At 36.8% G+C, this 72,089-nt stretch overlaps 3 protein-coding genes across 5 annotated transcripts in view; 2 read left to right on the forward strand and 1 right to left on the reverse strand.

Moving 5' to 3' along the window:
• The first annotated feature begins 5,638 nt into the window (after positions 1 to 5,638).
• On the forward strand, positions 5,639 to 52,902 carry pde5ab (phosphodiesterase 5A, cGMP-specific, b). Of its 3 annotated transcripts, none has more exons than XM_053492580.1 (21): positions 5,639 to 5,830; positions 24,105 to 24,723; positions 28,804 to 28,893; positions 28,975 to 29,046; positions 29,187 to 29,276; positions 29,390 to 29,524; positions 32,939 to 33,006; positions 36,156 to 36,273; positions 36,476 to 36,560; positions 39,387 to 39,562; positions 40,317 to 40,376; positions 41,910 to 42,056; positions 44,350 to 44,475; positions 45,019 to 45,113; positions 45,295 to 45,382; positions 47,083 to 47,183; positions 47,563 to 47,640; positions 47,742 to 47,805; positions 50,379 to 50,453; positions 50,560 to 50,643; positions 50,755 to 52,902. In XM_053492580.1, exons 1-21 carry the CDS (start codon positions 5,826 to 5,828, stop codon positions 50,875 to 50,877), a joined length of 2,499 nt encoding a protein of 832 aa, XP_053348555.1. In that variant the 5' UTR covers positions 5,639 to 5,825; the 3' UTR covers positions 50,878 to 52,902. The 3 variants fall into 3 exon arrangements, with proteins under 3 accessions (XP_053348555.1, XP_053348544.1, XP_053348533.1); XM_053492569.1 differs by lacking the exon at positions 5,639 to 5,830 and adding an exon at positions 21,669 to 21,918 and having other exon boundaries at positions 40,317 to 40,367; XM_053492558.1 differs by lacking the exon at positions 5,639 to 5,830 and adding an exon at positions 21,670 to 21,918.
• Positions 52,903 to 54,834: 1,932 nt separating this feature from the next.
• On the reverse strand, positions 54,835 to 58,413 carry mad2l1 (MAD2 mitotic arrest deficient-like 1 (yeast)). The gene is made up of 5 exons (XM_053492593.1): positions 58,270 to 58,413; positions 57,558 to 57,704; positions 57,221 to 57,341; positions 56,208 to 56,311; positions 54,835 to 55,143 (listed from the first exon to the last, which is right to left on the reverse strand). Exons 1-5 carry the CDS (start codon positions 58,331 to 58,333, stop codon positions 54,971 to 54,973), a joined length of 609 nt encoding a protein of 202 aa, XP_053348568.1. The 5' UTR covers positions 58,334 to 58,413; the 3' UTR covers positions 54,835 to 54,970.
• Positions 58,414 to 71,405: 12,992 nt separating this feature from the next.
• The window catches only part of arsj (arylsulfatase family, member J), a 15,889-nt gene continuing 15,205 nt past the window's right edge, over positions 71,406 to 72,089 (forward strand). Inside the window, 2 exon segments of the mRNA XM_053506578.1 lie at positions 71,406 to 71,456; positions 71,459 to 71,766. Of these exon segments, the coding sequence (XP_053362553.1) occupies positions 71,406 to 71,456; positions 71,459 to 71,766 (359 nt within the window).

A 72,089-nucleotide genomic window follows, 5' to 3' on the forward strand; every position in this document is an offset into this window, starting at 1 on the left:
GGTTGCATCAAAAAAATGAAAAAAGGAAAGAAAAACCCTGTTCTTAAAACCTTGTCTAAATCAAACGTGCAAATTGCTCGGTTGGGTTCTGGGAAATTTGGAGGCTGGGTTGACGAACTTGGGCTGGAAGGATGACGTACCAACATCGGCATTTTAAAAAAGGTCAATGCTCTAATACTGAACTGAACATTTTACTGTATATATTGATATTAAGTGTTATTTACAAAAATAAAGTAGTTTTTTTGTACCAAATTGTAATTGCCTAGTTTAGCCTGAACATAAGAAATACCATTTTTGTTCAATTTACATATTATACTTAGAATAAAAATTCTACCCTTACTTTAAAGGGTAGTGTGTGATACTGTACTTCTCTCTATGTGTCTATGTGTGTGTGTGTGTGTGTGTGTTAAACATCTTTTTATTGGGTTACAGATATGGAATTAAAAAGCAATTGCCATCTACATTCCTCACCAAAAAAAAAGTTTATTCAGGTGCACTAATAGTATCTTACTTTTAAAATAAAATAAAATAAATCAGTATGCTTTCTGTTTACATTTTATGTACATTTTAACAAAAATATCCAAATAATCTGATATGACAAGAGGCGCTCCACATGTAGTAATATATTTAGCACTGGGACGTTTAATTATAAATATCACTCCATGTCACAGGTCACGGTTGGGTTCTGGGGAATTTTGATGCTGGGTTTGACGACCTTGGGCTGTTTGCCTGCCTGGCCGTGTGTTCTGCGGGCTGTGGTGCAATTTGTATTTTGGTGCCTTTCTTTCATGGGCAACATGATTTTTTCATTAATTTGTGCTGCATTGGCTTTTCCTTTGGATTGGACTCGACAGGCTATCCCTCGGTCCCCACAGGCATAAGTGAGTCTTGTGTACCCATGCTTCTGGAACGGTACATACATTGCAGTGCAATATACAGGCTCCCAGGATATATTCCAGATATTTTATTATAGTATAGGAATAGTTTTCCTTGTCTCTTTGTAAAATCAAACATATTAAGATTGATTTCTATGTATACACCAAGTATTGTTCAGAAATATTGTTCAGTGCAATAATGAAAAGGTACAGAAAGTTCTACTGTGTGAGTTTAAGCTGCTTTATTAGCGCACCACCAGTAGGAGGTGTATATAACTAAAAAATGGACTTAGATTTGAATTTGCTATATGCTTTACCGCACAATGTTTCTCTATTATACCAATAGTAAAGCAAAACCACACAGACCCAATTCTCATACTATAATTACATGAAATAACATTCTTGTATAATATTATTTTTGACTATTAGAAGTACAATAGAGACCTAAATATTTAAGTAAGCCACTAAGTGTAATCCAAGTTTGTGTTTCCAAGTTCTAGGACATTCTATTAATTTTACACTTGCGTTAGTGCTATAATGTTCACTCTGCCAGGGTTTGAAAAGTGTTTTACATCAAGTTAGGAAAAGTTCTCACAATGTTGCTACAACATTTCCAGTTGTATCATTAACGATAACATTTTGACCATCTTTACATATATTTATATATTTCACACATTCTGTTTATTCTTAGGCATTTCTGTAAAAGCATGGGTCACATGAGTACTTTTTTCTTTTTTTCTTTCTTTTGATTGTAAGCACTACACAATTCGACATTTTGCTGTTACAACTACATGTCTATGGTGTTACTATCCTGGCTTCTCTCTAAAGGAACGATATTTGTATAACGTTACTTTACTGGCTGAAAGACTGAATTTGATGGAGCACTGAAAACTTTAATTTAACAGTGAACAGACATTCAATAAATTCTGCCCTCACTTTTATAAGTATTTTTTTACAGCTAGCATGAATCATCTGTAGATTAAACTATCATTTTTATTTCTGTTTTTTCATTCTGTAATCATTTTTATGTTTATTTTTTGTGGGTTCATTTATTTACAGTATTTATTTATTTAAATAGTTATGGTATTTATTTACTTGTGTATTTATTTAATTCATACACCAACATTAATTTCTTACTCATACTATGAGAGCTCCAATGTATTTTCTTGGCACATTTTTTTTTTTTTTACATTTTTTTGCATCATGTATTTAAAAACAGATTATGCTTAAGGCTTTAATGTTTTAATGGATATTAAATCCAGAGCTAATTGATGTGCTAAACAACAAATATTTTACTAAACTACAACCGAACACTTAATTATTGTATTTTATACAATTTCAGTGAGAAAAAAGCAATAAAGCATATTCTAGACAAAAAAGGTCATATATGACCCATCTTTAATATGCATGCAGGAACAAGTTAAGGACTGAAGGCTGTCTGTACTGACCTGGAAAACTTCAACATGTTCCAATTCATGCCATCATTATTCACCATAGACAATGTTTTTGGCGGGGTTTATTTTATTAACTGGGTTTTTTCCATCCTCTGACCATATAACAATGAAATCTAATGTGTATGACACTCAAACCATTTTTAATCTTTTTGAAAATGATGGAAAGATAGTGCTTTGGGAGACACCAGAGATTAAGAGATTTACCTGATGGATGACAATCTTTTCTGCAAATCCTATTCTTCTTTTAAATATGGACTTATACACATATAGATCTTCAAATCCCACTTCACAAGCGCAGAGAGAAGGCCAAGAAGACAAAAAAAAAAGACTAGAAAAAAGAAATCCCACTTTAAACCAATGAATATATTCAAAGAAGGAAGAAGTGGATAAGCATGACCTTTTACAATAGGATATTAACAACTTTTCCATTACACACATATTATACATTTTCACATCTGACCACAAGGTAATCATACTTCTCTGTTTTATTTACTGATAATTCATAAATCATATTTATATTTCAATGTACTGGATTGCATGGTGATACGGTGGGTAATGTTGATTCTTTGCAAGTTCCTGGTTGGGTTAATTCTAAGGTTGGGTTTCTGTCTATATGAAGTTGATATGCATGGTCACCCTGTGTTTGTGGGGGTCCTCTGGGCTCTATATTTATTCCAAACTTCCTTTCTGAAAAATAACAGTAAGTGAATTAAATATTAAGGATAAATAAAAAATAAAGATAATTAAAAATAAATTCCCCCTAGGAATATATGTGTGTGCTTGGTCCCTTATGGTGGTCCCTTGTGATAACATCCAAACCAAGGTGTGTTCCTGCTTTACACCTAATGTTCCTGGAATACTGGAATAGACATCGGATACTGAAATCCTGAACAGAAATAAGTGGTAACTGAATGGATAATGCAATTTCCTTATTTATGTCAAACTCTCTGTCCTTTTATTTCTTCCAAAGAATTAATATTTGGCTGGTGTGCTGTAGATGTCATTTTCTGGTTCTGGAACATTTTCTTTTGCAACTGTTTAAAAAAAATTCAGCAACTTCTCACTCTAGAATAAACATTAAATAATGTTTTCACTCACTTGCTTGCTCGCTAATTCTCTATACTGCTTATCCTGTACAGTGTCGCAAGAGGCCTGATTCCCATCCCAGGAGATTTGGGGCACGACACCCTGGACGGGAATGAAGGGCACACAAACACACACTCACTCACTCACACACACCAGGCAATTTGTAAACAACAATTAGCATACTCTGTATACTCTGTCTTTGGACCTTGGGAGGTACCCAGAGTACGAAAGAGTAAGAAACCCACCAAGCATGGGAAAAACATGCAAACTCCAGGCATACAGCTGATGTATATAGTACATGTAAATATATATATATATATATATATATATATATAGAGTGTGTGTATATATATATATAGTGCAAATTTATTGTCTGGTGTATTTATTACATTTCTGGCCATGTTTACACATAATATGAGATGAGACATCCAGTTCCTAAAGAAGTCCATTAGGACTGAATCAGCTTGGTAGTGACCTTTACACACCTCATTGAGTAAAGTACTGACCAAATTGAGTGTATGTATAATCTCATGGCCGAGACTTTACTGCAAAGATAAGTGTTGTATCCTGGACTTGATTGCATGGAAAAATTCGAACACGCAACAACTATTCACATGAAAAACGTAATCATACTGTACCACAGTACTGTATCATACTGTTACCTCCACCTACATCTCATACCTTTTCATTCATTTCGATTCACTGTATAAACTTCTATGGGTTTTAAAGATGTACCCTTATGGATAAAATGATATATATCTCAATGTCATTTGTTGTAACATGTGTTCCTGTGATCAGACGCAGAACAAGTGTGTAGAATAATAATGTGAAAGTAAATGTGCTCTAAAATGGTGCATTTAAAGTCAGGTAAACATGATATACTGTAATGTGAATACTTGATAGATTAATAAAGGTATGTGACATACAGTGTTATATTCTAAAATAATGATTCATGTAAAAAACAAAAAAAGAAAAAAGCCTATATGTGAAAATATGGGAAATATCTGTGGTTCACATTTGTAAACTTTATTTGTAAATCTTTGTAAAAGTTCATTTGTGCAAGGTAGACACTATACTGTCCTGACTACTACAATGATTCACTTGACTTGCACTGGCCCATTAGAAGGCTCTTCTTCTCTCCCGACTGATGGTTTATTGTGCATGTGCCAAGGCTAATTATCTTCGCGAATTAATTCTCCCGAGTTCATGGCCTAGCTGTTTTCTCCCAACATGTTTACATGCCTTGAACCCAAGAGACTAGTTACCTCCAGGTGCTGTGTCTAGAGGGAACAGAGAGTTTTACCATACTGGATCCAACTGGCCTACCTGCTTTAGACTTTAAACATATAAAATGTATTATAATTAATTAGAAGTGTATTGTAAAAAAAATTAAATAGGAAAAGGCAAAGAAATGAATAAAATGTAAAAAAAAAAAAAAAAAAAAACGTATCTTGATAATGTCCTTAGTATTCATTTAATTTTCTTAATAACCTTGTTAGTAAGACTTTCCCTGTGAGACTGAGCTAATTTAAATAAATAAATAAATAAAAATTCCCCTCATGGGGAAATGCCAAATGTCCCAATCCTATTCCTATTCTTGTGTAGGGTTTATATCAGTTCCACTGATATAATTACAGTACCAACACATTTAATTAATCCTATGCTAAACCTCATCCTAACATTATCCTAGCAACCAAGTTTTTTTTTTCTTTAAATAAATAAAAATTGCAGTTCTTATATCAAAACAAATCAAAACAAAAATCGCCTCATGGGACTCTACAAAGGTCGAAACTGTCAGATATTCCTAACATTTAGAGATCTATGGTCATTGCAAAGATATGAAAACATGGCCACACACCCCCACACGCACGCACGCACACACACACACACACACACACACACGCACACACACACACTAAGGATTATTCAGTAGAAAGATATACTGTATAGTATGCATTATTTATATATAATTTTACTTAAAATGTATTGCAACAAAAAAAAAAGCCTGTGTAGGTTTAAAATGATCTTGTATCATCTTAAACCCTGGAATACACATGCAACAGACACTGACACAAACATGAACATGCACACACGCACATACACACATGCGCACACAAGCACACACTTGATGCCTCAGGAGGAAGAGATAGTTCAAAGGCCCTTACACTAGGGGAGTTTTCTTCTCTCTAATAGCCCGAGAGTAATTCTGCAACTCTCCATCTCCTCCAGTCCCAAAAAAGGACATAAATAAAAGCCAGGCCAGCAGGAGCCTCTGTCAGAGAAGGAAGTTTAACAGAGAGAGAGAGAGAGAGAGAGAGAGAGAGAAAGAGGAAAAGTATAGAGAGGCAGAAATAACGTGTTTTATTGGAGACGTTGTGCTGTCTGTGCAGCACTGATATGAAACTTCAGCATGGGGTGAGTTATAAAAATGTGAATGCTACAGATTTGTTTTGCTTACCTGTTAATGAGTGTGTGTGTGTATGTATGTGAGTGTGTGTGTGCTTATGTCAATGTGACATCCATGAAAGCAATTGTATTCATATCTGCAAAAGAAAATCCAGAGAATATGAACCAGAGTGTTTAAGAAACCACTGTGGCTTTTTACTTGCACAAACCGTGAGAAGAACAACACTGTCGTATTCTCCTGACCTGCTCCAACCACAGCCGGCTGGTTCAGCTCTCAACTTGTTCCAGCACAATTTCCGATTCAACACTCGCAGCTCTTCGGTTCTTGAGTGTGTGTGTGTGTGTGTGTGTGTGCCTACATTGGGAGCGCATTTGTGAATATTTGCACACATCATCATAAAAAAGAGATGCATTCCAAGCTCCCACGATGGCCAGCTTCACTCGAGGGAGGTCTAGGTCGTGAGAGTGTTTACGTCTGACTTAGGAGAACATTCGTTCTAGTCTACTGCGCTAGTTTGGCACATGTTCGATCTGAATACACACTACAGGCTACAGCCAGAGCTTGTTATGCTTAAAATGCTTGCCTACATAAGAGCCCATATAGGACACTGTCCACGACCCTGAATTTCCATGAAACATGAGAAAACTGTCCTGTCCTTAGTTATATATTGATTTTGTTCACATGCAAATGAATGAACAGTGATGTACAAAGGTCTTAGGCACATGCAAGTAACGGATGTAGATAAAGATGTCATCCTCATAAAAAAAAAAACTATAAACAGCAGTAAACAGCAAATCAAAGAAAGCCAATAATTGGGGTGACGACCCATTGCATAAATGTTTTTTTTCAATTAGAGCTTAATTTTGCTGAGCATCCTGCAGAACCAGTCACAGTCCTTCTGAAGACTTTGTCGCACCTGCTTCTATTTTCTTGCATGAACAATCCAAAAGCTTTCTCTTTTTGTCCTTTTTTTTTTATTTTGTTAAGTCTGAAAAAGTGATTTTTTACATAATACGCTGCTTTCTTTTCTGAAATAGCTTTTTTTTGCTGGAATACTAGTGTTTGGAAAATCAGAAATGTTATTTTTTATAATGAATGTTTAGTTAATAATGAAGTCATAAAATAAACATGCATAACAAAGTTTGTACAAAAAAGACTTTTGCACAGTTTTGTGCATGTCCTCACTAACTGAAAACTTCTTCTGTGTAAGGTTTTAGCCAGCATTTGATTGCTTGTGTGCAGGGTTTTGTACTTGGTTTTGATTTTTAATAATCGTGCTACATAACTGTAGAATATCAACAAGAGATTTGTTGATGAATTTCTTTGCATTTCCCTTCTATGGTAACTTTTTAGGTGTGGGTAGGATGTATGTAATGAAAGCAATGAATCAACGTCAGCTGACATGCTCTCGTTGTTTATGCATTGAACAGCTTGAAGGACGAAACAGGTGGCATTGTTTAGTTTGCGCCCAGGGCAGGGAACACACATTATAAAGTATGAAGGATAGGGTTCCCTTTGCATTGTGTTGACTTGAATAAGAGCATGAATATTGTTAGACCTTAACATGACGTTTTGTAACATGTTTCTTTTTAAATCATCTTAAGATTAAGATATAAACATGAAATTTCATTTGCTTCAAATATGAAAAACAACATTCTAAGTATTATCTCGAAATTTACTGTAAATCCAACATCATCGACCATTTAGACAGATATTAAGGATCTTTTTAAACTAAATATTTATGAGTGGAATCCGAAGACTCGTACTATTTCTGTCGCTATGGCAGAGTTTGAAGTTATTGCCAAAGTCATATGCTTTTCATCATCCAGAAAAAAAAGAACTGTCCAGAAAGACAGCAAAAGTGAGGATGATGCATATCAGGCCCCTTAAGAGGATCTTGTGCCTGCTTCCTTGTATTAGTACTGTATCTGGAGGTACTTTTCATAATAATAGTGGACATCTGAGGCTTTCATTCTTTTTTTCTTTTTTTTTTTAACAAAGTCATTAATTCCTTTAAGGGGAAATAGCTGCAAAGTCAAGATCTCGTGTTGATCTTTAATTTCCATTTCAGGATGTAAGCTATTCCAGGATTTCGTTTCTAAAAATAGTAGTGAGAATGTGATGTGCGAAGGAAAAGAAAAGACAGACCTAGAAAAGGTCACAACTTTAAGATGTACTCTGTGTGTGCATGGTAAATGCATGCTCATTTCTTTTTTTATATATTTGTGTTTAAAGAGAAAAAATATTAATAACCAGAATGTCTGAAGTCAAATAAAGGTTTATTGCAGGTAAATAAAGACCCATTTTTACAGGGTGGTTGTAAACAAGCTTTTCTGAAAGAAAGCAATTAATGCAGTGTACTGACATAAAGTTAAACTTGTTCCTAAAAAGTAGAAGAGAATAATTTGGGTTGAAGTCAAAATGAATGAGGTCCAGCAACAATATGCAAAATGTTAGAAAAATATTGTTGTAGGTTGGCGGCACGATGGTCTAGTGGTCAGCTCCAGGGTGGGAGGTTCAAGTCCTAACTTACCTTTGTAAGGTCTGTGTGTGTGGATGTTCTCCCCATGTTTTGTGGGTTTCCTCCATGTACTCAGGTTTTCTCCTTCAGTAGTGTGTGGGTGTGTGCCCTACGATGGAGCGGCACCCTGTGGAGTGGTCTACTCTGCCTCATGCCCTGAGTCACCTGGAATAGGCTCCATGTCTTTTGAGACTTAGTACAGAACAAGCGGTATAGTCAGGAATGTGTCAGTGTGTTTTTCGAGTTTTTCAGCAGAAAATATGCATAATGATGTGTTTTCTTTTCACCACAACTATACTGGAGGCGTTTATGGTGGTTATCTTATCATAGACTGGAAAAAAAATATTATCAGATGAATATTTCTAAGCGTAAGATTTTAAACAAGGTTTACTTCATTCCTTCTGTATGCTTTATTATTATTTTTCTTCTTTTATATCTGGATTACATCCAACAGCAGTAGTTTAGTCTGATATGACCTGGCAAGTAAGAGGTTGATGTTGAGATTTGGGATTTCAGAAGATTTTAACAACCAGATCCAGGTGATGGTATTAAAACAATAAAAGAGACACAGGTGTGTTATGATTTATACAGTATTGACCTTGCATGCATTTTCTGCCTGAAATCTGTTCATCTAATCTAATCATCACCTTATCAGCGCAACAAGAAAATTACTCAGCCTCCAGACTCAATCTTTGTCACCAGATGCGGTACAACTGCAAAGGCATTAAGGCATTGAACTACGGTTCGGAAGATCCCAGGTTTAAACCCCACAACCACCAAGTTGCCACTGTTGGGCCCTTGAGCAAGGCCCTTAACCCTCATCTGCTCAGATGTATAATGAGATAAAATGTAAGTTGCTCTGGATAAGAGCGTCTGCCAAATGCCTAAATGTAAATGATTGTAATTGGTCAAATATATATACATATTTTTAAATAAATATAAAATATTAATTGTGTCACATTCAGTTGTAGGATTTGTTTTCTCCTGCCACTGGTATAACTCGAAGGATATAGCTAGAAGGCCTATGCATTTTTAGTCATCATTTATTGAAAATGGTACATTATTGCTAAGTGTATTGTACAAACACACAGATCAGTCATAACAATAACCATATAAAACATTAACACATTAACACTGATGATTATTTAAACTCACCCATACTTGCTGGGGCCAACAGAAAAGACGCAGCAGCACAAATCACCAAAAAGGCTTTGTTAGCCACAATCGAAACGCACCAGAACACCCAGTGCACCACAGCCTGCCGTCCATGGGGCCAAGCAGACAAAGAGCCCAAGACCAACAAATCAGACCTTAAACCCCCCTCAATACTGGGCTTTATGTTTGTGTTGTAATGCTAGGGCTGATTGGTGTAGTTTATCTAGAAGTTTCGCCTTGCATGTAGTTTCCCATGCCTGACTATTAAGCTTGGTTCTTAAATATTTAAACTAATAGCTTTGATTTGCAGTATCTTGCGTGTGTATTTACACTTAAATTTTTGTTTTTCTTTAGATTTTCTAGCCGTTATTATTTTAAGGGTGAAAAACTTGTATTGACACAAAGATTATTTAACGCTTTCTTGCAGTACGCTGGTATTCCATTCCATCAGCGAAAAAAGAAAATGGATTAATCTCACATTTTCAACCAGTGTAAAGAAACAAATTATTTTATTCATACAAGTGTTATATGGTGGTGTAGTGGTTAGCACTGTGGTCTTGCACCTCCATGGTCATGGGTTTTATTCCTCGCCTTGTGTGTGTGTGGGGGTAGTTTGCACGTTCTCTCTGTGCTTGGTGGGTTTCCTCCGGGAACTTCGTTGTCCTCCCACAGTCTGAAGACATGCAGATTATGCCAGTTGGTGTCCCCTCATTGCATGCTGTGTATGCACTGCGACCGATTGGCACCCTGTCCAGGGTGTATCCCACCTTGTGCCCTAATTCTCCTGGAATAGGCTCCAGGCCCTTGCAACCCTACTGTATACACAGGATATGCGGTATAGAAGATAAATGAATGAAGTCTGTTATAAGAGTAGTCAAGACACTGTTGGGTTTCTGTGTTTAGAGTATCATGACTGTTTTTAGCTGCCTGTGTGCAGGATGATGGGAAAGGGAGGATTGTGAGCCCCACAAATAGGGCGAGCAATTCACACCTCTCTACAATAACATTGGTACGGAGCTACAAATAACTAGCATGACATAAGCTTTTTTAAGAGCAAAATACTGTATACAACTGCCACAAAAAAAAAATCTTTTAAATAAAATTTAGATTTAGGTAAATAGACGAAAAGAAATTAAAATGTACACATTCTTTAAGCCCTAAGTGTGTTCTATCATATGAACCATTAAACACTACTGTTCAGTGCCACATCGGCCTGGAACAGGTGACCAATTACATATAAAAAAAAAAAAAACAGACTGCGTAAGTATTTCCCACCCAGGTCAATATACATGGTAGAACCACCTTTGGCTGTACTCACAGCAGCAAGTTTTCTGGAATATGTCTCTATCGCTTTAACACATCTGGATCCTCATATTTCTTCTGGCAGACATTCTGTGAGATTGGACGAAGGCAGCTCATAAACAGCAATTTTCAAGTCTTGCCAGAGATATTCAAACAGATTGAGGTTGGGGCTTTGATTTGTCCATTCCAACATGTTCAGGTTCTCGGTTGTGAGCCGCTCCAGTGTAACTTTGGCAGTACACTTAAGGTTGTTGTCCTGTTGAAAGAGATTCAAGTCTTTTTCAAAATGGAACGTGTACAATTCCTGTATTTGACTCCAACTGTCTCACAAGGTTTGCAGTCATTCACATGATGCCACTTGTACCTTGACTGTGAAGTTTATGTTCTCAGATGTTGAGCAATGTTGGATTTCTGACATACTGTACATACTGTATTGTGCAAAGACCAAATTGTTAATTGTTGGTCTCTTTAGACAAGATGCTTGGTTGCTGAGTCTCAAAAATGGCTTTTGGTAAACTTTTAAATGGCTTTTGCCTTATTGTGTTACTGTAATGCTTCTCCCTACAGCTTTATCAGCATTACCTTTAGATACTCAAATAGTATACAATACAGTCACACATACAATGTATGCAAACATTTTGAATATAATGTACACAAAGTGGCTACTTTATTAGCTTTATGTATTCTTACGCTCCACCTAAGGGACATTTTAGGAGTATCATGTGCAAATTAAGTTTAAGATTCAATTATTTATTACATGTGTCTTACAGCACAGTGAAATTATTAATATCATTTTTTCTTCACATTTCCCAGTAAGGAACCTGTGGTCAGAGCACCAGGTCTGCTAGGATAGAGCGCCCCTGAAGCAGATAGGGTATTTTTCTTTTCTTGCTCAAGCGCTCAACAATGTCAGCTTGGCGGTGATGGGGCTTAAACGCCGACATTCCAATCAGAAACCAAGACCTTAACCGTTTGAGCCACCACTGCCACCATGAATGTTTTACAGCCAAGGAAATTATTGACTGCAAGTAACATCATCTAATGCAGTCGTTTATGATGAAATTCCTAATGACTTGTTGCTTTGAGGTCACTGACAGGACTCATACTGTAGTTGTATTTTATATTAGTTGCATCATATTTTTTTCTATTTTTTACATTTTTTTAATGAATGGCATACAATTACACATATACTATTAGAAAGGTATATAAAAATATATTGTTTTCATTACTAATGAAGTAAATTTATGTCTGACATGCTTTAACTTAATTCTGCAAAAAAAAAAATTCTGCATTTAGATCCATTTTGATCTGAATTACAGCCACACTCACACTGAGTCTTTTAAACACAGCGGATTACTGACAACTGTAAAATGAATTGTTGTGCATTTCTTTATGCATTACTCTGAGGTATTATGCTCTTCTGTGTTGTCATGGCACTACAAATTGTACAAAGTGTGAAGTTTCCTCTTTCGTATGTGTGTGTGTGACCAAAGAACATGGTGTGACAAAGCGATCAGGTTGCCTGAGGGAAATCAAGGGTGTTCTTACACACATACACATAAACATACATACAGACACACACACACACACACACACACAAAATGAGTGTCTCTGTTTGTTCCACTGACTTCACAGTTGAACTAATTTCACTGCGTGAACAGGTTGCTCTGAGGAATACCCAGTAAGCCACTAGAGGTAAAATACAGAGCAATTATCATGAGATGGAATATGTTGAGATAAGAAGTGAGAGGAAATGAGGGACAGAAATGTATCTTTGCCAGAATAAGGCTGCTGTTTTGCTATCAATGCTAATTTTGACTGAAAGCAAATTTCATGCCTGACTTGTAAAAGCAAGCAATAATTTGAGAGATAAGTGGTGGATAAAAGGCTGCAGAACTAAATTGCATTTAAAATACCTCATGGATGCACATTAACTCAATGTTGGCTCAGTAATGGAAACTATAATACATAATTAATGTAGTTTTTTGTGTTTCCTGGACAAAAAAAAATGAAGATCAAGCTTTAAGAAATAACAATATACTCAGCTGAGTGACTGAAAATAGCTGAAGTTATTACCTTGGACTGAAAGATGACTTCCAGATGGACTTCCATTATGAGCATGAAGCTGTTTATCCTGAATTACATCTCTTGTTATATCTGTGAATGTTGGTGTAAATCTTGGGGGTCACAAAGGGGCTGACAAGCATCTTTAATAAAAGACGGATTAGATGGATTGTGCATTGTGTTAGATTTGATGCAACAGTAGGTCCGTTGCCATAGATAACATCTGTGATGCACACAAGCAAGGCGTGCATGTGAGTTATGGCTGTGGCGCTTTTGTTATGTAACAGTCATAATGTATTTCTGGACTTTGGAACAGCTTATGTGATTTATCTCTGCATAGCACTTCTTTAATAATGTTTTACAGCTCACAAGATACTATATGTGGCACAATGTACAGCCTGTACTGTAGGGGAACCTGGAGTATAATGGTTACTCTAAGTTTAAAGTCAACTTTTTATTAGTTGTGATGCAGAGTAGTACATATGTTAAAATTAAAAAACACACTGTTAACAGAACTTTAAATATATATATATATATATATATATATATATATATAATTTCCCCATGCAGATGAGTTGAATACAGTAACACGGTTTTAAACTATGGGGGTCATTTTGCCCCACAGGTTGGGAAAAGTTTTGAAAAGGACTTAGTTTCAACTAGTTCTGAAGTTTCAACAGGTTCTGAAAGACAATCAACAACAGGCAACCTTCCTGAAGGTTTTAAACAGAACTTAATTATATAAAAACCAAACAGCAACACAAACCTAAACAGGCACATTTTCTGAAGAAAGTACCTTCACCATAACATGTCAATGGGGCAAATTTGGATACTTCTTGCACCTAGAGGTAAAACTGCGCTAGAATCCATTGGTCTCAATGTTAATTCTATTGTATTCCAACTTATACCCATCCACTTCTCCCTCTATGGGACAATATGAAAAGAAAACTGAAAGCTTAAAACTTAAACTAAAATGGCCAGCACCTATCAATAGTAAGAAAAGGATAGGGCAACCATAAACCCTGGGCCATTTTGCCCTTTTCCAGTTGTATTATTTTGTCTCCACAACCCTGTGCATAGCAAGGTACTAATCCAGCACAACAACATCTTTGCCACAGCACTTTCACACTTTTTTCAAATATGCAAGTAGACTTAGTAATGTAATGCATAATATGGGCTGTAAACCTCCTTCTCCAGCACCTTCATAATGATGGGTGATTTCTGAGGATCCCCACCTCAGATCAATCAGGTCCTTCTCATATAAATCAATCAAATATTGCACATATACAATATCTAACCCTAAACCTAACCACCCGATGGCAGCATTTGAGGACAAAAACAATGTTTAGGCCATTATACAACACGATTCATATATGCAAGATGTCATGGGTAGGTAAATAACAAATAGGGTGAATCTTGGACTATGCGTATACTACCAGGTAAAATAAAGCTATTGAAGCTACAAACTATAATCGTAACAGTCTGCTTACAAGCACACGAAAATTATGTTGCTGACTGTATAAACATCAGTGTTTATTCAGGTGCAGGTCAGTTTATTTATATGAGTAAGTGCTCATAATTAGAAGTTTGCAAACTTTTACCATAGTTATAGCAACCCAAAACACTGACAGTGTCTTGGTATTCTAGATTAGCTCAGAGGTAAACAGTAGTGCATATTATTGAGTAACACAATCTTTTACATAGCAACCCGCTTCACAATACACTTGTATACACAGTATGCCTATAAGGATCCTAATCAGATAAACTGGTTAATTAATGCATCACATAAAATGCCTCTAATCCTGAGTTTCTAATCTAATAAAATAAAAATTGGACTGAATCTGGTAAATCCATATCAAATAGGTCTAAAGAGCCTCCTACTATGTTCACAAAATTGTGTTTACTTCATGTTTGTCAATTAAACCTGAAAAATATCATGAATATCACTATTGTTCTTTAATGGTAGTTTTGCTCTGTATTGTATGTTCTGATTTTCAATTTAAATGTCCATATTTGGTTTATCTGACATGTAAAATGCTAAATGAAAATCTTGGTCAAATATTACTATACTGTATTGCATATAGTACAGTACTGTGCAAAGGTCTCAGCCAACGGATATTTAATTTTATGAATAACTCTATGCAAAGGTTAATCTCACCATGGACACAAAGTATGCATAATTCTTAGGTTTCCTACCAGACCATACTGATACACTAAAGTACTGTTTATTTTGACTAAACATAAAATCGCAATGTTGAGTGTAAAAAACACCAACAATGAAAACGGACAATAAAGACAGAGAAAAGGATCACAAAATTTCAGCAGTAAATACTAATTCAATAATTTTATGGTTTATTCATAACTACTTTTTTAAATATGCTATTATAAAATTCCCTATTCACTATTACGTTTGTTGATTTAATTTCCCATCCATAATACTGATAAATTGTTAAATATTTTCAGGATGCTCTCAAGCATTCTGTTCACGACTATGAGTCCAAAGTTACTTGCATAAACCTTTACTAATGTTAAAATTTTTTATTTCTAGCTACAGTAATTTCCTTAAAAACATGCAATAAATATACATGAGACTACTGATGCATTTTAAAGACAAAGAATAATAATGAACTATAGTTTAGTGCTGTTTACCACTCTTTATAGAAGTTTTGATATGGTTAATTTATATGCTTTATCCTTTATTATTTCGTATTGCATTTACTTTAAAGCATATCTTTACATGTGTGTAACCCTTTTGCACAATACCATACATTCCCATTCTATCTCAAACACAGTCATACAGTATGTGAATCATGTGATTTACACAAAGGCTGAAGGTCCTTAGACTCATATTGTGCTCAGATATTCAGTGGATTTTTCCACTGTAAATGTGTATTATATCTATTCACATTTACAGTACCCAAGATCAATTTTATTCCATGCATGATTTTTTTACACAACCCATTTAACAATTAATTACATGTGCCATATTGATTCAGTTTTCACATGTGCTTTTCTCGCATGGACAGGTCTATTTCAAGAGCCTTATGATAAACTTATGGTTATGTGCTTATTGCATGTAATGATTTCATAAGGTCTGTTTTCCCGGCATATGTACACCTTAGATTCCTTTTAAAATAATTGGAACTGCATATAATATTTAGACACTTAGACATGTCCCAGCAAAATCAGGTCTGCTTTAAATTCATGCAGGAAATGTCAAAGAGGACAACTGTGAGGATGTTAAAGAAAAGTTAGTGTTTTTAGCTCCTGCAGGTGTGCAGAAAATATCCCTCTATCACATCAAACAAGCTCTTTTCCGCAGCGATCATTTGCATCACACATTTTAAATCCTAATCGCCAATGCAAATGTATTCCAATAAAATTTTGCATCAGAGCTTTTCCAGCCAAGAAAAATCTGCCATGTTTTTATATCACCTTAAGAGATGGCACTATATAAGTGCCTAAATGTAGACAAGTATACATGGACACAATCACATACACGTCCTCTGTCACAGAGCAATCTTAGGAAAACTGCTTCTTTAATAGTTCATTAGATGACTATCATTCTTCTAAATCTTTGTTTTTTCATTTTGAGTCACTGGCAGCAAGTTGATCAAGGAAAAATTTTTTGAATTCTGTTTTAATAACAGCTTCAGACAAGCTAAATGTATGTCATATGTCTCTTGTACTGTGAGTGAATGCACATCTCTTAAGGGTTAAAGCATTGTTTCTCGTTTAAAGTCCCTTTCAAAAATATAACAGTAAAGTGCATCATGGTTAAATCCAGGGAAACTCGTACGAGTTTTAATTAAATGAAGAAGATATAGTAATTTTTTTTAACATAAATGAGACAGCCTTGTGTGTCTGAGAAAAATAATTAGCCAAAATAAGTCCCAAAATAAGGTTATTTGTGTTCTGCAGGCAAACTGTTAACATGCACTCTTACTTTCAGAAGAGCAAACAGTCCATGCATGTGAAGTAGTGCATGTAAAAATAAAAATAAAAACTCATAATGAACTCCAATAACATAAGGAAAAACAAATTTCATACATATATTTTTGTTTTGCTCTTTACAGCTCAAATATCACTTACTTTTGCTAATTTTACCAACAATTTACAAAAGAATAACACGTTTATAGCTAAATATCAGCTTTAAAAAATATTCAGCATATTAAAATAATCTCTTAGTAACTAACTAATTTTGATACAATAAAAATATTTATCAATTTTACTTTTCATCCATGAAGGGTATATAGCTGTTTTGGCTCAGCATTTAGATAAATGTTGAAAGTTGGTACCAAAAGAGACTGTTATTTCTATTGATAGGACAGTGACTACCTTCCTATGCTTCCTGTCCTTAAGCCTTAAATGTAAACTTCTCTGCCATTGAGACAGTTTTATGATGGTTCTGCAGAGGCCTCTTCAAAACAGGGCAAGAAAGTTCAGACTTGAAGGTGTAACAGTGATGGAGTTTCCTTACTGTACAGAAATGTGAATACAGGTGTACATAAACCCCCCCAGCCCCCTCACCTCCATCTACATTTGTATTTATTTCGAGTCATGCTGGACCTTCTGAAGCTCAGCAGGGATGGCTCTGTGCTTTTTCAAGTTCTGAGAGAAAATGAGAGACAGATAGAGACGAAAGAAAGGAAGGGTGAGAGCAGGGAAGTGTTTGTAACCCCCTCCCACACCAACCCTAACCTCCTTCTCTACTTCTCTACCTCCAAAAATCACATCACATCATATCTACCACGCTCGTAAGCAGCTAGCTCAAGACACTGCCTTCTGTGGCATATGTTCTCTCGAAAAATGCGACTTGTGAGCCCTGTCATCATTTCCAAGGAGACATGATGTTATGGAGAATGAGATGCCTGCTGGAGGTAACTGTGTCTGAAAAGCATGCTTGAGGATGGGGTAGGCATGTCACATTTCAGAAGAGCAAACAGTCCATGCATGTGAAGTAGTGCATGTTAACTTGACAAAATAATAAAAACTGGGAGGAAATAACTTCATGTATTTCTATTCTAATTTATTTACCACTTAAATATATTTAAGTTTATGTTTACAGTGTTGTCTATCCTAAAGTCCTTTTAAAGTACCTTGTAGTTTCACCTCACTGGGCTTAGCGGTCCACAAGGTACTTTATTTTCTTTTACTTTTTTTTCTTGATTCTCTTCCACTTTAACATCAGTAAAGTGTAAAGATCAGATTTTGACTGTCATTATGGTATTGGATTTCATTATGTAGTTTTTAAATTATTAAAAGTCCCTTATGTATGTTTATTGAAGGGTTACTTTTGGAAAACAACTATAGGGCAGAGGGCCTGACCAAAGGTTTAAGAAAAGACAGGTCTTGTCCGTACTTAATAAAGTTCTTCAGCGGTGCAGTGTCTACATATGACTGTGTATTATATCATGGATAGTTCAGAGCGATTTAAATGTTAATTGGAGACAACACATTTTTCAGTGTGCTTTGTTATCATGTGGAATATCTTGTACTATATTCACTTTTGCAGTGCAATTTACTTTATGTAAATCCATTACGCTCATACCTTTAATCTACCTTGAAGCCTAATCTTCACGTAAATAGTTTTCTCGTAAATTGCGTAAGATTTTTCCATTCAGACGTTGTGTATTAGGATTTCTACTTTGCTGTTATCTTCCCTGGCTATGACTCAAGGCAGGGTTTACAATAGCACATTGAAATGTTTAATGTAGTCCGGGGGAATTAAACAACAGAATAGAGCGTTGTTTGATTTGTGACTGAAAGGCAAACCAGAGAAGTTTAGCTCAGGCTTAAATGAGTGACTGTATCTGGACTGTGTTCCACTGCAGCACCATGACTATTGTGTGCTTGCATATGAACACAAATGTATCAGGTAACAACTTGATGGTTGCCTGGATGTTGTGTCCATCAACTCTGAAGGCAAGGAAGGAGACATATGGGAGAGAGAGAGAGAAAGAGAGAGAAAGAGACAGAGAAAGAGAAACCCCAACCTTTATCTCCAACATGTGCCAATCAGTTTTTTTTCACAGCAAATCTTCTGTTTTCATCGAATGTGTGTTATGCAGCTCTCATATATAGGTTACACACCTCATTGAGAATTATTCCACCAATCAAATTACATTACCTAGATAGTGCATATATTCCAAAAGGGACACAATTATCTCACCCCAATCCAGTACATGTGGAATTACATTTGTGCCCAGGAGAGCACATATGTCTAAGTTTCCGTTGTTCCCTCTGGAGAAAAGGAGGCACCATCTGCTTGTAAGGCTACACCAGACTCTGTAGACACTAGTGGTGGGGTAGAGAGCATAGTGTTGCTGAACACATTTACAGATTGATAATGTCACTGATCTGGTTCCCTTTTTGTCTTTTTTTATTGCACACTTTTATTTAAGTCTGAGAGCAATGTAGTAATCTAATATTCCTTAAGAAAATTGTTGCTGTCTAAATCATTGATTTAAAAAAAAGGTTGCAAAATATACTGTAAACAAGTCTTAAACAATGACTGAAATCTAATCACAAAACAAAGTTAGTTTCTTAATTTAATGTTTTAATGACATTTATATTTGTTTTTGATAATGAAAATCAAGATAATAATAAATTTAATATTTTATGCAATGAAATGCATAAAAAATGCAACAATCAATAATTAGTCAAAAAGCCATTTGCAGTAGTTTGGTGTCACATGCTAAATTAAGTGCCGATTTGATTGCTTCCGGAAGATCAGGTACAGAAATTTGCTGCAGAAGTTTTCTGTTCACCTAAGAATTTTCTAGGTTTAGACATTTTCCTTCAGAGGTGGACACCCTGAATTCAGAAAGTAAAAGTCCTGTCACATACTGTAGCACAACTCTTCAACCAGATAGGCAAGAAGTAATTAGTAAAATCCACTGTGCACAGGGAAAACATGATATATGTCGTCTTAATACTTAGTTGAAATCAAACTATTATGATTGTATAATGTGATTCTGATCACATAATAAATTATATATTTAAAAATATTTATATATAATATATTTATCTGACAACTTGTATTACACAAAATTGATTAATTCAACTTTATACATTACCCTTGTTATTTTATTTATGGTCAGGATCCAGAGCCTATTCTGGGAACACTGGGTGTGAAGTGGGAATACACCAGGAATGGAACATGACAATTATTTTACACAAAACCTATAGGTACCGCTATTAATTTTATGCCTTTTCACCTTTATGTGCTCACCCTGTACATGATTGTTATATATTGAGGTAGGTTGTTTTGGTGTGATTTATCATCTAAGATAATGACTCATATCAGCCCATACTGTATCAGATTTAGTGATCAAAACCAATGTTTTTGTTAGGCTGTTTATACATTGCTAGTGCTATGTTTTTAATATAATTTACATCTGACATTATTCTGAAGGAATAAAGGAAAAATTCTGCTTTCTTAAAGGAGCAATGTGTCACATGATGCGTTCAAGCTTTATGTAAACAGTAAAAGTTATTCAGACTCTTCTTTTGTTCATATCTTTAGTTTATTTAAATGCTGCTTTTAAAAGATTAGCTTTTCTCTAGCACTGCAGCAAAGTTTTCCTATCGCCATGTTCAGCCATTTCTTTTGAAATTTCCTTAAAAAACTGGGCAGTTGTGATGTGTTTCTTGTAACTTTGCTTGTACAGAAACATTAGCCAGAATTGTTTTAAGTTCCAGTACCTACAGTGACTCTCCTGCTCCTTATCCCTTAAAACCCAAGTGGCACAGATGTGCAGGCAACACAGCATAGGCCAATGACAATTAAAAAAACTGTATGTGCTTATATGGAAGCCTTGCTATTTTGAAGAGGGAGGGAGGCTTTAGACATCAAACTGTGCATTTGGGTTTTCTGATATGGTATATTACTTTTATAACGTGTAAATTTTACCACAACCGGAATATGAGAATGACGTTGCAAAAATGAAGAACTCTAAAAATGAGCATATAATTTTTATTATCATCATTTGGTCATAGAAACAACCAAATACAACCATAAATAAATGTGATCTTGTGTATCTGTGCCACAGTATTTCTTTGCCTATATCACCCATTTTTAAATTTTTTGCCCAGTCATGTTTGTATAGTTGGTTAGAATGAAATAAAACTCAGTTCAGCATATTGCCTAAGTTGTGATGTAAAAAAGGATGTCATTCTATATTGCACAATCCTGAGCCCTATACTGTATATGTTTATAAAAAAATAAAACATCTTTTTTAACATCCCATGAATTCCGTTCCGATTGTTCACACTGAGGTAGCACTGCATAAAAAGAAATCAGATTTGTAATTGATTTAAAAACACATACAGTATGGTGGTGTTGAAATCTGAATAGAATATATCAGATTCCATATGATGTGTGCTGTTTTATACTGGTATGGGGGGGGGGGGGGGGGGGGATGTAGCAGGGTTTAAACAGATCTGACTCACAAAATCAGATTTGGGTCATTTTAGCCCCAAATGCAGTATGAAGTAATCTAAATGTCCCTATAAGGATAGGGATATTTAAAAGATTTGAGCTTTTTCTCGTCCACATGAGACTTTATTTTACTAATTGATATTTATTAAGAAATTGTGCTGACTTGGGTTAAGGAGAGGGTCGGGTTTAGGTGTAGAAGTTATTAATTCTCTTATGTGAATAATATGTTCTGAAAAGGATGGTAGGACAAATGTGTGTGTGTGTGTGTGTAAAAGAAGGAAAGAGAAATAAAGAAAGAGGCAGAGAGAGAGAGAGACAGAGAGGTGGGGCGCGTGCGTGCGTGTAGAGGTCAGTCTCCTCGTGCTGCGTAAGCGCGCGCGATGTCGTCAAGTGCCAACGGTCACTCTGTGGGTTTTTAGCCTCTTTAGCTTCCCCTGCTCGCAGTCACACCCAGTGTGTAACCGAAGCGGAAAGATGTTGTGTCCATGCTGCTGAGCGGCTGATTTTTGGTTCGACATGGAGGGTTTACCTCCTGACAGCGACAGGATGGAGGCTTGGCTCGACGACCACCTGGACTTCGCTCACTCGTACTTCGTGCGAAAAGCGACCCGGTGAGTCAAGCCACAGTTGCGGAGTGTGTGTGTGTGTGTGGGTGTAAGCGCTTTATTCCCCGTAAACAAACCCTGAAAGAAAAAGAAAGTGACTGAGTCTGGGTGTTGAGGTTGTTTGTAAACTTTTGTGACACTGGACTTAATTTGTAGGCTTCAGCAAGGCGACGTGACGCTTTTTACTTTTTTTTTTAATAACCAAAACGGGTTTTGTTTTTCATAGTAAATAAACGCTGCACTCTGAACAGGATGAGATGTGAACAGCTCCCAGACACCTGCGCTGATATATACAGTATATATGTTTGTTTCGGTTGCTTTCACACATAAGGTTTGTTTTAAGCAAAACACAAAAGTTTTAAAAGAATGGTAAAGTTATTAAACTAACACCTGACACCTTTATCATATCTACTTTTTTAACATTCAGTTTATATTTGTGCATCTTCAGTAAATAGTGCATAGTGTATTATAACAAAAAAAACTTGACAATTACACTATGTGCAAACTTTCATGTTTGAAATGTTGCATGGCACGGTGGCTTAGTGGTTAGCACTGTCGCCTTGCACCTCTAGGGTCGGGTTCGATTCCTGCGATTCCTTGGATCTGTGTGCATGAAGTGTTTGGTGGGTTTCTTCTGGGTACTGCAGTTTTCTCCCACACTTTAAAAACATCCATATTAGGCTAATTGGCAGGGCTAACCCGTCCAAGGTGTACCCCACCTCATACCCAAAGTCTCCTGGAATGGGCTCTAGGCCCCTTATGACCCTGTATACAGGAGAAAGCAGTATAGATATGAGTGAGTTATACACAGTTAAGGTAGAAAATATGTACACTTGGTGACACCTTTATTTTTTGTGTTTATTCAATGCTGGTGTTATGTTGATGCGATTATGGTTTATTTATTGTGTTGTGCTGTACATTATTGCATTCATGTATTCTGCCGTCTACATTACACTGATACAGTACAAGCATATAATTTTCACTCATATCCTATATGACTTGTTAAAATTCTTGTATAATTTGCAAGATTTAACTAGCATTGCACTAGTTAACTAGTTAACTAGCACTCGTATTGCTAAGCTGATCTTAAGAATGAAAACAGTGAACACCTTTTACAGAACAAAACCACAGAGTCACTGAATTTATGCAAACCATTTTTCATATTTGTATACACAAATTCATGTAAACTACCAGCTGAACTGGTCTAGGCTGTACAGTAAATATTCCCTCTAGCCTCCATTGTATTTTTGTTTCCAGTTGTTTAATAGACTGTTGGGTATGGGTGATGATCTATTGCTCTAATGGTCATGCATTTGGTTGACCCATGACCGCAGCTCATCTGTCTGAATTAGCGCCTTTGCCCATATGGGTTACTCTTACCTTTTTTTTTTATTCCACATAAAACATGCTGTTACTGTATGCTTTTTGCTTTACTGGGGATCAAATAGTAAGACGCAAATACTGGATCCAGCCCAAGAACAAATGCACTGCAGGTCTGCCTCAGTTTATCGACATGTTTTATGCATGGATGGGAGGAGTGATGCTGTTCTAAGTGAGTACTATTGATTTAGCTATACAGACGGCGGACACTTCTGAGTCCATAGAGATTTCCCCAAAGTCTCTCTCTCTCCCTCTCTCTCTTTCTGGATAACCTACTCATACTATCATTCGTAGTTTGTATTCTGTAAGTCTAGTTCTATTTAGATAGAATTTGAAGATTAACTGCCAACAGATTTACAGCATTGAGTTTTATAGCCACCAGGGTTTTCCAGCTGAGTTGCAGAAGTCAAGGCGTCATTCAGTTTTATATGAAAGCAAAGGGACTTTGGACATTGAACACTCGAATGTAGGGGTGTTACGCTGTGAGAAACAACATACAGATTGCTCCAGGTTCTCCTAATTTTATCAGCACACAGCAAATGCCTTTATGTATTTGTGCATACAGTACAGTAGTATATTACGCTGGTTTCTCTAGGTATCAAGTAAAATGGCAGTTTTGTACTGCTGAATATTGCAACTGCTTTCATATGAAGTTATGCACTTCAAGAAGCTTGGCCTACATAAAACATTTTAAGCATAAATTTTTTTTTTTACTGTATGATTATTTATATCCATACGTAACGTAGGTCCCAAGACCTCCTTGGTATTCTTATTTATTTATTAAGAGATTTGTTTCTGGTTTATTTTCTTAGGGAAATGGTCAATGCTTGGTTCGCTGAGCGTGTGCACTCCATCCAGCCATCCCGTGAAGTGTCCAAAACACATACAGACGGCTCGAAAAACCTTCTGGAGCCAAGTGCCCTGACGGCTTCAGGCTCCACAGAGACGTCTTCTCCCAGTCCGGTTCCTTCTACACCCACACGCAAGATTTCTGCGTCTGAGTTTGATCGGCCGTTACGGCCTATCGTAGTGAAGGACGCAGAGGGCTCGCTCACCTTCCTTAGCGACGCTGAACGAGTGCCCATGCCACCTCCATCTCCTTCGCACAAATTGGAGCAGACAGGAGGGGACCGGTGCGCCCGTCTTCTTGAGCTTGTGCGTGATGTGTCCAGCCATTTAGACCTGACAACACTCTGCCACCGCATCTTTTTACACACACATGAGTTAATCGCTGCTGACCGATACTCGCTGTTCTTGGTGTGTGAGGATAGCTCCAATCAAAAGTTCCTGGTTAGCCGGCTGTTTGATGTTGCTGAAGGCTCCACACTCGAGGAAGCATCCAACAGTGGCATCCGCCTGGAGTGGAACAAAGGCATTGTGGGATATGTGGCAGCCACAGGCCAGCCGCTGAACATTAAGAATGCCTATGAGGTAAAGCAATTACATAAGTCTACATACTACTTCTACAATTTCTTTATCAGACTTTTTAGGGGATGTTTTTGAGAGAGTTCGATGTAATTTAATCACCATCACAGTATTTGCCGTCATCTGTCAAATATTCTTAACTGACTAAAATATTGATTTAGTGTGAGATAGCTAGTTGGTCGATGTTACTGTATGCATCAGATTTTATTGACTCTAGTGCTTTAAAGTCTCTGGGAACCATAATTGCTTTCCAATTTGGTTAACATTGATCCTGTGGGCAAATAAACTATGGTGTGTGCAAAAGGGGTTCTTAAACCTTTTTTCAATTAAGGACTGTTTAAAGTCTTAAATAGAGTTTGTGGACCCTGTAATCCATTTAATCAAATGTAAGAGTCATTTGTTGAATAATATAAAGGCTATTCTTTGGCACCTTTTTAATCCTATCTTGGGCTTTGGACCAACACATTAGGTGCCAACTTAATAGACAATATTTAGTTTTGGATTATAGCTATTAAATTTAAATACTGTAACTCAGTCATAAATATACAGATGATCTCTGACTTCCCTGTCAAGGTTTGAATTACGATTCTTAAATTTTACAATGGTGCGAGCGATAAGCATTTAGTAGAAATTTTAAATCGTAATCTTTTCCCAGGCTATGGATATGTAGTGTTTCCATGTAGGGATGCAGCAGCCAATTAGCCATGTTTTCATGTTTGTTGAATATTTTTTATAAAATACACTTTATCTAAAGCTAAGCTATGAGGTGCAGTAGGTTAGGTGTACAGTGTTAAACGCATTTACAATATGTTTAGCACATAAAGCATAATTTGGACGTGACCCCGTCAAAAATCAGGTAATCATGATAATAGTGATTTGATAATAGTGTGCTGTGATTTACACAGCCAAATTGATATTCCAGTGTTCCTATTTACTCTACAATATATTTAACAGTATTTCTCACCATTCATTGTTAATTGAGCAGTCCTGCACTGGTTCCATCAGTCACTTGTGTTATTGTTTACACTACAACCAGCATGTTGAGAGGATCTAATGGGAAAAGCATGGTATATAAATTAATGCACATAAATACATACATCTCTTGCTCTTAAAAATATGTATCATATTTAATAGCAGAATATTTCTTTAAGCTGATGTTGAACTATTTATGTGCCCAATATTGTGTGTATTCCCCTTGTGCTGCCTGGGCAGATCTGTCCCCTCCACAAGACCTCTGTAGGTGTGCTGTGGCGTCTGGCACCAGATGCTTTTGGTGCTTTGGGTTGTAGGGTGGGGTGTCCGTGAATCAGACTTCATTTGTTCAGGGCATTTCATGAGGGCTTGATTGGAATTGGAGATTACATGGTATATAACTGATAGTTAGTGGTAATGTTATGTGGTGTTAACATTATGGTTGATCAGTGTATAATATCATATATAAAACTAAAAGTAGAATATTATAATAAGAATTTATAAGATTACCACACAAATATTTTTTGAAAATTACATTAGTGTGTACCATACAAGAAAATAAAATGTAAAATAAAATAATGAGATGTATTTTGTCCTGGAGTCTCGTACAAGATCCAAGTCTGCTTAGTAGTATGTTAAGCCATACCCTACAGTTCTTGGATCAGTCAATTAGAGTCTGTGGGATGTTTATCATGGTCTCCAAACCAGACATTTTTATCTTCTAAATCTAACTATTTATTTATCTGTTTTAAATTTTAAATAGTAGTGGTGTATTGATCATTTTATGTCAGGTTATGTCATGTTTAAACAGTACCTTATGAAGTGAAACATGTTGCTTTTCATTTATGTTAAATAATAATAAAAAACCTAAACCTCAGTAGATTAGAATGTTTCTTATATTACCTGAATAATTGTGTAGATTGCATGTGTGTGTTAAATAATCATGTTTATCATTTTAGCCATTGTTTTGCAACACCACCTTGTAAAAGTATCGCCACAGTTTTTTAAAGATGACATGCTCTTTTTAATCATTAATCATAATTTAACTTATTAATTGCACTGCAATTAATCAATCTTTATTTAGCTATGATTTTAGCTTCCAGTAAATAAGAAAACAAAATAATTACGAAAGTAAATGATTATTGTGCCATAGTCTGCTTCACAGTGATGTTCTCAACTTGTGTTTTATGTCCAGCACACTTCTCAGTTGAAGCTCAAATGCACTCTCAGCCAGGGTGTGACATTTATATCATTTTTAACATGTATTTAAACATCAGTACTGTGCAAACTATCTTAAATCATCCCTAATTAATTTACATTTTCTATTTATTTTTTAACATAGCTTTCCAAACATGCTGCCACTGTTGTTAAAGCATAGATAGTAGATAAAAAAACAAATAAAAAAAAACATCAGTCATGGATTTGCCTTCCCAAAGCCCTGATCTGAACACTATTGAAGCAGTGTGAGATCATCTTAACAGAGAACGGAACAAAAGGCAGCCAACATCCATAGAAGAGCTTTGGAATGTCCTTCACGAATCCTGGACAAACATTCCTCAACTCTACTTTTTAAAAAATTGCAACAAAACTTGCCTGAGTGAGTTTAGGCTATGTTGAAGAATAATGGTGGTCATACCAGATATTGACTTTAAAGCTTGTTAGAATTATACAAACTATTGTGTTATATAGTATACTGTATGTACATGTATGTTTGCCAATGTCGAAATAAATCACTGTACCTAATGTAAACAATTTTTAGAAAAAGATAAATGAGGAGTTCATACACCGATCACCCATAACATAAAGAGGTGATTGAACAATGTTAATCACCAACTATAGACCAAAAAATTGGTAATAGGATCATTGGCACCCAAGTCTCACATACGCTCAAGGGGACCAAATCGCGAACACCGTGTGCACCACTACCAGTCATGCATGAGGCCCTGCACACAAAGAGTCTGAGGCCACAACGGGCCGGCCTCCAAACTTTAGATCAGTCAAATCGAGTACTCAAGAAATATGCAGGATAAACAAGTCTGACTCACAGGGTCCCTACCGTGCAACCAATATGGGTCAGCTGCAAATGCCCTGGTGCCAGACACCACAGCATACCCACAAGAGATCAGAGGTGGAGTCATGCTCCAAGAGGCGAGAGCTGCCCAGGTAGTGCCAGCGAAACCCAAAACCTAGGTGGTGTTAATGTTAATGGTTTTATTGTTATGGCTGATCAGTCCATTAGAAGGTAATAAAAATCCAATGTGAAAACAGCTTTTTTGACGTTTAATTAATGCATGATGTGTCCATGGGTACTGAGTCCATTGTGTTAAATAATAATGATCTCAGTGTTGACCACAATAAGTGATTATGATTTTTGTCGTAATAGGGCAGCCGTATTTTTTATGTTATATAGAACAAGATGAATGGACAAATACACCGATATTTTAATCATGTAACACTCCACTGTTATTTTTAAAGTGTTATTTAAAAAATAAATAGGTGAACGTTGATTTCTGCGCGAGTGTGCTGATGGTTAAGCAATATTGATATCTGCTTATTTTATCAACTGTCCTTGTTGTTGATCATGTATCTTTGTCTAGTTATTCATGTTATAGTGCCACCCGCTCTCTATTACTCTTTGACCCCTCTAATAGTGTTATAGATATGCACTTCGAAATAATATAAACATTATCTGTCTTGTTTACTTTATATATTGGTAGTTACGCAAGCCAGTTGCTAGCCAACAGTTTAAATGAGCTCATGGCTGATATTTTTAGGCATTCTTAATTTAGATAAAGTGTGCCGCTCCCAACAACAGGTCTATGGAGAAATCATCTGAGAGAAACGGAGAGGAAAGGGGGGGGGGCCTTCATTATTAATGTTAATTAGGGAGTTGTTTGTTTGAGGCAGCCTGGATTAGAAGGACCGATCATTTGCTTTATAATTAATTCTATGCTTTGTATTTACAGGAAAGCAATGTTTATGTAAAAGTAGATGGTTTTACACATCTGTAGACAAGCCAACAAGCCAACTAATAATAGATACAATTCAATACATTTTTGGTTTTGCATCTCTAGTTGTTCCTAAAGAATTTAAAAGCTACATTTGTTTCTCCAGGATCCTCGATTCAATGCCGAGGTGGACCAGATCACAGGCTACAAGACCCAGAGCATCCTGTGTATGCCCATAAAAAATCACAGAGATGAGGTAAGATGCAAAGAGAAAAACTAAGGTACTATAGTATTTCTTACTCCTTAAACTTCTCAAACAATGAATAATCTTCCCAAGGTTGTTGGTGTGGCACAAGCCATCAATAAGAGGTGTGGAGAGAACAGCACCTTCACAGAGCAAGATGAGAAGGTAAAAAAAATGCATTTAGGAGTTGAAAAGTGTGGATGGTCAGTTAATTAGTTAATTAGTAATGTTCTGAAATATTAGGACTGCAGTCACTGCTTTTTTTTTTATTCTAAAATTCTTATATATTTTGTACACATACATAGGATTTTTCCTCCTACTTGGCTTTCTCTGGGATTGTTCTACACAACGCACAACTCTATGAGACATCACAGCTTGAAAACAGGAGGAACCAGGTATCATGTTTTTAAACAGCTCATAAATAATGTAAACTTTTTTTTTTTTTTTAAGATGACTTTAAATCTTGGTGTCGTATGTTGTCACTTGTTTTATATACCCTGTCATTTAGGTGTTGTTAGATCTTGCCAGTCTTATTTTTGAAGAACAGCATTCTTTGGAAGTCCTGCTGAGGAAGATCGCAGCTACCGTCCTGTCTTTCATGCAGGCTCAGGAATGCACTATATTCATTTCTGATGAAACATCTGTAAGTGCAAATAAGAATATATATATATTTGCATTAATCAATTAAAAGGACATTTCAGTGATGGTGTATTTGTGGACATTTGCAAGTAGATGTATGGAGTAAACAACAAATTATTACGGTCCCTGATTTTTTTTATATGGTTTTAGATACTGAGTGGCCTCCACAAGCCTTTCTTGCTTTTAAAGCTGTACGTCTGAGGGAGCATCTCCCTTTGCCAAACTTTTTGCTTAACTTTCCCAAATTTAAATTCATGATGGCTCATGACTCTGTGACACCACATGCCTTAAATCGCCTACAAATTGGGTTTGCTTATGAATCACCTACTGTAGGTCTCAGCTATGAACCATGTCAAACTCATGCTGAACTGTCTATGAACTGTCACAATTTAACTATAAATAAGTACCCATTACATTTCATGATTTTTTATGTTTTGTCAAAACATGCTTATGTTTTGGATGCTTAGGTTTAGTGTGCATGGTTGGATTTACCCATGAATTTGTGTGTTATAGCATACTGTGTAGTCGTTTAGTGCTGTTCAATATTTTAGTGAGATGTAGGCATTTTGGTGATGGATTTAGCATTGGGTTTAGTATCAAGTTTATTTAGTGGATAGAATCGGATTTAGCCATTTCAGCGGGTTTGCTCCGCCCCCTGTATGCAAGGTTTTTGCTCCAGGAGTGACTCAGTGCTGTCCAATCCAACTCTAAATAGGAAGTTGGCATATTTATGTAGGTGACTACATTTTAAAACTTCAGGGATGGTTGAAAAATTTTTGGCAGCTCTGATTACTGTGGCAAGGCATACCAAAGTTTGATAAACTTAATGATAATTCACAGATGATGAAATTACGATAATTTTAGCTGTACTATTAACGGCTTGATTCACTCAGAGATCGATTTCCAGATTTATTAAAAGCATTTGAGGAATTAAAAATCACGAAATTGTTGACTCGTAGGACCAAATTTGGTCACCTTGGCCATAGATCACAGTTATAGTTCAATTCTATTTATTACTGTTATCTAGTACCTATCTATCTAGCACAATATTATTTACTATTATAAGACATTTTCAGAGATTTTTTTTCTGTATGCGCACCATGTTCTTTTAAAGTCTTCAATGTTGCAGTCATCTGTCCAGTTCCGTCTCATGAAGAGAGGCAGTGCTGGGTTTTTTGGTTGAGTGAGCTGAGTGGTCAGGCCAGTCTGTAGGTAACACTGGTTTCATTTATAGTAGAACCACAAGCAGAAAACAGCCTGAATTGCTTCTTTATTCTATGTTGCCAAAGAAGCAATTACAACTTTTACGTAAACACACACACACACAAATGGACATAAAAAAAAACAGATTTGGCTATTCAAAAACATAAAAAAGGAAAGAAATTGCTACAATATTACAGCAAATGGCAATAAGTGCAATCAGTGATGGCCATGCATCACAGTAAAAGCTTTTAGGAAGGAAACTTTTCTGAAAATACATTTGATTAGGTAAGGTTATGTACAGAATACAATAGGTTACCCATGTAATGTGCAGCATTGTAAAAATTGTTTTTGATCTGCTGCGTAAGAAAAGCTGGATAATATGGCCAAAACATTTGTATGTTTACACAACCCTGCTTATCATTAAAGCATACCACATTTAGGAAAAAAGGTTATTTAAAGAACAACCATTTGGGATCACTTCTAATTTGAACAGTTGGTATTAAGATTTTGCTGCTTACTGCTCTGTAAAGCCTTCATAATGGCTCCAATCCGAGGTGCTGTTTGTTAATTGGTGATGAAGCTGGTACCTCTAATTAAAGTATTTCTCCTTTACATCAGAGGTAAATTTTGGTCTTGCTCTTCTGGGCTGATCTTTTTAAGAGCCAGTTTCATCATGGTGCTTGATGTGTCTTTAAATAACAACTGATTGTTGTTGTTGTTGTTACATATTTACCTACTTCCATATGTGTTATATTATTGTTTTGAAATCCCCAGTATTGTTGTAGAATGTAGAAAATAAGTGATCCCAAACTTTTAAGCGGTGTATCTTACTTTGTAAGGTGTTGGTATACCTGGTGTTGGTGAGTTATTAGGGTTCTGCCAGAGGTATGACTTGAAGCAGTCATGGCCTCAGCAGTCCTGATGCAGGTAAAGACAGTTAGTGATTGGTGGGTAGAGACATGACCTGAGGCTAAACCTTCAATTAGTCTGGAATAAAAGATGTCTAGTATGTCTAGATTTGGATAATGGAATAATATCAATTTGTCACACCTGTGTGTGTAGATGTGGTACAATTTACAGATTTTTTTGTATTCATGCAGAGCAAGTACAGTTTAATGCACCACAGTGTGTTCAGCTTTTAAAGTGACTGGCTCTGAAGGTTTAACTGAAATTAACTGCGCTTTTATCAGCTTAAACAGTAATTAAGTAGTTTACCCATTCACTTTTTACAAGGCAAAAGGTCTTAATGTTCATGAATTCATGCAATTGAATGTGGAGGGCCAGTTTTAGCATGATATCTGATCAAAGCTGACGTTTTCCTTCCTCTGTGGGAGGTCTGTTTTCCTCCATGGTGGTCTACTGCAGTGTTGACCCATATGCTGAGAGAGTTGTGCGTTAGTGGTCCTGAAAGCTGGGCATTGGTAAGAAATAATCAGACTGATGCACCCAAGCCCAACAAGAGCTCTGCGGTTTGTCAGGTTGACACAGAGCTTTTTGCAGGCCAGTGGTACAGTACCACTGTGCAGTTTACAAGAGGAAAGCCTAGCTTACATTTGTTCTTCTTGACAGAGAGTAAGATATAGTGAGTGTTATTAATAAAGGTTAAGGTTTGAAAATTAATTACCATAGGCTACTTCCTCTTAAATTGAACCGGGATGGCACAATATATATATATATATATATATATATATATATATATATATATATATATATATATATATATATAGATAGATATATAGATAGATAGATATATATTTTTTTTTTAACACAGCTTTTAAATTTGGAAAAAGCAGCTTTTTAAAAACGAGTTCAGGTTTTGCAGAGAAGTCCCTATAAGGTAGTAATGGTGTGTTCAGGAATGTTGAAATAAACTTAACTTCTGGCAGAGCTATTAGATAGTATATTACATTTGTTCTCTGTTTATTGTGGAGAGTCATTATAGGTTCTTCCGATACGCATGCTTGACTAAAGCCATTTGGCCACGGCCAAGTTACAAAATGAATGAAATGTTGAAACCAGTAAATTTGAAGTCCCTCATTAAAGTACTTGGTTGCTTAGATTCTGTGGTGAATTTACACTGGTAGTTACAAAGGCCTGATATCATTTAAAAGCCCATATAGGCCAGTGTCATTCCCAAAAAAAAAAAGGTTTGCCCAAGTTTACCCTCAGCAAATAGTGCTGTTATTGAATCATGTCTGTTCTCGTTATCTCACAGAATGCCTTCTCCAGTGTGTTCCATATGGAGTATGAAGAGCTGGCTGGATCTGTGGATTACCCTAACAGGTAAAACATTCAAACACAAAGCAGTTGTTTTCTTGTGTAGTTATTGACATTACAAATTGTATTCAGCGTTGCATGTGTAGCAGATGTAAGTTATTTAGAGTAAAAGTTCAATGCAAAATCTTAGGACAAAAAGACAAATATTTTAACCAACAAGACCATTTTATCAGCTAAAGTTAAACAGTCTTCCTTCATTATGTATACAACAACAGAACACATTTATTAGAGTAAAAACTCCCTTTATTTCTCTATATAATCCTCTGCTATGCTAATGCACTTATCCCAGTGTTTCATACTGTAGTGCTTGGATACCATCAAAGTAGAAAGTTTCCTTAGGACTCCAGAGCCATGATCTGACTACATGCTTCATGTCTGAAATTCTGGTTCTTTCTGCAGGACAATGCACAATCTCGTTCTGTCTACCGCACCACTTGCGCAGGTTATAAGTTATTGCCAAATCCCCTGCACAGGCCTGGCCTCAGGCTCAGCCTCGCTTCAGCGTACTGAGAAAACTTTTTACTTTGATGGTATTTAAGCACTAGTGAAACACTGGGATAAGTGCAGCGAATTATGTAGAATAACAAATGTAGTTTTAACTCTCATACTGTGTTCTGTTATTCGGCACAATCAAAAGTCCCAGTTCAACTTGAACACCTGTTGTATATAAAGGTTAAATATATAGTGTATATCATGTGTAGGAGTGAAAAAATAAAGAGTATCATATTGTTTAGTTTTATATGAAGCGTTCGATTTGATATGTACGCACACTAAACACATTTAGTAGTTTTCATAGCAAAGTAGGATATTTGCCATAAAATACAGCTTGTATTGTCCGAGGTGAAATAAACATTTTAACTTGATGAATCTTATGGAAAACAGGAAACTTCCACTGTATTTTCCACTGTACCTTTAAGAACTCAGAGTCTGAACTGATCACGCAATCCCTGTTATTAACTTTAATTTATTGTGCTTTTGTAATGTTGAACGTTTCAATGGGTGTTTCATCGGAAGCTTGCCACATTTTCCATAGCACTTAATTAGAATTGTATGTATCCTGACACTCCTAGAGACAAGATGTTAAAAGAAAAAAAATCTATTTCTTTTCTATAATTCTGTGAAATTTAGTTTCTGTCAACTAGTATTTCCCTGACTCAAAAATAAAGGTGCGTTTTCCTTTATCTCACTCAGAAACCATAGGCGCTTTGATATTTTTTTTTACTTTTGTTCTAGAGAAAATGCTCTGTACAGAAATATTTCATGACAGAACAGTCTTTACCTGGTTAAAGTACACGAGTTCTTTCTAAGTGCCTTTGACAGGTGCTTAATCAAATCTGTTTAGCCAGACTTGTCTAAGTGGACGGATTTTCTTTCTTTTGGAAACCTTGTGAGAATTTTAGTGAAGCGTGGAACATGTTCATGCTCCCAAACTGAACACTGATGGCTATATTTTTGTTTCTTTGTGTTGGCACTGGATTAAAGCCACAAACCTATTTTGACCGATATTACTCACACATGTGGCTAGTAATTCACCATGTGAAATAAACAGTGTTGTGATCATAGCGTTGTTTCACATTGAAAAGGAGCAGAACCATTTTTAATAAACACGTAATGACCAAAAACAAAACAAATAGCACAGATACCCTGGAGATTCCAAAACAAAATCTACACACCTCTGCTAGAATTGCAGGGTTTTGTAAAACAAAGATAAACCATGTAAGTTAAGATAAGATAAATCTTATTTTACCTTAATAATTATAAATTGCTGTTCTGCAGTAGCACAGAATAACAGTCACAGACAACTCAAACATATACAAACATAACAAAAGGGATACAATAAGATAAAATAAGCCAAGTACACAAAAGTAATATATATACCCTTGTACAGGGAGCGAGTATGTCTTAAGACAACATTTGTGCAATTCATTTCTCATCTGCAACAAGGAGGTCAACAATACTCCTGCATGTCAACATCTTTCTCAACTTTTATATGTTTGACTTTCTTCTTGTTGCCACTTATTTAGAAATAAAGGATTAATTCCATCAATCTAGGAACCGCTGTAGTCCAACTATGGACCGTGATGATTACAATTGTATTTATTCCTATTTCACACACGCATTCAGACACTACAGGCAATTTGGGATCGCCAGTTTGCCTAATCTGCATGTCTTTGAACTGTGGGAGACAACACACTAAGCACAGGGAGAACAGGCAAAATCTATGCACACAGATCTCAGGGCGGGAAACGAACCCAAACTCTGGTGGTTCAAGGTGACAGTGCTAAATGCTAAGTCACCATGCTGCCGCAATTGTGATGTGCTCCTTGTAATTTAGCTTGAACAGAAACATTACCCAGAATTATTTGAGTTCCAGTATCTAACATCTGACCTTTACTGACATCTTCTATTCTTCATAAACCAAAACTGCAATGAATGTAGAGTTGTTTTGACAAAAGTCAATAAATAAATGAAAAAGTCCCATGAATTTTATGTGAAAATTCACATAGGTAGCACTGCAAAAAAGAAATCAGATTTATAGTTAATTCAGGAAAATATATGGTAGTGGCTCAACTTAGAAATGAATATATCAGATTTCATATGATGTGTGCTGTTTATACTGGTATGGGAAAAACAGAACTGAGTCACATATAAGCAAAAAAAATCTGATTTGGGTCACTTTTGCTTGCAGATTATACATTAGTGTCAAGAAATCATAATTCACCCTTGTGAAAAGTGCTGAATGCTACAGTAGGTTGCCATCCCTTTTGAGTATTTTAAGTATTTTAATGTTTCTAGCTAAAATACTAAGCTCATGAGAGAATGGTTTGTGAATTTGTATTTTCAATATTTCCTGGTTTTCCTAAAAGCTTCGTGAAACTTCTCATTAGTTATTCCAGTAACTTAACAAGAACACATTTCACCAAGCTGCTTGCTTTTGGCTGCAGTGACCTTTTGGCTGCCTTATTAAGCAGAGACGTTTTTGTTTTTGTTTTTGCTAATCAAAGCTTGGTATACATGTACTGTATATGTTAGTTAGTTGTCAGGAATTGCAATACTTTTATAGTAGACCAATATAGCAAGTTTCCACTCTAACTGATGTTGTGCAATATAATGAAATATATTATATATATATATATATAATTTTTCCACTACAGAGACAGTGACGTAAGTAAGATCAACTACATGTATGCTCAGTATGTGAAGAACACCATGGAGCCGCTGAACATTCCTGATGTTGCAAACTTGATGTCTGATCAGCAGTTTCCTTGGACAGTGAGTAATCATAAGAAACATTCCCTTTGGACACTGGTATGTAAAAAAGATGATCCTATTCTGGGGTCAAAAGTTTTCCCACAATCACAGAGCTTTCATGAAGCCCTTTTCTTTGGACTCTTTGTGCCACCTTTTATCTTGTGGCAAAGATTAAGTCACTGCTTATTGAACATGAATGAATTGAATCACTCTCCCTTTCCAGAGTGAGAACCCAGACTCCCCAACCTACCACGTAAAGAGTTTGTTGTGCACACCAATAAGAAATGGAAAGAAGGATAAAGTTATAGGTATGTCTGTTTCTTCTAGTCATAGTTAATTTTTATTCACATAGCTGTAATGTCTAATAAAGGCTGGTTACTACTACAATTCTATGCTGTTTTTTGGGAGGGAGCATATGGTTTAATTTTTGGGGGGATTTTGATATTAGCATAGGGTAAAATTAGGATGTATAGGGTTTAAAAATATTATTTATATAATATTGAAATAATATTTCACTCACTTACTGAAAGTCCCAAAATATATTTTAATTTGCCAAGGCCAAGGCCTCTTTACTTCCTGATAGTGATCATGATTGATTACAGCTGGTGCTTTCTGTGTCTGTGAAGTGACCGACACACAGTACAATTTAGAAATTCCAAGGAGATCCGAGAAAGAGGATGATAGATGTACACAAATCAGAAATATGCAGATTCCTGGATCATTTCCATTGTACATAAGTACAAGTTGTTAGGAGGTGTGGCCACTTTAACAAGGTCTAGAAGAATACCTAATCTGTCAGCCTAGCTGAAAGAAAATTGGTTCAGATTGTCAAGAGCAACTCAGAAACCACCAAGTCACAAGCTTGCTATTACTTGGGAGCATCAGTGTCGATGTGTACGAGCAAGCGAGACTTAAAAAGCCTACTGTCCAAGAAAGAAGCCCTGAAATTGACACCTTCAGGCTTGACTTGCTTTGGATACTTTGGAGTTACTGGATTGTTGATGGCAACCAAAAGCATCTGCTTAATGCTTTAGGTTATGGTTAAATTTCCCAAGCAAATGTTAGGTGAGCTGTCTGTACATTTATTTGACCCTAAATGTGTAATTATGACCCTGTAGTTATTTAAAAAAACCCAAATTAAATTAAAACCTGTTTATGTTGTACAATCTATTAAAAAATTAGGGCTTAATATTTTTCACATTCACAATGACTGCAAGTATGTAGACAACATGTCCTTTAGGAACTTTACACCCCAGCCATTTACAATGCTAAAAAAATAGATCGGCGATGTTCTCACATTATTACAGCCTGTAGAGTTCTACAGCATTTCTCGGGCCTTTTTCAAGTGACCTTATTATGTAGCTTGGAGGACACCACCATTTTGGATCAAATGAAAAAAAACATTTCCCTCTGCGGTGAGTCCTGAGGAATACAGCACCTTTTGTAAAGCACTTTATTTTAAAAGCCCTCATTAGCAATCTTCATTTCCTTAAAATTTTTATTTCCATAGCTCCTAAGTCATCAAAGATCTGTGTTTGTGTTTGTGTTTGTGTGTGTGTGTGTGTGTGGGTGTGTGGGTGTGGGTGTGTGAGTGAAAATCAACATATTGGCATGTTTTCTAAAGGAGTAAGATTATGAACAATAAAGAAATGTTGATCATGTTTATGTCACATTGTATCAATTTATAAACTCCTCGTTTGATATGTAGTGGACAAAACGTGACAACGTGGTGGTTTTTCCTACCCTGGACTCGATCATTTCCAGTAATAGCACATTTCAAGCGTCACCAGAATATGATTAAACTCCCCCCTACAAGTACCTGTGAAAACTTTGCTACTACACTACCGCTCAAAAGTTTCGACACACCTTCTAACTCTGTGGTCTTTCCTAATTTTTATTTCTTTCTACATTGTAAAACAATGATGAACGCGTACAAAATATGCAATTATCTCTTTTGAACAGTTAATGTTGAGACGTATCTGCTACTTATGCTCTGTAAAGTATTTATAATGGCTCTAGTTAGAGGTGCTGTAAATTGGTGATTTTTGAGGCTGGTAACTCTAAATTAACTTTTGGTTTTGGTCTTGCTTTCCTCGGGTGGTTTCATGAGGGACTGTTTTATCATGGTGCTTGATTGGTTTTACAAATGCATTTGACAATACTGTTCTGGCAATAAATATTCCAGAAATAACATAAAAACTACTGTTGTTGTTGTTACATAATTACCTTATGTGTTGTTTCATACTGTAGTTTTGAAATCTCCAGTATTAAAAATGAATCACTGAACAAAAACAAAGAAATTTACAAGTGTGCCAAACTTTTGAGCGGTAGTGTATATAAACAGTAATGTTTCTGAACAAGTGCATTAACATAAACAGAGCCTTTCAGATATAGCTGACATTGCAGTCAGGATCATGCTGGAAGAGACTGCAAATCAAGATCATCTGGCTAATTCAAGAATAGTGGTATAAATGTTATATCTGTAAACAAGAATCAGTGGATAAATATTTGATCTACACTACCAATCAAAAGTTTTAGAAAACTTTCCAACTCCATGATGGTTCCTGATTTTTATTTCTTTCTACGTTGTAAAGGAATGCTGAAGGCGCCCAAAAAATGCATTAATCTCCTTTGAACAGTTGATATTGAGATGTTTCTGCTACTTATGCTTTGTAAGGACTTTATAACGCCTCTAATCTGAGGTGCTGTTAATTGGTCATTTTTCAGGATGATAACTCTAAATGAACTTTTTATCTGCGGCAGAGGTAGGTTTTGGTCTCGCTTTTCTGGGATGGCCGTCATTAGAGCCAGTTTCATTATGGTGCTTGACGGATTTTGCAAATGCACTTGACAATACTGTTCTTGCAAGAACCATTACAGAAAGGCTGACCTCTTAAAATAACAACTAACTGTTGTTTTTCATGTTGTTACGTGATTACCTAATTCCATTTGTGTTATTTAATAGTTTTGAAATCCCCAGTATTGTAGAATGTAGAAAATAAATCACTAAACAAAAAAAAAAAAGAAATTTGCAAGTGTTCTAAGACTTTTAAACGGTAGTGTAATTTACACTACTGTTTCCTAAGGACCGATAATGTTAAAATATATCTATTTGATTTTTCATTCACCTAAAGGGGTTTGCCAGTTGGTTAACAAGATGGATGAAGCGTCAGGTGAGGTAAAGGCTTTCAATCGGAACGATGAGCAGTTTCTAGAGGCCTTTGCCATCTTTTGTGGGCTCGGCATCCAGAACACTCAGATGTACGAGACTGTGGAGAGGGCCATGGCCAAGCAGGAAGTCACCCTTGAGGTCAGTGCTATTTTTATTATTACTTAGCAAAAAATTTAAACATTTACGCAATGTCCCAAGGGATGTCTCAGCAGAGGTTTAAAATGGAATATTAAAAATGGCTTTATTTATCGTAAAGTCTATTATTGAGTAACAAAGTTTTTTTTTTTACAGAGAAGACCACGTCCTCCCCTTGTGTACTAATCTAATCTGATCCTATACTCCCATTCACACTCAGCCCTCTTACCAATTTATCCCTCCTTCTTTTCTTAGTCCTCTGAGCTTTTCCTCTGATTCCTCCATTCTGGAGATGTCACAGTCAGAGGTACCCCCAGTGACAAGCACTCTCCTGCAGCTGACACAATGGCAGGGCAGAGCTTTAAACCTTCTCCTTTCCGTCTCTCCATCACACCATTCCTTTCATGACGTTTCCCTGTTATTAATGACCCTCGCAGCAGCAGTTCGAAAAAAATAAATCATGCTTGGCGTCAACAGATGACAAGCAGAGGAAGCTGTGCTGTTTATACTTTCACAGTTTTGTCAGACTGAGCTTGTTAGTCAGGATAGTCAAGGACAAACATGCTGTGACTCAAACGGCAGGAAGACTGGTGTCATAGAGTGTAAACGGTTGTGCTGATTTAGGAAAGGGTTATTTAAATACACAGCCTTGTCATAAGAATGAAATAAAAGGTGAATAAAATTAAATTGAGGAAAAGAGAAATACGTAAATATATGTGTGTTTTTCTTTGTGCATGGCTTTGTATATGTTTCTCAGGTTCTCTCTTATCATGCCTCCGCTGGGGAGGAGGAGACACGGGCGCTCGAGGTAACTGCGGTAAATTACAATTTATTAATTTATCTTTTCCCTACACATCTTTTTCTCCCCATTGCGTTTAAAATAAATTTATTTGGTTAGCATTCTAAATTCAGTGCCCTACTTTTGCTTTTAAAAAAGCATCTCGTCTAATTATCAGAAAAATCACATAATTGATAACAAAGGTTTCCTATTCAATGTATAATCACAGTACTACTTGGGATTGACATTCTCGAATTTTTAACCAAACCTTGTTTCCTGTGACGTGATGTCAATTTGAAGAATCACAGAGTGGCTCCTCAACTCATGAATGTCTTCACAGCCCAGCCAGCACTAGTCTACCTAAGTAAAGCCTGAGACAGGATCTAAACAGGTTGTGTTGTATGGGGAAATGCTGCAAAGAAAATGTTTCTCCATTATTATTTGCTAGAGCAGAGGTCCGTCTCAGAAAGCTGGGAGTTAACACAACCGATCCAAATAGCGCTAACAGTTATTGTCCCTGCAAAATGTAAGGTTTTAAAATGTTCGGCCTAAACCTGTCAGCACTGCTTAACACATAAACAATCCGAGCATAGATTTAATGAAGTCACGGCATTTATCTTTTGGGCTGACGTGATTTATAATAAATCTATATATTGTAATAAATCTATACACTCATCGTCTATACCGCTGTGCACACACACATACTCACAAACTATAGACAATTTGGGAATGCCAATTAACCTCATCTGCATGTCTTTGGGCTATGGGAGGAAACCGGAGTACCCGGAGGAAACCCACCAATCACACAGAGATGAGAATCAAACCCGGACCCTGGAGGTGCAAGGCGACAGTGCTCACCACTAAACCACCGTGATGCCCTAAATCTATACATTATAATAAATCTGTCTATAAATAGGCTACATTCTTTGATAGTCACAACTATGCATTTATTTATTTCAGTAGCTACATAAATACAGTACATTCTGATCAGCCGTAATATAAAAACTACCTGCCCAGGCTTGTGTCCCCCTTTTGCCACCAAAACTCATTTTGTGGTAGTACTGATTTATTAAGGTATGGACTCCACAAGATCTCTGAAGGTGTTGTGTGCCATCTAACACCAAGACATAGATAAGGTACTATAAGTTATATTCCTGGAAGAGTTAAGGGAATCTGTCAATCAGATTTGTATGTCCAGATTTGTTTGACACAATAAACTATTTGTCATATTCCTAAAACCATTCTTGAGCATTTTTTTGCAGTATGGCAGGGCGAGGGTGCATTATCATGGTTAAAAAGGCTGTGGGATGTGCTGGATATACACGTCTGATCCATCATGCACCGCCTCAATCCTTAAAAGACTTAAGGGATCTGCTTCAAGCGTCTTGGTGCCAAATATCACAGAACACATTTAAAGATCCTTGTGGAGTTCATCCCTGACAAGTCAGAACTGTTATGGTGGCACAAGTGGGACTAACATAAGATTAGGCATGTGGTTTTAAGGTCACAGCTAATTGTTTTTTACTTTTGTGTTAATATGTCCCTTTGTGTATGTTATTTTTTGTCCAAAAGGCAGCCACTGTTCCCTCAGCTCAGTCTCTGAGGCTACTAGACTTCAGCTTCAGTGACTTTGACCTGACCGATGCTGAGACCACCCAAGCTACTATCCGCATGTTTGTGGACCTCAAGCTTGTGCAGAACTTTCAGATGAAGTACAAGGTATATGACCACCACACAAACCTTTAAGGCAAACCACTGAATAAAAAACAAATAATAATAATAATAATTCTACTAATCCATCAATCATATAAAAAAAATCAACACTTTAAGTAATTCTGACATCCTGAAGATGTAGTGCATTTAATGAGGAGTAAACTAGGTTACTGTGCATTTTACAATATTAGGTAATTTAGCAAAAAAAAATAATAATTTTAGTAAAGTATCAAACATTGCTTTCCATTTACTAAATGTCAGTGCACCAAAATAACTGCTCTGGGTCAGAACAAAAAGTCTTTGCTAACTTTAAAAACATATCCGTCTCCTTTAATTTAGTTCAGCGTTGCCAGATGAAGTCCATACCTCTGGCTATCTGAGCATAGGTACAGTAAAAACGGCTGTGTACTTGGATCTCTAGAACAAAGTCCTTTTATGGCGCTTGATGCCAGAAGAGACGGCAGATGGATGAGGCACAAAGACAGGCTTTTTATTGATTTCCTAGGCAGCGCTTACTTTGAGCTGCATGAGTCTAAGCAGGCTCTCTTTAACCACTCTGGCGTAGAGTCCAAATCAATCACAAAAACTCTGCTAGCTGTGACTGACCACCCGCCGAGAGCCAACTAAACCATGTCGTGTACACACACAAACTGATCAAAGAACGATACACAGTTGTGATGTACTGACATTTTATGGAGGCATTGAAAGTCAATTGCAGATGCTTTGTTACAAGGCAGCATAACACACTTGGAGGAAAATAATCTCTGCCTTTTTCTGTCCTCATGAGATCACAAATGCAAGAGATTAGCTAGTGTAACTGCAATTGACAGGCGAGGAAAAGTATGCCATACCTCCTACCCAAGACACATTACCAATTTTGCCTCCTTGGCTTCAGGCCACAGACGGCTGTGGTATTGTCAAGGATTCTGCCCCACAATATAGCAATGCTTTTAGAGCTAATGCTTTTAATGTTGCACTTGGAGGCATGCACTACACTTTTTAATATCTCTGCCACTGCATCTATTTTTTTCACACACACTATTCAGTATATTATTCTTTCTGTGGAATATGTTTTTAAATTAGGTTTGTTTTAAATCAGGTTAGTAGGTTAAACATCGGGAGTATTGTCCTCTACATGGGGATATTGTTGGCAGAATTTTTTTTTTATGCGGTTAAAAAGCTTCTTGTGTGCTGCAGAGGTCCTGTGTAGTGAGACTGACAGTCTAGGATGGTGGGTTAAATTTTTAAGAAAGTTTAACCACAAAAAAAAAAAAATCTCTCAGCCTCTGAGGATACTGGAGAGGAGACTTTGTCTGATAATTCAACCTACAGTAGGATTCAGGATTTGCCAGGCTATGGAACAGTGAGCTCGTCTGCATGTTTCTCTGGATTTGGAGACCATCTATGATGTCATAATTTGATATTTGTTGTGGGAGGCACTGTGGAAGTATGATGTTTCTCGAATGATACTTTGTACAATGCACAAGGTTAAAAGGAGTTGTGTCCACATTGTCCTTTGCAGGTAAAACCATTTAGGATGGTTGTTGGACACCATTGCCCCTTGTCCCTACTCTTATATGTAGTTTTCATTGATAGGATATCAAGACTCTACTAAGTTTGTATAGATTTCCAGTATGTTGAAGGTAAACATCACATTCCAGTTATTGTCAGGTGAAGATGTTCTCTTGGTACTGTACAAAGAAGATTCCCACAAATGACTTCACGTTGTTTACTGAACAATTTTCCTGCTGAATATAGTGTGGGTGAATCAGTATCTGCAAATCTGTAAAGGCCTACAGTGGATATTCACCAAAGTTGTTGGTATCCAATATAAGACTAGTGGTAGTGTAACATCACTGTTATTTGCAGATGTGTTCTTTGCCCCAATCTGAAATCGACCCCAATATGCAATAATGAGTTACCTCATGACTTTTAATGAACTTAATATCTTTAAACTGGAAGAAGTTGGGGCAAAAAAAATGTTATACCTAATCGTCCCCATATGATGATTTCACTAGGACTATAGTGTAGTTGGGACAAAATGTCATGTCCTCTACAGGGACATTCAAGTCTCAAGAGGTTAAGAAAAGCACATGACATATGGAGGAAACATAATTTGATTAGCAATTTTCTTGGCAATTGAATTATAAGAACTAGCAAATTTAATTTGTCTTATTCCGTTAAGGATGTGCACATGATCCAAGATCTGTCACCATTATTTTTTGTTACAGAAATTCAGTTTCCATTTTCTCTCTTGTATCTGAGCAAATTACGAATCTGTAACTTCTTCTGTTTTCAGAGCCTGTGCCAATGGATCCTAAGTGTGAAGAAGAACTACAGAAAGAACGTGGCCTACCATAACTGGCGGCACGCCTTCAACACGTCTCAGTGCATGTTTGCCATACTTAAATCAGGCAGGTTACAGGTCAGTGCAGGACATTCTTCCCTCAAAGTAAAGGCCTTGGGTAATCTTTTACTGAGGTTTATTGTAACTTGAAATAAAGCAGTTACTGTGTCTGACACCTGTTAAAACAAGTGTATGTTTATTAGTAGGCCCTGGGCTATACCTGTATCCATCAAGTGTAATACAGACACAAAAAGCTACATTTAAAAGTCTGCATAACATAACCACGATGGAAAATCAACCACACTAAAATGCTAACTAGAATTTTGGAAAACAATAAATGCAGTTTTATGGAAATTTTTGTTGTGTTAAATAAATACTTTATCAATATTGTTTTTCAGTTATGATTCACAGAGATTATATTGAGAACTATACACAAGCAGGCGGAATTATAATGTGGTAGAAATTACAAGTTACATATTACATTAGTTTATATTTATATATAGCAGTTTATGCTCGTTCTGCCATGAGTTTTATTTAGAAACATATGAACTGAATTTAGCTCTCAGGAAAAAGTCTCATCACATGACTGGAAAAAGTAAACTTCTATTTTAAACCTGACAGAACAATCTAAATGATATGGAGATATTGGCCCTGATGATTGCGACTCTGTGTCATGATTTGGACCATAGAGGTGTCAACAACTCATATATTAAGAGGTATGTTTATCTTATTTTATTTTAGTTCCCAGTTTATAGTGAGCAGAACCGACTGGGAAGAGGAATGGAAAATTTGTTCTTCTGTTTGTTGCTTGATTGAATGTGTGGGGAGGGAGGGGGGAAAGGATCAAACAACGTGTGAAAGACAGAAAAAGACTCTGATTGTTCATTATGTCAATAGGAGTGACCACCCTCTAGCCCAGCTCTACTGCCACTCCATTATGGAGCATCACCACTTTGACCAGTGCCTCATGATCCTCACCAGTCAAGTAAGAACTTCTAAATGGTTGTTAACAAAACAAAAGGGTTATATTCTACAAGACCATTACGGTTATTTGATTAATGAATCCTTTAATCTAATTTTATTGCATTATAAACTGCAAGACTAAGTAGCGCTACACTGACATTTAAACATATATAAAAGCTAACAATGGGTGACAAATTATAGGAAAAAAAAACTAACAAAAACAACACCACTACTTCAGCATGCCTTGCTGTACATTCTACAAGTCACTGGAAGTGTACTAGAGTGATTAACACCACTCTCCCAGAAGATAATCTTTAGATAGTGTTTTGATGACCATGTGGAGTGTTTGGTTTGACAGATCAATCCAAAATCTCCCTTAGGTGGTGAAGGTTTGTCAGTGTTGAGATCTGGTGACTGTGAAGACCATTGAATATGACTTATATCAATTAAAAATAGAAATGTTTCATTATAAGATAAAGGTAAATAATTAGAAAAGCTTAACAGTTTTTAAAAAATCTTCATGAAAGAGCTACCACTTTTGTTTAGAACCTGTTTATATTTTAGTAAAACTGATAAGATAATATTAGGTGATTTATATTTGAGGAAGCATGAAAGGATCACACAAAGACCAAACACTGAGAGCATTTTGATAAAATCTATTTTTTATTTGTTTAAATCAACTCATGCATTTATTGTGAAAAGTTAGCATTATGCAAGTCAAACCGGGCCTTTTGATTGTGCAAAATAACAGAGCACTTTATGAAAGTAAAAAACTCCCTTTATTTATTTTATATAATCCCTTACTACACTAATGCACTTAGTGATTATAGATATCATAGAGCAGGGGTCTCCATATCCAGTCCTGGAGGGCCAGTGTCCAACACAGTTTGGTGATTCTTCTTCTCAAACCCAGCTGATTTAACTAATCTGTTAATTACTAGGTTCAGTGGGTGTGTTTAGGTGTTGGTGAATTACAAACTGTGCTGGTCACTGGACCTCCAGGACTGAATTTGGAGACCCCTGTCATAGAGGTAGGAAGGTTTGTCAGTACGCTGGATTCATAATCAGACTGCCTGCTTCACATTTGAAATACTGTCCTTCCAGGAGCACCTTTAATGGGCCAAACGTGTTGAAATGGTTTGGAGCGAGGTCAGGATTGTACGAAGGATGTGGTGATAACTTCCAGCCGAGGTCCTGTAATGTACAAGTAGTGTTTGTGAATGATTGTGCATACAGTTCCCACAGACAGATGAGCCTCTTCTGCAAATTGACGACATGTTATTCCTTAATTTTTTAAAGATCAGACATTCGACACACTAAATGTTCTCAGGAACGGCTGCAGTTGGACTCCAAACCATTTCAGCCAGGATCACGGACATGTGATATTTTTTTTTTTTTTCTTAAAAAATGTTTGCACCATTCAAATGTTTTGTTAAGCACAGTACAGTGATGAGACTCAAAGCCTCAGTAATTCTTCTGTTAATGTCAATTGGTTTTAAGCCTTAATTCACAAAGAAGTACATAAGAACCAATTTGACTTGAACGCCCCTCATAGATTTACTGAAGAAATGAGTTGGGATCCAGCATGCTTTGACTGAACAGCCTTTATTTTTTAAATGTTTATAGATCACTAAGTGAATAAGCAATTGAGATATGCTCATATTACTACAGTCTTCTTTCCTAAATTTAGACAATAATGTTTTATCAACTCTGCTTTTTTAGGGAAGTCAAATTCTAGGCGGCCTTTCAGTGGAAGAATATAAGACTACACTGAAGATGATTGAAAAAGCTATTTTGGCTACTGACCTCGCCCTCTACATGAAGTATGTACCAGTCATAGCTGAGAGAATAAAATACAACCCACATTAGTAATCAATACAGAAGCTAAAGGCCATTTGTTTTGTTATAGTAAAAATTGTTATACTCTGTAAACATGAGTAATTAAATCTTAAAGACTGTTTGTTTATATTCAGGTCTTATTCATAGATTTACATTTTAAGTACACATCTTACCTAAAATCAGCACATGATAACGTTTAGTCTATAAACCTGTTAGAGGAGTCTGAACAATCCAATAGAGGCTTCTGACAAAATAATAATACATACTACTTGAATAAAGATTTGTGTTCAGTGTACTAGTAAAGTAAAGGTGTCGTTTTTAATTAATGTTTTTTTTTTATTATTATTATTATTATTACCCCAGGAAACGGACAGAGTTTTTTGAACTAGCAAAGAACAACCAGTTTTTTTGGGAGGAGGATAATCACAGAGACTTGCTAAGGTGATTTATATGCATAATTTTCCCCTCTCATATTCTAAAGAGTAATTATTTTAAAAACTGTCACACACTAACAGTGGTACTGGGGGGTTTTGACACTGCAGGTGTATGCTGATGACTGCATGTGATATATCTGCCATTACCAAACCCTGGCCTGTACAAAAGAGGGTAAGACCTAAATAAGTCAAATTCAAATTCAAATTTTATTTGTCACATACACAGTCATACACAGTACGATATGCAGTGAAATGCTTGTTTGGGAAGTCACAGGCACTGATTGTATATAAATTCATAATGTGTTAATGGTATTATAGTACATCATGTCTAACACATGCCTATGTACACACAAACAATTGTAATAGAGATTTCATGTCCTTAAAATGTGCAAGACATATCTTAGACTGTTTGAATAAAGTGCATATATTTAATATAATTTACAGTGGCATGGTGGCATAATATACAGTAGTGTCGCTTCACACCAAGAGGGTTGGGGGTTTGAATCTCATCTTTAGTCTGTGTATGGGTTTCCTTTTTCTTTGCAGTGTGGGCTGATTGGTGTTTCCAAATTGCCCATATTGTATGATTGTGTGTGTTGGGTGTGGGAGTGCTTGTGTCTTGCGATGGGTTGATGCTTGAACCAGGGTGTCGCCAGCTTTGTTTTCTGATCTCCCTGGGACACACTACCCAGAAGTCTGTATGGTGGATGAATGGATGGATGGATATTCTACAGTATATGCTCTGTATTTATTGCATTGTATTATCAACATATTTAAGTATTTTGTATTTCATATGGTAAATAGTCTAGGTAGAATTCCGTAGCCACTCTGATATGCACATAAAATAGAATGAAGCACTCAAAATACCATATTTATTTATTATTATTTTTCTTTTTTCATTTTTTTTTGTAAAATTGTATGCAAAATAGTTATACAGGTAGTTCCTGGCTTAAAAACATTTGTAAAAAAATTTTTTAGTTATGAATTCTAGCAAGTATGAACAGATTGCGGTTCTACTTCTGAAAAAAAAATTGTAAAAAAAAATTGTAAAAAAAAGTTACCGATATTTACAATTACATACAATATTTTAATGTGAAAGTGAATGTATGAGAAGTCCAGTATATTGTATGTGTGTGCTTATGGGGGGAGTGGAAGAAATGAGTCGACCTCACTGGTGTCAATTAATCAATCCGGAAGCACAATAATAGAAAATGGCTGTCCTGTAAAGTTGTCCTTATAGTAAATAATCATAATTTAAAAAAAACAGCTTTGAAATAAAAAAATGGCATCCGGGATTCCCCTCACGATTTAAATGCGCAAAAACAACACTGTCACGTTTCACTGCAAGATTCACTTCCTTAGGCGCAGTGATGGTTTTTTATGGTGTTTTTTATGGAGTTAGGAGACAGATTTAGTTAAGTGGAGCGGTATACAATACATTGTATATTCGTGTCTAAGGTGCAAAGACTCACCTTGTTGGACTTGAGAACAAATCGGACTTACGAACGTTTTCCCGGAACAGAACTCATTCAGAAATAGGGAAAACTATGTGTATTAGAATGAAATGTCACAGACAATCGAATTTAATCAGAAAATTCATTAGTGTGCTATGAGCTAATCCTGACATGTTCTGCTTGCTAAAAATCAGCAGCGAAAACTAATGACCCAAGCAATCTGAGCCCTTTTGAACAATCTGGACATGATGGTTTACTGCCACCTCATAATGCAACATGTTTGCACTAGTCTGTCAGTCTCCGAAGTGCAAAGTTAGACTGAACTCAACATGCACATTTATAATGACATAACATTGTGATTGTAAAATTGTGTGCGCATACTATTACTAGGGGGTTTGGTCCCTGAATCTGTAAAAAAATAAATAGCAATGAAACTTGTAGATACCTGTATATACTGTATATAAGTGTAACTTTTATATTGTGTAAAACAGGACTAAATCATTTTAGAATGTGTTGTGATGTATCCTGACATGAAGCAGAGCTACTCATCTCAATAGCAGAATGCTTTCAAGTGTTTTATAGGCTTTTGCCTAATTGTTATTTATTAAAGAATGACGTTACACTTCATCTTTTTATAGGAACATTTAATGTTGTGGAACATCTGCAAAACTAATTAAGTGCTATCACTTTGATATGATTTTCCCTTGCAAGCTGCTTTCTCTTTCTAAATAAGCAGCTTTATCTGTGACCTAAGATCTTTTAGGTGTTTATTTGAAGCATCTTCCATTGTTACTATAGAAAGCATAAAATGTAAGAATGAGCACAGTAGTAGTAGATCATGGTAGTAGAAGCTACTAAAATTAAAAGGTCATTTCAAACAAACAAAAGAAAAATAGTATATTAATCAGAACTTGTGAATTTACACTGAAATAAAATTTGGTGGTGTTGCGAAAAAGTGACCTCTAAAATGGTTTATATGCTGTACTAAACCAGTGTAAATCTTTGTAAGACACTTTTGATATATTGCCTGTGTAACGTGTGAATGTGTGTCAAGTGAAGCCTTTGTGCACAAAGTGTCGAACTGTTTGTACAGGCAGTGTGTACTCATAGAATGATTGTAAATCAGCGAGGAAGGAGAGGACCACAGAGAAAAACTAAGGCTGGAATGTCAGTGTTGTAAGTGAAAGGCCAAAAAGAGGAGTAGCAATATTAGTACAAAGGTGAAGGTTTCTCCACCCCCTGATGTCCTGTGTGTTTTTCATCTAACACTTTTATTCACTTGCATTTGCAGATAGCCGAGCTCGTTGCCACAGAATTCTTTGAGCAAGGGGACAAGGAAAGAGAAGAGCTGAACATTGAACCTATTGTAAGTTCACTTCCTGTGCATTACATCACACTGTCCAAACAGCAGGGCCATGTCAAGAGCAGCGTCAGATTTCACAACTTTTAAAGAGTGCCTTTGTCTTGAACAGGATCTAATGAACAGAGAGAAGCGTGATAAGATCCCCAGCATGCAAGTGTCTTTCATCGATGCCATTTGCACACAGTTGTATGAGGTAAAATGCTAGGACGTATTTCAGATGATATTTATCCAAGTTTATGATGATGATGATGATGATGAAGAATATATTTATTTTCATTTAAATGTGTGTGTTTGTGTTTTCTAGACACTGGCCAATATGTCAGATTTCTGCTCCCCCCTACTGGAAGGCTGCAGGAAGAACAGGCAGAATTGGAAGCTGCTTGCTGAACAGGCTGAGGAGGCGAGCTTAGTAATTGGAGGACTTTAAACGGCTCATCCCAGTCAGCACAAGATCTAAAGTCTACCCCCTTCCCTTACCCTTACATCCTTCTTCATACCACACACTGAAGTTGTAAGCAATTAATAATTTTTAGTCATGAGTCGTGCTATGAAGTGTTCACCAACCACTATGAAATGAATTGTAATTTTATCTTTTGGGATGTAGCTGAATCATATTGGTTCCATGTAGCTTGGGAGATAAGGGGACGTAACGCTAAAGCAATATGGTCTAAAGTACAGTCACTTATATGTGTAAGTTACTTTTTAAAAAATCACAGGTTTTCTTGTTAAGAGGAGTGATGAGAGTTGTGCTTGATGTTTATATTAGCTTCGGAAGTTAATAGGTTCTAGTTAATAGGTCTAGTCACTGAAACTTGTGCTTTCAGCAATGAGTCTAATTGGGCTTTTAACATTAGCAAATGCTTCATTCTAAAGTCACTGATTCGCTATTATCTATTTATAAAATATCTATTACTTGCTTGGACCTTTTCAGGTAATCTTAAAGTAAAGGAGATGTTGGGGGGGGGGGGGGTGTAATAACCTTTTTATAGTCACTCCAAACCCTGCATAGCGTCTATGCGAGGACGTGTACAAGATGTTTTATTTATTGTTTTAGTCCCATGTCAGGGTTTTTCTGTAGATCAGTCACTGAACAGAGGCACAAAAGGAAATAATTTATTCATCACTACAGTGCACCATACAGTTAAGTTAATATAATTAACTTCTAAGGAACACACCCACTGCGGATATGAAGAAGAATGTCATTTTGTTCCACATCGTGTTTGTTTTCACCTGTCTTTTGTATATTTATTAACTTTATATTATGTTGTGAGAACTTGGCTACTTGACCTGTAAGTCTTGCATAAAAGTAAGTAAGGAAAAAAAGATATATTTAATTGTTCACAAATGATCATTTCCTTTTTTGGAGTTTTTATATGTAATGGGAATACAACTAGCAAACATGTACTTGTTGCTGAAACTAAAGCATTTGATTGTAATTTGGTTTAATTATCTTTTCAGAAAGCCCATTGCATCGTTACCAGAAACCTAAATAGAAAGCCTTATTCCATCTATTCCATAGATTTATCTGTCTCAAGAACATACATTTTACTACCTGCCATCATTACAAAACATGTTTAGTGTTATACATGGTGAATGTGACTGCTTTTGGTTGGTATTGGCTGTGTAAAGTTTCCTCATTCCCCAAAACTTTTACTCTTGACTGACTGACCTGGTCAACTAATTATGCCAATATTGTGTATGTTAAAGTAATCAGCATTGACTAATAAGCCTGCAAGCATAAACAATTAATAAAAGTGCTTGTGCTCCTTAATTTTTCTAACTGCCAATAGTGCCTTCAATACCCAATGAATGCCACAGAGAAAGCTATAGCATTTTAACTAAAGACCTTAAGAATAAATGGTTGGTAATCAGTGATTAGTGGAGGAATCTTTCATAACAGCAATCAGTAAAACCAACTTCACAATTATATGTATGATGGACAGATGTCCACGTCGGCCATAACATTAAAACCACCAACAGGTGAAGTGAATAACATTAATTATCTTGCTGCAGTGGCACCTGTCAAAGGGTGCAATACCGTAAGCAGCAAGTGAGTTCTTATAGCTTATGTCTTGGAAGTAGGAAAAATGGGTGAGCGTAAGGATCAACAGGTCTTTTATAAGTGCCAAATTGTGATGGCTAGATGACTGCCAGAAGTGACCCAAGGAAAGACAACCGGTGAACTGGTGACAGGGTGATGCATGCCTACAGCTCACTGATCTGTCTGTGGAGCAAATGGCTGCTAAATGTTTCATTACACTGTCGCCAAAATCATGTTCCTTTTTTTATTATTATTGTTTTAATTGTATATTCTATTTCCATGTGAGGTGGTAAAATGTTGCCATTCTTCTATAATCCAACAGGTGGTGCACTCTATCTAATCTATTCCCATATTGCATATTGTGTGGTCGGAGCAAATTATTGGCTTAGTTTCTTTAGAATTGAAACAAAGCAAAATAAAAACCTTTAATAGAATCAGGATCTATTTGTAATGCTTTACTTGCTCCAAAATTTATGTTACTGAATAATAATCAAATGCATAAAGGTCTGATTCATACACACCAGTATTATCATTTCAAACCCAAGCATACTAAACTAAGAATAAAATTCATGCGTGCCCCCACCGATTTTGCATACTTAAAGTAAATCGGTGCCTTTCAGTCGTCTTTTGAAGATTTTATTTTGCCGCCAATCTATTAGTCTAGAACCTGAATGGCTTGATGTGTTTTGTAACCCTGCCAGATTGATGTCTATTCAGAAGCTTCATGGTTTGAGGAGCTCTTCTGTTCTTTTTCATGCTGATCAGGCCAGCTGGTGTTGAGGAACCTGGGCTTTGATGTGTATGGAATGACTGGTTCAAAGAGGAATAGATTATTACTTTTACTCTAAAGCCTAATGCAGACATAATAACCTTCCAAACACCCTGCATTTTCAACCTTATGGACAGTTGCAATATATTGTATGCTTTGCTGTTAGTCCTGCTTTCATAAAGATTAATCATAAATACTCTAACATTACATAGCTTCACTGAATACCTACATTGTTCCAATATTAGCGTATGCAGTAAACTTTCAATCACACGTTCAAATCTGAACATTGCATTCTTAGACATTAGCAATCACCCATACTTGGGCTGAACAACACTGATGTCATATTTTCTGGTGGGCTTCCCATATTAGTTCATGGCATTGAACAGGGAGGTCTTAAGTCTGCAATGCTTAAACTATGTATTCTTTCTGCATCAAACCTTTTACAAAAGTTTGATGATGGAAAAAAAGTCCAAGTCTTGTAGTTTAAGGCTGTTCAAACCCAGTTCTTAAAGACCAGTATCCAGCACGGTTTGCAATTTAAACACACCCACTAAACCTGGCAATACACACATTAGTGAGTTTTGGGTAGCATTATAAGCTAGGTAGAAAATCCCCAATCTTTGTGGAAACTGGCCCTTCACATCTGGATATAAAGAGTCAGTTTTGTGTAACAGACAATGGTTTGGTGTCACCCCAAGTTGAAAAAATTAGTACAATTATATACTTATTTTACTCTTCTTGTAAGTCAATTTTTTCACTGTATATAAAGGCCTTTACAATAAAGGCCTAATTAAATTAAAAATACTTAATGCAACCACCTCAAACAGTGCCAAGTTGCTTGAGCAGAATTATAAAGGTGGCATAAACATATAATAATCAGTTCAATATGTAAATATTAGCCATATAAACACTTAATCCAATAATTTCTCTAATTGAAATATAATACAGTATATTGTTTCTGCAGGTTTCAGGGATAACTGACAAATTTCCAGGATGGAAATTTATTGTTATGGATAAGCTGTAAAAGACCTTGCACTCTCCTTCTGTATAAAAATGCCAGTGGTAGTATGTACTACCTGGGACTGGATAAAGAATTAGAAATAACAAAATACAGATTTGGTTCCCATGACACATCTATTCTGTTCATCTTCTATTGAATGAATTAAATTCACAACTGGGAAAAACAAGGTTAATTTATAAGGTTAAATTTCTTTTATAAGGTGTAATTTCTGTCAGATTAGGTTCACAGAAGCAGACCAATTTTGTCAAAAGTTTAGATCCTGATTAAATGCTATCATCATGTAAGCATAAATAGAAAAATGTTTTCAAATAAATAGAAAAAAAAAAAAAAAAGAACAACATGGTCCATATAAGTCTAACTATAAACATGATATTTTAATTATCTACTCAAAACAGAAAGTAATAAAAAGTTTCTGATGCGTTGGATGCATAACTTATATTGATTAGTTGAAAATCTCTTGCTTGCTTTTAAGTTGTATTTGAGGGACTGGTGCCACCTATTGGCCACATTGAAGATAACAGCAATGGTAAGGAGTGCAGAACACTTAAACCAGGATTTTTTTTATTACTATTTTATTTTCAGACATACAGCCATAAAAACCTCAGAAAAAAGGAGAATTTTTTTTTTTTTGGAAAAAGACATGAAAACTATGTACAGAAAAATAGAGAGGGACAGAATGGAGAGCATGGTTACATGGAGTTTGTTCTTTTGTAGGCCACCATACTGTTGACTTTGTGGATGGACGTAGTGAACGAGCGAAGCCGAACCTCCTCCGATTGGTTAATAAGCTGTGGCCCAGACTCCTCCCACTGCTCAGGGACCTCCAGATCCTTATCTGTGTAGATTAGGAGGTCGAATGCACCTGTATGTGTGTGAGAGAGAAAGACAGACAAACCCAAGATTTTAAGTAAATTCATTCACATATGGGGAGAAGAGGGAGAGAGAATTAAAGAGAAGAAGAAAAAGAACACCCACAGAATGAATGATTTGTAGTTAACTGGCATTTCATTTAATCTACAGTTATATCATGAAAAGGGATTCGTTACTTACAATACATGATTGGATTTTTGTTAAAGCCATCCCTCCAGAAATGCCCTAATCCTTACCATTTTAATAAGGCTCTAAAATTTATGCAATGTCAAATGTCATTATGGGATTGTTTAAATGGTAGCTTAGCTGCATTCTACAAACAACCCACAGAGATGGCTGACACTTTATCGTGGAGTGTTTGTAAAGAATTGTAAAAAATAATAAATGTAATAGTTTTAAAAAATAAATAAATTAAAGGCCATGCTAGCAACAACTCTAGAAATTGCTGATGGTGAACAACCTTCACAATGTTCATCAAACTGCAGCCACAATGTTGGAAGCACAAAAAAATGCTGAAAATGAACTTTTCTAAGCTGCAGCATTACAGTTTCCCTAGAACTAAGATGCCTTAACATGTTCCAGCGTGACAGGCTCCATGTGCAGCATGAGCGGCATGAATACATGGTTTGCAAAAAATTAAGTGCAAAAACTTAAGTACAGTGTTCTGCATAGAGCCCGGACCTTAACCTTACCGAACACCTTTGGCATGAAGTGCACCAATACCTCCTCACACATCATCAGTGACTGCTCGTGCTCTTGTGGCCAAGCATTCACAAATTCCCAGAGCCATGCTTTAGAAGGTGTGTTCAACAATACTGGTGCGATGGTCAGCTGTTCACAAACTTTTGGCCAGATAGTGTATTTGCCATATGAAGCTTTGCACAGGTTTTTTCATTATAAATATTATTATTATTATTATTATTATGTAAACATACGCTAAAATTTAGCACTTACTCAATTAGACTTCTAAGACTTTTGTCACGTGTCTTGCATAGAAAGCAGTCGGATCCCTACAATTTTCATGAATCTGTAAGTGTGTTGTAGTGGTGTACGTACAGGCTGTTTCCAGCAAGGGTAAGAAGGTGACTGTGGCTGTGATCTGTCTGATAACTGAGCGAATTTCTTCCTGGATGGATTTCATCGACTTCTCTCTGGGAGCACTGTGATACACAAACACAACTAATTACATACAAGTGCATTCAGAAACTATAATTCAGTCATGGGGAGCTCAATTAAGCAATAACCCCACAATCAATATTCAATATCTCTTTAATATAGACAAGAAATGAAAATAATTAATACCTTGTGAAAGTGCTACATTTGGGTTTATACAAGAATTTGACATTTCTTCTATACTGTACTTACAAGTTTAAGTGATGTAGAACAACATTTTTTTTTAAAAGGGGGAAGGGGGGTGATCAATGGTTGTATAAAGAATATAGGGTGTTGAAGTCAATCTGGGACTTACTTTTGATTTTGCAGAAAAACTAACCACACTTATAAGAAGTAAAACTTCGCTAATTTCTCTATATAATACCTGGCTACACTAATGCACTTATAGAAGTTAGTATAGAAGTTTTCTCAGTATACCAGAGCTAAGATCAGGATGCCTGCTTTATGCCTGAAACTTTGGCCTTCCAGGAACCCCTTTAATGGCCCATAACATGTTAAAATGGCTTGGAGTGAGGTCAGGACTGTTGAGGGATGCGTAATATTTTCCTTATTATGCAAGTGATGTTCCTGAAATATTGTGTGCACAGTTCCCAAAGACAGACGCATCACTTCTGCAAGCTGGTAACAATTTATGCATCGATTTTCAAGGATGACGTGTTCCACTCACTGAACATTTGCGTGAATGACAACAGAGGGCTCTGATCCACCTCGGCCTCGATCGTCATGCACTAAAACATTTGCACCATTTAATTGTTTTACTGCAGCCAAGAGCCTCATCACCAAATATCAACCGAGTTTACACCATCATTCACGAGTAAGGTAACCATCAGTCCCAGTTTAATTCGACCGTCCCTCCTGAATTGGGTTTTAGAAACCACAATGTTTTCTGTGAATACCTGCTCTCCTTGGCTGTCTTGTCACACTCTATGTCAAACTGCCATCTCTCCAGTACTTCGTTTGTCTCAAGGCACGTGATCACCACCACCAGCTTCTGCACTGTGCAGTCAAACAGCCATTCTGCCATGGAGGTAAAAAAAATAAAAATAAATAAAATGACAAAATAATTTCCTAGCGTATCTTCCATTGTTGAACATTCGGATGGGAGGGGGGGACCAGCAAGAGTTAATGATGACATAACTGATCAAAGTATATATTAACAGAGGTTCAGAAAAAGGAAAGGCACAGAAACATACATAAAAACTACTGCAAGGGCTGTCTGATGTCAGTGCAAACCTTTGAGTTGTGTCACCACGTTGGTGAGGTAGTTCTTCAGTTTGGGGTCAGTGGTGAGCTGGAGACTCATGTCATACTTAGTGACTCTGGTGAAGGTCTCTGCAGGATAGATGCCCCGCTGGTATAAGATGCTGTTAATCCCAAATGCTGTCAAATAACAGTCACAACTCAATCAGAGTGTGTAAAATGTTCTCGAAAAAAAGAAAAGTCCTAATGTAATGCTCTGGTAACACATCTAAAAGACAGATTTGCTACATACCAAACAGGAAGTAACCGTGAATACTTAGTCACACGTGCATGTCTAACAGCCACGTTACCGAAGTTGGATCATCACAACTGCATTAATTTAACAGACTTGTTTAAAGAGATGCAGCTGCATTGAATATACTGTACAGTAAAACTGCCTTACAGTTGGATTGCTGGTTTAGATCATGCTAATGCTAATTACAATGGTGCTGCAGGCTAACAAGGTGAACAAAAGGTGCTATTTAACCAAAGTTTCAGCCGTGCATAAATGTTATAATACAAAACTACTATACAAAGCATCACGTTTTCCGAATTGCACAAGAAAGTAAATGCTAAAGTAAAACAAGTCACGTGACAGGAACATTCCAGATTTATGTTGCTTGCTAAGCAGGCTGCTGGCTAACGGCCTCTCGTTCAAACCATAAATATATATATATTTTATATAAATATAAAAAATTTTACTTACAGAAAAACTCAGCAACGAGTTCGGAACTTCCTTTCAAAGTTATCCCCTGCAAGGTTTTGGCCATTTTGTCTTGTTTTAGCTCTCTTTAAGGCTACGAATGCTGTCTGGCACCAGCTCACTTATTTTTACCCGCCGCCCAGTTTGAATTTTGAACGTTTGCGCATGCGCACAACCGAAAGAGCGGCGACGTGCTAATGACGTCACAGGCTCCGCATATGTTGGAACCCTGTTTGAAATTTCCCTAAGTTTCTCTCTTTCTCTCTCTCTCTAACTTTTTTCTCTCTTTCATTTTTTTGCCATATAAAGTCTTATCCGTATCTGGCACATCTCTACTCTTATTTAAAATAGCAAACCCCCTGATGTGATTGTTAAATGTAGAAATATAAAAAATAAATTATGTATTGAAATAGTTTTAGAAAATTATTTTTTTAGGATTATTGAAATATTTGTGATAAACGCTCACCGGCCACTCCATTAGGTACACCTGTTCAACTGCACATTAACACAAATATATCACATTTATGCATGTAATCAGGGTTAAAACAATCTGCTGAAACCAAGCTGGATGGTGAGAAAGTTTTTTTCAAATTTAAGTGACTTTGAATGTGGCATGGTTGTTGGTGCCAAACAGTTGGTGCTAGTGTGTATTTCCAAGATTGCTGATCTTTTTATGCAAAAACATCTCTAGGGTTTATAGAGAATGTTACTGAAAAAGTAAAAATATTCAGTGAGTGGCAGTTCTCTGGACAGAAATGCCTTGCTCCCATGCATCTACAGAGAGTACAGAAAGTATTCAGACCCTCTTAAATTTTTCACTCTTTGCTATACTGTATTGCAGCCATTTGCTAAAATCATTTAAGTTCATTTTTCCTCATTAATGTACACACAGCACCCCATATTGACAGGGAAAAAAACAGAATTGTTGACATTTTTTGCAGATTTATTAAAAAAGAAAAACTGAAATATCACATGGTCCTAAGTATTCAGACCCTTTGCTCAGTATTTAGTAGAAGCACCCGTTTGATCTAATACAGCCATGGATCTTTTTGGGAAAGATGCAACAAGTTTATCACACCTGGATTTGGGGATCCTCTACCATTCCTCCTTGCAGATCCTCCCCAGTTCTGTCAGGTTGGATGGTAAACGTTGGTGGACAGCCATTTTTAGGTCTCTCCAGAGATGCTCAATTGGGTTAAAGTCAGGGCTCTGGCTGGGCCATTCAAGAATGGCCGGACGGCCAGGTCTAGGAACTATTCTTGTCATCCCAAACGTCTTCCAATTAAATATTATAGAGGCCACTGTGCTCTTAGGAAACTTAAGTGTAGCATGAATGTTTTTGTAACCATGGCCAGATCTGTGTCTTGCCACAATTCTGTCTCTGAGCTCTTCAGGCAGTTCCTTTGACCTAATGATTCTCATTTGCTCAGACATGCATTGTGAGCTGTAAGGTCTTATATAGACAGTTGTGTGAGTTTCCTAATCAAGTCCAATCAGTTTAATCAAACACCGCTGGATGAAGGTGTAGAACCATCTCAAGGATGATCAGAAGAAATGGAGGAGCACTTAAGTTAAATATATGAGTGTCACAGCAAAGTGTCTTAATACTTAGGCCCAGTGATATTTCAGTTTTTCTCTTTAAATAAATCTGCAAAAGTGTCAATAATTTTGTGTTTTTCTGTCAATATGGGGTGCTGTGTGTATATCAATGAGGGAAAAAAATGAACTTTTTAGCAAATGGCTGCAATATAACAAAAAGTAAAAAATTGACGTTGGTCTGAATATTTTCCGTACCCACTATAGACTGTTTTTTGCTGCTGCACCTAGGTGCCACTTTAAAGCACTTTTGTAACTCGCCTGCCAAATGCTTAAATGTAAATGTCTAAATGTTGTTGATGCCAGAGGTCAGAGAAGAATGGCCAGACTGATTTGAGCAATATTAACTCATATAGCATCTCTGTACAATGGAATTACACTAAAGAACATCCCTGAACACACAGCACATCAAACCTTGAAGAGCATGGGCTACAGCAGCAAAAGGTCACATCTCTCAGCTACTACTGAGCTAAGAACAACAAAAAGAGGCTAAAATTAGGCTGGGCTCCAAAATTAGACAAAAGAATAGAAAATGTTGCCTGGTCTGATGCATCTTGATTTCTGCTGTGTACTTTAGATAGTGGGGCAGAAATCATGAAAGCATGGATCCATCCTGCTGGTGTTGCCGTAATGGTGTGGCAGACTTTGGGCTCCTTAGTGCCATCTGAATTTAAATGGCATAGCCTATTTATGTATTGTTTCTGACCATGTCCTTCCATTTGTGATCACAGGATAAATCACCCTGTAACAAAGCTAAAATCCTCTTAAAATGTTTTATTGGATGTGACCATGACATTACTAGACTTAAATGGCCTCCACAGTCACAGATAAAATAGAGCATGTTTGAAATGAGGTGGAATGGGACAGTCGCATCATGGATATGCAGCCATACATTTTTTACAGCCACTGTGTGATGCTATCATGTCAATATGGACCAAAAACTCCTTGCACGTTGTAGACTTGAAGAATAAAGACAGTTCTAAAGACAAAATGGGGTCCAACCCAGTAGTAGCACTTGGAGAAATCTGTGAGGTGGCTCTTGATGCAATGGCTTCAGCCTCAATCCATTCCTTGTTTAGCTTTCTTAAGTTGGCATTGCTTGACAATCTTCTTAGGGCTAAAGTCAGGATTGTTGCTTATCCACTTTTTCCTTCAGGACTTTTCCCCTCCAGTCAACTTTCCATGAATATGCTTTTATATAGCTCTTTGTAAACAGCCAGCCCTTTCAGAGATACTCTTCTGTGGCTTATCCTCCTTATGGAGGGTATCAGTAACTGACATCTGGACAACTGTCAATTCAACAGTTTTCAGTTGGCATGAGAGATATACAGTTAGTCATTTAGAAACTCAAAATCGAATATTTTAATATTTTAAGATACTGAAATTTAGTTTTTTTAATAAATATTTTGAGATGCATTAGGTTGTTGGTTTGGGGATCTGGTGATTCGGATTCAAGCCCTGCCATTGGTGTTTTACCACACCCCGTACTACTCAGCTGGGTGCCAATCCATTATATTGCACACACACACACACTCTTACACTATGGGCAATTTGGGAACACCAGTCAGGCTATTCTGCATATCTTTAGACAGTGGGAGGAAACTGGAGCACCTAAAGGTAACCCTCCAAGGCTGCGGAGAACATGCAAACTCCGTGCACATAGACCCAGACAGTGGAGGTGCAAGGTGACGATGCTAACCACACTGCTGCCTGAAAGCTTATCTATTTTACAAATATTCAAAGCTAAGTAACTAAACTATTCCAAAGCTATGCACAATGGCTAATTAAATCTCTCCCTTATCCTAGTTGAAGTTCCTGACATAATTTCCTTTATTTTGGAAGTTAGATATCAGAGATATTTTGCATGTTATGCTAAATTGCCCCTTGGTATTAATGGTGTGAATGTACTGTATAGGTGTTGCCCAGCAGTGGACTGGGAATTTTCACTTCTCATGCCCAATTTCCCCAGGATATGCTCTGGGTCAAAGCATTTACTAAAATAAATGAGTTACAATTATTTGCAAGGGCAAAAATATATATATATATAGTTTGTGTTAAAAAAAAAAATGTTTAAAACTTTGTGTTTCAAGATTACTGTGGATGAATACATTTTAAAGATTCTTTCTTAGTTATTTACAGTTGCTGACTGATGTTACTTTGTCAGACCTTGTGATGTTTTATATGTCATATCCATGGGATAGTTTACTTAGTATTCATAGTTAGCATACACATGAGTAATGCATAAGAGTTATCAGATCTCCTGCACACAGCCAAGTAAATACTGAATGGATATTGCACATGGCAATGCACTTCCAATTAGTTTCCTCTATTGTCCGGTCATCAGCTGGTGAGGTTGTGCATTGGACCCCTATTATATAATAGTCCTTAATTCATAACAGTATATGCCTGTATTTAAACCTATCTATAGTTTAGCACTTAGTATCACACATTAGTAATAGTGGCACTGAATCACACATCTATTGCAATGCCGGATGTTTACTCAAAGTCTTGCACAACCTCTCTACTGAAACATGATCCTATTCATCTGCAACCAAAATGCTACAAATCATCTGGCTGCCTTTTGTCATTGATCATTCTCCCGCTTGTTACAGCTGGACAGCTGCAATTTTATAAAAGTCAAGGAATAGAGCGTCTGGCTGCAGTCTCTGTAAGCATCTTTATTGCTTGCGTAGAATTCCCCTGAGGCCTATAGGTCCCCTGACTAGCCATAATAGGGCTATAAAGTTTCTACAAATTACAGGTCTTGCAAAATGTTTCTAGAAAGTCACTTGTTTTTTTTTCTTTATTAATTCTGTTTTTTACCTGGTTTTAGAGTTATGCTTGCAATCAGTACATTTTGATCCTTTAATTATGTGCACACTGGGTCTCATACTTTATCTAATTAGGAAAATGATTAATTTGTGTTAGTGTATCAGAATTAAATTCACAAACTGGCTTGGACCCAGTATGCTGTTTCCATATGTTTCCATTCTGTGTAGGTTTATATTATTCCTGGAAGGGACTAAGTGATGGTGTCGTAAAACACTAATGGTTTTTACAAACATGTCTGTTATGCTCTAGGGGTACAAACTGAGGGGTGTTTTCCTCCTCGCCACCATATGTGCATTTTTTTCATTTATTAATGATATCAAGTGATATTTCAATCTGGAATCTGCTCAAACCTGAGCCAAGTAGAAACTAACTTTAAAAAAATGATTTTGGTCTATTTAAATGAGTTGTATAGTTGTGACCAGTATAGTCACGAATACAAGGATTTTGTAATGATGTACGATCTGACTTTTTTTATTTTTACTTCAGTGTGATTAGGGTGTTTGTAGATTTACTTTTTAAAACAACACATAGTCTATAATCCAGAAGGCAACAGGCAGTGAGGTAGAAGCGATCTTTTCATCGGCTCTATGTATAGTGAAAGAAAACTAGTGTGCAGCTAAAATGACATTCATTCATCTGATGTCAGAGTTGTATAGCCAAGCACTTCTGATTACTGGGCTTACTCAGTGTGCCTCCACTCGCCATACCCAAGAAGGCAGTAGTCAGTGTTATAAATAGCATATACATGGCTAATAGTCAGGTTGTGTGTACAGGCGTTGCGTGTAAAACCAACACTGAGTTAATTTGGGAAAAGAGGCTGGAGCTGGTTACTACACAGTCCTTTTTTAGATAAAACATAAGCTTTAGAGCAAATGCTGTACTTAGAAACCTATATACTGTAGGCACATCTCTTACTTTTAGCCTTTCTATCTTTGCATGTGGATCTACTGTACAATCACTTTGGTTCACCAGCTCACACAAAAAACAACAGGGGTTTTTGTGTAGCTGAAAGCTTTAAAAAAAAAAAAGTGAGGAGGGGGAAATGGATTCCTCCCTCAGGGCTTTGTTTGGTCTCCAAGTACTACTGACCACTGTGCTGACGAGAATCCCAGATGGACCCCAGGAGCAATCTAGTCATTTTAGGTCTAGGCTCTTAGTGCATTCTACCCTGCTTACAAAATAAAAAAAATAAAAAATAAAAATAAATAAATAAAGATTCTATAGATTTTATGTAAAATGTGTTAAATGGAGATTAATCGAGCCATTTATAATGTCCCAGAGTCTCCCAGTGCATGCATGTCAGACCTAAAACCAAGCCATGGAATCAAAAGAACTTTCCATTTACAGTACATGTGCCATTCAGTTGTGTCATAGTTCTGGCTAAGGGAATAAATCCATTTCCAAAGCTTTGAATGCTCCAAGGAGCATACTCAACTCATTTATTGTGAAATGGAAGAAATTTGGAAGCACCAGGACTTCACTACAGCTGGCCGTTCTGCCGGAAAGAGTAGCCCAGCTACTGTAGTGGTGTCTTGATACAGTAAGCGAGGTGACCAAGAACTTAATGGGCACTCTGACAGATCTTTGGAAGTCTTCCACAAAGACAGAAGAACATTCCAGATGGAAATCAAATTCAATCAAATTAAACATCTTCATTTGGAAGACAGACTGTTTTTACAGCCATGCTTGCTTAATTGGCTCCTTACTGTATATAGACTTTCATAATCTGATCTTTGAATGCAGATGGCACAGACAGGGTATTAGGGTAATTCATATGTATGTTTTCTGAAGGTTTGGTATTAAGCATTACCGTATATCATTTTATATGAAAAAACAATGGTTTAATAGTTTGCCAAAATTCAGCCCTAGGTTTTCCCCAATTGCTATTTGTAGTATATTTCACTGTATTGACATCAGCATTTCTGTTGAGGAATGTATGATGCTAAGGAACATGGTTTAAGAGCTGTCCTGAACCTGACTAGAGCCATATGTCACACTGACCTTTCAGTGCTCCCATCTGTCGTAAAAAACATTTAACAAACATATTCTTATAAAATATTCATATTTGCTATATGGCCAAAAGTTTGTGGACATTGTCATTTTTGTCTTTTTTATGTTGCAGTATGAGGATTTCCCCTTTATTGAAACTAAGAAGCCCAAACTTGTTCACACTCCATAAACACTCCATGAAGACATAGTTTGCCAAAGTCAAAGTGAAGGAACCCAATTGTTCTGAACAAACTCCTGACCTCATACTTACTGAAGACCTTTGGGATAACCTGGAACACTGACTTCAGTGCCTGACCTCACTAATGCTCTTATGAGTGGACGAGGACAAATTATACCTAATATGACTGTTAAAAAATCCTATGACATGCCTTCTCAAAAGAAATAAGATTATTACAACAACAAAATGGTGAAGTTATTTAAAAGTCATCATTTCAAGCGTATTTTACGTGTTAGCATGTACGAACAGAGCAAGACATACACAAGACAATGTGCACAGTTAAGAACATTAGCATGTTCTCCCCACGCTTGATGGGTTTCCTCCAGGTACTCAATTTTTCTTCTACAGTACAAAGACATGCAGATTAGGCTAATTGGTACTTGCGTGTCCTGTGGTGGATTGATTCATCTACTATACCACTTATTTTGTACTGGATCACGAGGGCCTGGAGATTTAGTGGAATATTGGAGCGACTTGGTGGATTACCTGGAGAAAACCCACCAAGCATAGGGAGAACATGCAAATCAAGGGCGGGAATCGAAACCTGCCCCTGGAGGTGCAAGGTGACAGTGCTAACCACCAAGTCATATACAAGATATTGAAAAATAATAAAGAAGTTTATAGAAGTGAGAGAAAGAGACAGGAGACTAAAGAGCAATAAAAAAAAGTGATGATTGACCATCACTTTGGAATTGCATACTTGATGTACTCCTTCCCTTCATCTTGACCTTTAAGCAGCTTGTCAGAACTGTAAAATACTTTATTTTTAATTACTTCTCTATCCCTGCTTGAGCTAACCCCATTTAGCATATGGCACAGGTGTATTTTTCAGATTGATTGACAGGCAAACAGAAGCCAAAGTCTGACCTCAGAATCTTAGTTTCAAATCCAACACAGCCACTTGAGATTGTATTAGTTTAGGGTCAGTAGGGTATAGTAGTTCTTCTTTACCTCTTCCTGTACATGTACGCTCAAACTGACAAGTCGCACCTTTAAAAAAATGTCAATAAATTGACTTGGCATACACGTGCAGTGCTCTAAGTTTTTGTGCGCGAGCGGTAAAGTAAGGGCTCTTGTTAATTCAGAGGGCATGCTAGCAAAACACACTCTTGTTGATTTTAGCCATTTGAGCCACCTGGATAACACATTAAGCTGTCACAGCATTTAAGCACAAGAGCGGCTCTTAAGCAGCTGCGAAAATCCATAGTGTAAAAAAAAAGAAACAATTACCCACTGATTGCACGTAGCACCAGGGAAAGTGGCCCTCGGGAGACGAAAGTAGTTTATCAATTTGGTGTAGGAGCAAATGGAATGACAAAATGCTATGGCTCACAGAGACCTCCTTCTGGACCCTAAGAGCTGTCCAATAATGACAAATCAGGCAATTTGAGATGTTTAGCACAGTAACACAAATCATTTTATAGTGATTAACATACTGACAATAACAAAATACAGAAATGTTGGCCTTGTTTCATGTGTGTGTTTTCCCCCTATTTGCTGACTGTGATAAATATTTCAAGAATGCATCAAATTCACTCAATCTCCTTGGTTCTATACTCTCCCTTGTTACAACTTGCCTCTCAGACAATACAATACATTTGGAAGAAAACCAACAGTCTAGTTATATTTAATATAATTTATCGTCCAGATTCAGCACTGTAACTCATAACATTACAGATGAGCTCGGACGTGTGCATGAATTTAATTATCGTTGCATGAATAATTCTTTTGGAAGAGTATACACACTCACATTCCAGAGTCACATTCCTCATAACTGGCAGGTGTAACAGACGTCTATGTGGCCTGCTCATTCAAAAGGCCAGGCATGAGATGTTGCATACCTTCCAGAGTTACAAACAAAACCTTTTCTTTTAGCTACTTATCCTGCTCAGACATGTTGGACATCTGGATTGTTCCAGTGCTGGTTGTAATGTAGTTGTAGCTGGGTGTCACTTTGAGGAATTAACTCATTATTAGACACTGAATTCTACAATACAACATATGGTGTGCTTGAAATAAGGGCATTATTAAAGCCAGTTACACCTTACTTCAATTTAACATGTGGTTACTAAAATCAACAGTTTTGATTGAACAATTTCAGAGTTTATCTCTTTCTAAACAGACCTAAATAAACAATGTAGGGTGTTAATTTAAATGGAATTTTGCTGTTTAGAGGTAAAAGTCTAAGTACTGTATAGTATACGGTTTTGAAGATCTACTAATAGATTAAATTTATTTATAAAGCTATTCTTTCAGTTTCCATAAATAAAATTATGTATCATCTTTCTCATTGAACCCTTTCATGTCAGCCGTGCGTCATCAGTCTACACTTTTTTTTTCTCTAAATAGTATGGAAGGAAGCATGTCAATGTCCTTGTAAAAGGAGGTCAATGCCAAGTTTGCATGTTGTGCTGATTATGGTTCTTGTTGGCAGAGCCAGACAGCCTGCCTGGAACAATATTTTTCCAACCCATATTTGGCCTCACCACCTATTGTACGCGTTTCCCTTCTCTTCTGCTGATTGCTCCCATGTTGCACAGAATTCAGCACCACCTCTGAACTGACTGGCACAATCCTGGATACCATTACATGTTTTCTCAAACTTATCCCTGTTTTATTTGCTCTAAAACCTGGTTAAGAAATAAAGTTCTTAATATGTTTTACCCTCAGAGGGCTGGACTCTACTGTTGTGTGCATTGCATTTTCTCATTACTGTTTCTCTTTAAAAGCACCTGAACTTAATGAATGCCCTCAAACAGAAAGAAGATTGAGAAAAGAAGATTAACAAAAAAGAAGATTGACAAAAGAATTATACCCAACAGTCATATGCTGATCAGCCATAACATAAAAAACACTGCCAGGTGAACTGAGTAACACTGATTATCAAGAATATACCAATAAACTGGTAACAGTATCATGGGCACCCAGCCAGTCTGGTCCTATCCAAAAAAAGCCAATGCAGCACAAATTGCTGAAAAAAGTAAATGCTGGCCTGTGTAAGGGGCTTACCAGATAAAGAGTTTTATGTTATTGATCTGGCCTCCAAATTCCCCAGATCTCCAGCCAAGACCAAGAATTCATGGAATACGCTGTTTGATCCAGAGGCCCCCACCTTGCAACCCACAGCACCTAAAGGATCTGCAACCCACAGCACCCCAAGGAACATCCCAGAGCCAGACACCACAGCACACCACCAGAAGTCTTGTTGAGTCATGTCTTGTGGGTCAATACCAGTCCATCTGATTACAAGGGGAACCCATGCAATATTGGGATTAATGTAGCTTGTATTAATGCTACAATTCATTTTAATGTTACAGCTAAAAGTTGCACAGCCAAAGCAGAAAATGTGTTCATACTGTATGAGGACATTCACGTATCAAAAGGTTAAAGACTAAGAAACTTTTTAAATGGCATTGATGAACGTCTCTTTATCTGTGAATATAAAAATTAAACCACCTTCCATGTCTTTTAACTGCTGTATACTTTACCAGACTGTTTAAACATCCAGTACTAAAGTTTAATGGGGATGGTCTATCTAAACCTAATTGTTTAACTATGCCATATTGCCTTAATTTATCCCATGCATTTACATCATACTCCTTGTGCCATAAAATAATTAAAAGACTTTGCAAGGCTTTACCTCTGATTCCATACAGCTGATGTGTGACCAGCATGTCAAGTGTTGGTGTTAGTACTCCTTAGAGCTGCAAAAACAGCTGTTAATACTCGTGAAGTGACTCATCAGATAATGGGATGCAGGAAACTGGTAAAATGTGCTCATTTTTCTATTTGTCTTCAGGTCAAAAAAATCTGCAGGGGATGGTGATGTCAGATTAACGGAAAAGGGAAATTCTGCTCTTGAGCATCTTGGAACAGAAGAACCGCCTACAGAAATGTGCTGCAAGGCCATCTGGCAACCAGTATGATACTGAGTGAGTCAGGCAACAAGGGAGGATGCCTGAAATGTCTTATATTACTGCTAATAGAAATAAAACAATGCATGATTTTTACTATGGTCCACGTTTGCTTTTTTTTACTTTAACTTCACATTGAAAAAGTTGTGGATATGAAAAGCCTTATCCAGCAATCCAGCTAAATGATTAGGATGTGTTTGAATGGAAGATGCATTAAGCACATCATGTTGTAGGTGGTAAAGAGGAAGCATACAGGCAAGGCTTTGAAATGCTTTATTGTTTAGAATGAATATGGAAAAACAGATAATGATACAACTGAATACATTTAACATCCCCAAGCACACTGGTGTGCTATAAAAAGAGAGAAAATTTTTAAGTGTTCTTTGTGCTTGGAGCTATCAGATCTATTTTGTTAGAGTTAAGGAAAAGCTCAATCTAGGAGCTTTTAGTTACTAATCACCTGTAGCCTGATATATTGGGCCAGAAGTACATTATACACCTTAATCCTGATTTGAATGGCTTTCAACTGCTTATATAGTAAATGCCAAGCCTCTATTTCTTCTCAAGTTTTCGTGAGAATGGTATAAATGAGCAAATGTGTCCGGTGTTCTCACATTCATTGGGCAACACTAGCCGATTGCTGGATGTGAGTCACATAGAAAAAGCAAGACAGAGGGTAAGTGCAAGAACCATCTGAACTGGTTTTGGATCATATCAAATGACACACAATTTGTGCTTCCTGTCAACCCCTAGTCTACTAGGCAGGCAGGCAGGCAACAGCCCTAATGTTTTCTCTTTTTCTTTGAACTCTTCAATTCAGTAACTTTGGTTTTGTGCTGTGTTTCAAACCAAACATGGTAAACAGAAAAACATAACCCATTTGTTCAATTCAAAATGATACTAAACATGCTCTTTTGTCTGTCCTTTTGTGTAACTTTGATTGGAGAATATGTGTGTAATCTTTGTGTGTGCACCACTTTCTTCTTCAGACGCATTTTGGTGGAAGTGCATGATATTATTATTATTATTATTATTATTATTATTTATGTTTTGGATGTTTAAGTAAAGGGGGCTGAAAATTTTCAGCCCAAATGGAGAATGTTTTAATCAGTGTAATCACCTGGCAATCTACATTCTGAGCCAAAAAGGAAATTGGGTCCAGCTTTTTACAGAATTTCAGTGAATGTTAATTGTGACTAATGGTGGCTAATGGTGGCTAATGGTTGTTGCTGTTGTTGCTGCAGTTCCACAGAAGACCAAAAAACAGAACACAGGCCCAAACACACTTGCAATTCTAGTCAAACCCTGTGGAAAAAGTAATCATCCTTCGACACATGTCTTTGGGCTGTGGGAGGAAATTAAAGGAAACCCACAAAGCATGAGGAGAACACAGAGAGAAGATGCAAACATATTCGCACTGGCATTCCTCTACATTTAAAGAGGGGCAGCAAAGAAGCCACTTTTCCCCAGGAAAAACATGAGTTACAGACTAATATTCTGCAAAAGGTACAGGAATTGGACTGTTGAGAACTGGGGTAAAGTAATTTTCTCTGATGAATCCCTTTTCCCATTGTTTGGGGTATCCAGAAAAAAGTGTGTCTGGAGAGCGCTACCATCAGTCCTGTGTCATGCCAACAGTAAAGCATCCTGAGACCATTCATGTGTGGGGTTGCTTCCCAGCCAAGGGAGTTGACTCACTAACAATTTTGCCTTGAATAAAGAATGGTACAAAAACATCTTCTGAGAGCAACTTCTCCGGACAACCCAAGAACAGCTTGGTGACGAACAATGTCTTTTGAAAGACTTTGACATAAGGCGAGAAGTGATAACTAAGTATCTCCGAAAGAAAACATAAAAATTTTGGATCCATGGCCTAGAAACTTCCTAGTTAAACCCATTGAGAACTTTAGGTCAGTTCTCAATAGGCAGGTGGACAAACAAAAACCCACAAATTCTGGCAAACTCCAAGCATTGATTTTGTAAGAATGCGCTGCCATCACTCAGGGTGTTGCCCAGAAGTTGATTGACAGCATGCCAGGGCGACTTGCAGATTTTTTCTAACAGAAGGGGCAAATATTGCTTAATGTAATTGTCAAAGAAAAAAAAAACATTGAGACTTATAAAATGTTTGTAATTATACTCCAGTGTACCATAATAACATCTGACAAATTCTGTGAAAATTAATATTTGTTCCATTCTCCAAACGTTTGTGGTAATGTTTATAGATGTTTATTTGTAGGTAGTAAGTACCGTAGTATTAGACTCAATATGCTCCTAGTGTGACGTGATATTATTTTTAGAAAACATATATTAAATGTTAATTTAAATGTCAATGTATGTTCCTCGTGTTTTCTGAGGAAATCTTTTTCGGTTTTTAAAGACGCCAAAGCAGATAAACCTAATTGCCAAGCGCTTCTGCTCCACCCGCTGGCGCGCGCCGCCTCTAGCTGAAACACATGCACGCACGCACGCGCACGCTTGCGCGCGCACACACACACACACGCGCGCGCGCGAACATGCCGCGCAGACATACACCGCGCCGTGAGGGAGCCAGCATTATGTAGACCTTCATGAGCCACTTGAACTCTGGCAGTGAAGGCGGATGGTGTGAGCGGAGAGGCGCGCTGAAGAGGCGGCCATGTTGGTGCTCGGGGTTCTGGCCGGGTTCTGCCTCTGCAGCGCGGCCGCCTCCGGATACGGAAGATGGACGAAGAACTTTGACCCCAGCTCAAATGAAGTGGACAAGCCCGGCTCGCAGCCGCACATCGTTTTCGTCATGGTGGACGACCAGGGCTTCAGGGACGTCGGGTATCACGGGTCCGAAATCAAGACGCCGACACTGGACTGGCTCGCGGCGAACGGAGTGAAGCTGGAGAATTACTACGTGCAGCCGCTGTGCAGTCCATCCCGGAGTCAGCTCATGACCGGCAGGTGAGCAAGTACTCATGTCTGCTCATGCATCATGACCTGCATGCTGTAGAACGCGATATGCATGATGAGAGATCACCTGTAGATGCTCGGACGCCTCTCTCTGCACCTGTACAAGTAAAAGTAAACCATAGCACACATCACTTTTCTAGTTTATGTAAAACACACAGATCTGCAAAAAAAACATGCTCGCTTGCACTCTTCAGTAAAGTACTCAAATCCACTATAGCATGTACATTTTACCCTTGTTTGCACTATAGTACTCAAAAGTTTACCACAATCCATTCATTCATCTATCTCGGAACCTCTGTCACCTTGGAGCCCAG

This window comes from Clarias gariepinus, chromosome 1, assembly GCF_024256425.1.
Source record: "Clarias gariepinus isolate MV-2021 ecotype Netherlands chromosome 1, CGAR_prim_01v2, whole genome shotgun sequence".
NCBI lineage: Eukaryota > Metazoa > Chordata > Actinopteri > Siluriformes > Clariidae > Clarias > Clarias gariepinus.

What these genes read in the sequence shown, in the direction of transcription:
- pde5ab (XM_053492558.1), top strand. Translation starts at nt 21,824, where the DNA reads ATGGAGGGTTTACCTCCTGACAGCGACAGGATGGAGGCTTGGCTCGAC. An exon ending in GGGCGCTCGAGGTAACTGCG is followed by an intron (nt 40,377 to 41,909) that starts GTAAATTACAAT and finishes TTTGTCCAAAAG; the next exon opens with GCAGCCACTGTTCCCTCAGC. An exon ending in ACTTTCAGATGAAGTACAAG is followed by an intron (nt 42,057 to 44,349) that starts GTATATGACCAC and finishes TTCTGTTTTCAG; the next exon opens with AGCCTGTGCCAATGGATCCT.
- mad2l1 (XM_053492593.1), bottom strand. Translation starts at nt 58,333, where the DNA reads ATGGCCAAAACCTTGCAGGGGATAACTTTGAAAGGAAGTTCCGAACTC. An exon ending in ACTCGTTGCTGAGTTTTTCT is followed by an intron (nt 57,705 to 58,269) that starts GTAAGTAAAATT and finishes GTTATTTGACAG; the next exon opens with CATTTGGGATTAACAGCATC. An exon ending in CGTGGTGACACAACTCAAAG is followed by an intron (nt 57,342 to 57,557) that starts GTTTGCACTGAC and finishes CCTCCATGGCAG; the next exon opens with AATGGCTGTTTGACTGCACA.